At 37.3% G+C, this 63,862-nt stretch overlaps 1 protein-coding gene and 1 pseudogene across 1 annotated transcript; one reads left to right on the forward strand and one right to left on the reverse strand.

Annotated features, from left to right (window-relative positions):
- The first annotated feature begins 5,890 nt into the window (after positions 1-5,890).
- Positions 5,891-7,731, forward strand: LOC103953418 (transcription factor MYB26-like). Its single transcript, XM_009365152.2, has 3 exons — positions 5,891-6,034; positions 6,262-6,391; positions 6,608-7,731. Exons 1-3 carry the CDS (start codon positions 5,902-5,904, stop codon positions 7,464-7,466), a joined length of 1,122 nt encoding a protein of 373 aa, XP_009363427.2. The 5' UTR covers positions 5,891-5,901; the 3' UTR covers positions 7,467-7,731.
- A 19,896-nt stretch (positions 7,732-27,627) lies between these two features.
- Positions 27,628-60,745, reverse strand: LOC103953363 (annotated as a pseudogene).
- Positions 60,746-63,862: the final 3,117 nt, after the last annotated feature.

Here is a 63,862-nt window from a genome sequence, read left to right on the forward strand (position 1 = left end):
ATTTTCTCTGCAGTACTTAATTGTTACTTTGTTTCAATATTGCTACACAGCCTACACTTTATGGAGTAGATTTAAAATGTGATTTCATATCATATCATCGTGTTTGATTACAGAAGGACTCGATAACAATTTATTTTGTGGATTTTGACCTTTCGTTGCAATCAATTAAAAAGTTAATAATGTATTTGCTTTAGATTCTATAATTTACAAATTTTCAACTCCTTTATGCATGTCATAAAAAGAGTAAGCTTATTGGTTATTGAGAGTATGAATCCGACATCGAAAAAATGAGAGACCTTGCATGTGTTTATAAGTTAGTTAAGCTACTCTTCCATATTGTTAGTTGATTTTGTGGAACCTCAATCTTCTTCATAGTATCAGAGTAGGTTATTTTGCATGTGAAGCCCAATAGCTATATGATACGTCACCAAATTTATGCTATCCACATGCTATGAAGGGGGGTGTTGAGAGTATCAATCTCACATCGAGAAAAAAAAAAGACCTTATATGAGTTTATAAGAAAGTTGGGTTACCTCAACTTCCATGTTTAATCCAATATTTTGCAACATATATAGTTTGATGATATATATTTTCAGGTTCAAAATCATCCTACCAATCCCTTGACACTGATCCTTAGGCCAATTACTTGTGGTTCCAAATTTTCTTTAAAATTTCTGCTTTTAGTAGCGTTGCACTTTATCGTACAGAACCTAGAATGGATTGTTGTCCTTTAAGATTGCATGGTTAGAACACTAACGCATGTGATAATAAATATAACTATATTGAAACCCTAACTTGATGAAGCTCTAGCGGTCATGGCAGTCGTTGAACTGAGAAGAAGAAACACCAAGTTTTCTACAAACTCCTAGCCTTATGACAATGCTCTATGGGAACCCTTACTTGTCGTGTGTTCTAGGGTTTATAGAGAGCTGGATTTATATAAGTTAAGGGCTAGGGTTTTCATCCATAAAGGAAACCTAAACCTACTTTCTTAGCTTAGGGTAAGGTATCATAATCACATTCAATTAAAGGATTCTATCAATCCTACTTCCATTATAAGACACTTTATATAGGATTGATATCCTTAAGAGATCAAATCACAATTCACATTATTCCCTAATTATACATTCCTATTACATGTAGTAGACCATAGAAAGGTTGATTTATATTGGATAAATCCAACATGGACGAAAAATTGAAAATAATACATAGTTATTGGAGCTTTCAACTTAACCAAGTATTGTGTTTCAAACTATTCGCTGACATATATATATCTTTCATTTCAGTCTTTCAGAGGGTGCGGTTAGAGTTTGGAGTTTAGGGTTCATGTTGCGATTAACCACATTTAAAAAAATGAAGGTATGTAATCGATATGGGGTCGTTGATATGGTCGATGTTATAGGTTTGTAGTCAATATTATATCTATAAACGCAGCTAACCGCAACATAGAAAGAATGTACATAGACATACATACATACATACATACATACATATATACATATATATATATATATATATTTTAAATATATTTTTATTAAAGAGAGGGAGAACAGTTTGAACTATTATAAGACCATCTCCAACCGAGAGCCAAAGGGTTATAGTCTGGAATGTAAAGAATTGAAATAAAATGAGGTAAGATAGTATGGAATGGTGAAAAATATGTGAGAAATGGTGTAGGAAAAAAATTAGAAATTAAAAAAAAAAAAAAAAATTGGGCTTGCCAGCTGTTGGCTGGCTGGCTGAAGATGACCAACCGGTTGGCCCTTTGGCCCTTTTTTGTTATGTGGGACCCACGAGCCCTTTGGCCTCTCGGTTAGAGACGGTTTTCGGGCTATTTACGGCCCTCTGGTCCTCTGGATCTTTCGGTTGGAGATGGTCTAATAATTTAGGAGAAGAGAAGTTTCGAATATGGGAAGTATAGATAAAAATTCACCACTTTATCTACTGAGATATTAGACCACGTATAATGAATGTGTGTATATATATATGCACGCACACACTAAGGATCAGTAATTTTAGAATTGATTACTGTTGACATTTTACTCATATTCAAGAGAAATGGTGTTTAGAAGGTAGAAAAATAGAAAATAAGATTTTGTAGACGGTGCTTTGGTGCAGTGACAAAAAATAATGATGTTTAAGCACTCTGGTGCTGGTTCGATCTTCATTGATTTCCTCCCTCTTAACAACTAACAGTTTAACTCACTAACGCTATTGTTAGTAAAAAAAAAATGTATATAATCGTCCTCAAATTAAAGTTGTTACTCCTTTCTTAATTTTGTTGCATTTGTACATAATCATTCTCACATAAGTAAATCAAAGCAAGAATAATGAGAGGAAAAGTAAAGCACAAACATGGAAAATGTGTACAATCTAAAATTGATTAAATTTGTCGAACAATATTTTGATTGAAAATGACCCATACCAAGATCAATAACCTGTTGATAGAAGACAATGGATGACCTAGTCATTCTTTCATTTTTCTTCATTTGATTCTTCAATATGCAGGGAAAAAAACAAAAATCTCTTGCAGCGAGTGTCCTTTGATGACTCAACATTTTAAGCAAAAGAGTTTGTTGCAATTAATTGTTCCATGTGAAACAATAAATCAAGAATCTCGGTTGGTCTTATTTCTTCCATCATAAGCATTCCAAAGTTTTGCTTTTTCTATCAGAAGCAACCAATTAATATCACATGCTTGTTAGGAAGCATAATTTGCACCCTGTTTCACCACTAACATGATTTTTCTTGAAGATCATTAATCTATCTGGAAACTGCATTTCTGTGTGTCCATTTGATAGACATATATCCCAAATTTCAATATATATAGTGACTTCTTAACACAAAAGTAAATTAACATGCTTAAAATTTTCTAACACGCTTAAAATTCAAACATGTCGATCAGCTTCTTTCAATTTTTCTTTAACATGCAAGTGAAATTTTTGTTCGTAATTCTGGAGATCATGGAGTATGATTGATGAACCAAACACCATAAACAAAAAGAAAAGTTAAACTACAAGCTCTCACTGTGCGAGACGCGCGTACGTAACAAACTCAAGCTGAGTTGCTACAACTTATTCTGAATCAAAGAGAATCGAACTAGAAAAACCGTAAAGAATGGACTTGGATGGATCCAGTCTAACAGTCCCACCAAGCACCTGTAATTATTGGATCGTTTTACAGTTGTACTCATAAACAATATATAGTGCCTGCTAGGATCTGTATATTTGCCAACAGTATTCTAAATTATTTGGATTAGACAGATGAATCGATCAATTTTGTACAGCTCAATCGACAAGTTTGTAATTTGTACTTTAAACTTTGGCCTCATGTTTCATGTTATATAAAAACAAAGCCATTGAGTCAATTATATATTAACAAGGAATCCTCAAACAGAATGTGAAAGCCTGCTTTTTATTCTCAATTGCTTTTCATAATTTGTCAACAAAATGGAGCCCCAGATGCACACAAAAAGTGGTGCACAACAAGATTCTTCAACCCTTTCAATAAATTTCTCTATCTAATTGCTGTTCGTAAAAGATAATATAAAACTTATAACCACAGTTACGACACTAATACACTTGCAGTCTATCCGCTCCCTCTTTTCTCTATCATCCCTTTTTTCACTTTGTTTCCATGCTACCTTTATCTTTAATAAAAAGTTAAAAATTAAATAAACGCGTAACATTACCAAATGGAGTCGTAATTTTTGTGTGTTTCCAAACCCTTTAGTGGCCTCAGATGTACAGTAACCGTGGCGACTGGTAAGAAATAATCGGATTAGTTATTGGCTGCTGGACAGCTTTTCCTTTGGAATACAAAAAAAAAAAAAAAAGAAAAATTCAAGTTCTATTTGAGAATGGTAGACCGGTGATGATGTACCCAATCAACAAAGCTATGGAGGGGAAGGAAAGGACCGTTCGGTGTGTGACTATGGATGATTTGAGGATTGAATGTGGGTGCTGGTCAGTCGCCGTGGTAAAAATGCGAGACGCTTGGCCTTTTTTTAAGAAAGAAAGTTTAGGAGATAACATAGAGAGTTGATACTGTGAAGTTGGGCTAAGTGAGTGCAGAGAAAATTTAAACTCGGCAGTGAGTGGCTTATACCCCATTTTTTAGTAGTAGAAGTTTTATTAGATTTTCATAATCTAGTAGTATAAGTTTATAGGAGTTTCAAGCAAAGCGTTGGTTGGCTTCTTACATTTATTCATTGCAAATCATAGGATGACTACAGATGCAAAGCATCAAAAGTAAGAAGGAATAAATAAATATTTTCCTTTCAAGTGTTTGAGACTTTCTCCGTTCAAGCTAGCTTATATATACGAATCACATTAATAATAGTAACCTGACATGGATGCTCATGGTTGTGTTAAAAGAGAATAATTTGAACACATGAATTACGTAAGTTTCTTGTTTGTATGATCCTTGATCATATACAATTCTTCATGGAATTTTCTTATTAAACATACATGGAACTCGGATTTACCTAACATAAATGAAAAAATGGAAAGAGTCAGGTGACATAAAAATAGGACAACCAAGTAAAGAGAACCAGATCAACTCACACTTTTTCCGACTCCATATGTATTAGTAAGCAATGGCCTGATTTATGTTCCCTAGATGCTTGATGATTTTAAGAAGTGAGATGATTCTCCTATGAAGCACGAATAGGGATATGGCGATATAATACATGACTTGACGATACAAAAAAATTCTCAAAATTAGGATGCAATACGTTATGGATACGACAATTAAAAATATAACAGTACACAGCAATAAAAATACATATTTTAATAACACAGAAATTCACATTCATCATCTAAATTCAAGTTCATTTAATTTGTTGGAGAAAAAAAGATGGAATCTAATTCTCTTGAATTAAAGAAGAAGTGTGAGAATCGTATTCATATAGTTTCAATAGAGGCAAGCTCTTCACATTCATCAGATTTCCATTAAAGCTTTGCCTTTTATTGATTTTCTCGCATATTCATCAAGTCAAGGCAGTATCTGTTGACCATGATACGTATTGATGAGTATCCAACAAGTATCGTATTTGACTAAATATTAAATATGAGAAGCATAACCTAAAGTATTTGTGTTTCATAATGATTCTCATATTCATATTTAACAAAATGTGAAAACTCAAAAATCAAAAGTATTCAAATTCCTATTCTCTTTAAATAAACACACATCATCGTCTGAATAATTTATGTACTTGGGTTGACTCCTTTGCAAGCAAGAAAAAGAATTGGGAAAAAAAAAAACAACAACAACAAAAAAACATTTCAAAATCCATTATAAATTACTTTTCACTAAAATCCAGCTAAGACTTAAAATCTTCATGAATTAAACCAATTGTCACATTTTCATTCATCTGTGTACCTGCACATTGATCCTCTCTGAGCAAAAGATAAGTCTCCCAAGAGTAGGACCTGACAAATACGCAGGCAGGACCCACCACTCTGCATGTGAGACACGTGTACGTGCCAGCCCATATCTCCGAGTGAGCAAAGGATTAATCCACTACAAGCCATACAAGTCCCACAGAAAGATGCTGCATTTTTTAAGCCCTTTGCCAGAAACCCTAACAGGGGCCACCATATATATTGCCATGTACTGCTCCCAAACATTAAATCCACCACCCCCACTGTACATACACTTTCATGTCATGCATCCATTTTTCTCCTATCTGTTCATATTTTCTGAGTGATCAGACACTAGCCGTGGCTACCAGCTTGTACATTTTCAGTTCACTGTTTCTTTTTGTTTCCTCTTTCTCTGCTGCTTAATCATACAAGTCGAGCTCAAGAGCTAGCTTCCTTTGTCTCTATTGATCTCTCTTTTTCCGTTTTATCTTCTTCTGCCTTGGCTGCAATACTACTTTGAGAGAGAGAGAGAGAGATGGGACACCACTCATGTTGCAACAAACAGAAAGTGAAGAGGGGGCTATGGTCTCCAGAGGAAGATGAAAAACTCATCAACTACATCACAACAAATAGCCATGGCTGCTGGAGCTCAGTTCCTAAACTTGCAGGTACTCTCTCTCTCTCTCTCTCTCTCTCTCTCTCTCTCTCTCTCTCTCTCTCTCTCTAGCTCTACATCTGTATATACATATATATATTAGTTATCGCTCTGCATATATACGTATATTTATGTTTTGGATTGTGTGGGATATTGGTTGCTAATTAACCCATTACAATTTTTCACTTAATTTTTCTAATTTTTAGTTTCTTTTGTTTAAATTTGCTTCCATGAGGCCAGGCCTTCAGAGATGTGGAAAGAGTTGTAGACTGAGATGGATAAATTATCTGAGACCTGACTTAAAACGTGGGAGCTTCTCTCCCCAAGAAGCTGCACTCATTATTGAACTCCATAGCATTCTAGGCAACAGGTATAAATATTCGAAGTGTTTAATATTAGCTCACCACCATTGTGTATGTTTTGATAGCTGTTATTGGCAGTCCAAGAAAGTCATCACGCACTTCAAATTTATAAAAATATAAGCAAAAATTTAAGGAGTGCAAGATGACATGATTGAAGTACCAATACGAACACCTTATGTACTTTCTCTTGATTATAATGATCTTGATATGTAAATTATAAGCAGATGGGCTCAGATAGCCAAGCACCTGCCAGGAAGAACAGATAATGAAGTGAAGAACTTTTGGAACTCCAGCATAAAAAAGAAGCTCATCTCGCATGAAGTTATTCCTGCATTTGCCTCCTTTTCTAATGATCATATTCACAACCCTAGTGGTCATGGCTCTGAGGAAGGTTTCTTCACTCTCAATACAAACCCTAATTTGTGTTCTCAACCACAAGATCAGCTATACCTCCCCATTGTTCCATCACCAGTGCCATCACTAGGTCTCAATTATCATGGTGATTTTAATAACATTCTCAAGTTAGACCAGACCAATTACGCTTCCAATTTCGTCGATCATTTTTTGCCTCCCTTCCAATTACCATCAAATAATGCATCCTCATATGAGTCCTCATCATGGTCCTCAGGCTATCAACCCCAACACCAATTTGATCCAAATATTCAGCAAGTTCAAAATTTCAGCATCAATGAAGCTGCAGCTGCTCAATATAATAATATTGGTAATGAGCTCATGGTTCCAATTAGTATGGCATCGTCAGAACCAGTCGCTTATGAAAACACTTTCATTTTACCCACCGTGCCTAAATTTTGTGAGATCATTGATGGTAATGTTTGTAGAATGCCAATATTATACCCATCTGATCTACAAGAACTTGATTCACTTGCCAAATTATCATGCTTTACATCTGGTCATGGATCTCACCCTCAAGATCTTCAATTTCCATCCAATCAATTAGAGTGCATTGATGCCATCATGTCATTGTTGCCATCGTCTTCATCATCGTCATCACCTTCATCGGCATCTCCATCCTTGTTACCATTATCAAGCAGCCAATTCGACGCAAACTTTAACGCTCATTGAAGCTGCTTGGAAGCCTAGCTATTAGACAGAATCCAAATTTGCGAATTAGGTATTTTGTATGGTTGGATTCAATATTCATAGAATGAAAATTGCGTATATTTATATCTTGACATTTGCATAAGGTGATGCTATCCCCATTACTAGAAAACCTAAATGTTGCTAGTTCAGGCTCCTTAGGAAGTGATGTTTGTTGAGACTCCATATATTTCTATCTCTTTTCACATGTTGCTCACTTTATTATATTCTGGTCAAAGTTCTCTCTATTTGAATATCGTTTATATTGTACTCTAGCACCTGCTTCATTATTATTTTAAAAATACCATATGCAGTTGCTTTTCTCTTTCTGTACACTTACCGTTTATTTCTGATTGTTAATCACTTTTTGATTAATTCATTCCGAAGACTATAACGAAACTAGAAGTGTGCAGCACACCAGGTAGAGTACAAAGAGTACAGCCTAAAGTCAAACCTTAGAAAATAATTTAGGCCAAAAATTCTTCACCCATCCAGCAGTACTAGAAAGTTGATTTTTACACCTTTGTTTTTTTTTTTTTTTTTTTAAGCAAAAGATATTATCTACATTAAAAAAAGAAGAAACCTAGAAAAATAACCAAATTTGAACACTACATAGAATTATAGCTATCTTTTTAAATTTATGATATGTATTGTCACATCCCGGCCCAGGCCTCCACCACATTCTAGTTCAACTCAACTATAGCACGATATTGTCCACTTTGGGCCCCAACCTCGCCCTCTCGGTTTTGTTTCTAGGGAACTCACATGAGAACTTCCCAGTGGGTCACTCATCCTGGGATTACTCTCGCCCGAACTCGCTTAACATCGGAGTTATGATGAAACCCAAAGCCAGTGAGCTTCCAAAATGCCTCGTGCTAGATAGAGATGAGAATATACATATAAGTCTTACAGGATCCACTCCCCTGGACGATGTGGGATGTTACATGTATAACTAAAAGTTGATATGAAAGTACTAATATACACTTAATGATTAAGACTTTTTACAAAACAAATTCAAAGCCTCATCTCAACAACCTGACAATTCCAGCCCTCTCAAAAAACTCAGCCCATTTCTGATTATCAACATCAAAAGCTAAATTTCCAGCATATACCTTTGCTTCTTCTTGTGGCTCGACATTTGAATCATCCTCTCTCTCTCTCTCTCTCTCTCTCTCTTTCTCTCTCTCTCTCTCTCCCTCTCCTCAAAGACCCATTTTCCTCGTTGCCATCGCTTTGTTCCTCAAAGACCCGTTTTCCTCGTTGTCGTCGCTTTGTCAATGGTGAGCATGTTGTCCTCTCCACCCTAATCCAAGGTCTGGGCTACGAAGGCGACGAAGGAAAAGCAGGTTTTGCTCCTAAGGGACAGCTCTTTTGTATTCCACACTCTAAAGTTCACTCCTTTTTCTTCTTGAGAGATTATAATCACAGAACCCAAATTACTTGCCCCACATTCTTTTATTTTTTAAATATTTTTTAGATATTTTACACACCACTAACACTTGATAAAAAAATATTAAAAAATTAAAATGAGGTGAGGGAAGTAATTTGGGATGTATGAATATAATCTCTATTCTTCTTTCCCTTCTGTAAACCAGAAAATCACTCAAATCCCACGCTTCTTCCGAACTTAGCAACCAAGATTCAAATATGCATGGAGTTTCAGTCAAATGAGGAAACCTTCAGTCAATTGAACCACATTCGTTCACCCAAGAACCCACATTTATCCAACTCTTTCCTTCTATTTTTTGGACTAAATTTTGTGCTGAAAAACAAGAACAATCAAGTGTGAAGGAAAACATTGAAGATCGGGAAGCGTAAAGCAGCAAAATCATTTGGGTTTGAGTCTTTGGATTTGTTTTGTTAAAAGTTATAGTCATTACGGGTATATTAGTACTTTTATATCAACTTTTGGTTATAATTATTATAAATTTTAAAAGTTGGCTATAATTCTATATGGAGTTCAAATTTTGGTTATTTTCCAAATTTCCCTTAAAAAAGAGGGGATGAGCTTAACCTCACAACGGGCTAGTAATAATATGGTTTAAATTCGCCTTTGTGCGAGAATCAAACCTAAATCTCTCACTTACAAATGAAGAGGAATACCACCAGATGATGCGAGAATTATACGCACACAAATTAAACCCTCTTTTTGTCAATTGTAGTAAGTATGTAAGTGATGCGAGAATTATACGCACACAAATTAAACCCTCTTTTTGACAATTGTAGTATGGATGTAAGTAGGGATCGTTCTGGACCGGGGATTAGGAGGGATTGTTAACCACTTGGATTTGACTTCAAAAACGTAAAAACAAGATAAAACACTAAATTAGACTCAAAGAATGTGAAACTAAACGTTAAAACACTAAGACAAACCAAAAGACTCAAAATGCTTTAAAAACACAAACTAAATTGATTTCTAACTAAATTGAACAATAAAGTAAAGGGGGATTGGATTTGGACGACTTTAAACTAAAAATGGAAACTTGGAAACAAAACAAATTGTAAATATGGATTTGACGGAAATGAATGGATGGGAAGCTAGCTAAGGGGTTCATCTCCACATATGTTATACTTGCATACAAAACGATGTCTAATTGCTTTTCAATAAACCATGAATTCTCAACGCCCCGGGTTAATTAGGTCCGCTTAAATTAACCGTCAAGTTTTCCTTAATTTAATGAATTGGATGATTGCATACGACAATCCAAAGCATTCCTCACAAGTTCCCTACATGAATTGCTTAATAGAGATACAAGCAAGAATCATTAAGCATCATGAAAACTATAAGTTTTGACGAGGCATTCGTTACTATGATTGCATGAAACTTATGCCAAGAATATGTTTAACACGATTGTTTATAAGCAACCTCCACTACTTGTGAATATAAGTTCATAACTATTACGTGAAACTCACTTATATTCTAGCGTCAAATTCATGCATGAAAATTAAGCGTTCATTCTTAATAAACATACATAAATAGGTTATCAATCAAACAATTAAACAAATTGAATTCACAACTTATGAAACGTAATTAAAAGTAATCAAATCATATTACAAACATAAACATAGTTTCGAATTACACCCTAGCTAAAGGGGGTTTAGTTCCTCATAACTTTGAAATCAAAGAAACACCTAAACATTCCAACAACTCAAAACTTTGAATTGTATGAACGTTTAAGCACTCTTTTCTTCCATTTCTCATACGTACAAAACAAAGAGAATTAAAATGAAACTTTGAAATCAAAGAAACACCTAAACATTCCAACAACTCAAAACTTGAATTGTATGAACGTTTAGGCACTCTTCTCTTCCTCGTTGTTGTAGCACAAGGTTTAAGGATAGGTTGGTTGGGGGGATGGAAGTGTTGGGGAATTATGGAAATGGATGAGGATTGGTGGAAATGGAAGATGGTTTTTGGATTCTAAGGGAGAAAGGAATGTGTTTGTGGTGTGTTGTTGTGTTGTGAATGAGATGATTTTTGAATGAATGAATGCAAGGGTATTTATAGGAGGAGTGGAGATGTATATGGCTATTTGTTTAAGGTGTTTGTGGTTGCAATGATGAAGAATTGCATGTGGAAATAAAAGGGAAAATGTGGTGAAATGATGAAGTAGGAAGGTGGAAATGCATGTGAGATGTTGGAAAGGAAATGGGAATATGAGTAGGCCATGGCATGGGAGTTGTTTTGTTGGTGTAAATGTGCCATGGTTGCAATGATGAAGAATAAAGGGTGCATGTGGGGTGGAATTGAATGAATGCAAAGTGAATGAATAATGAAATGAGTTAAAGAGAGAGAATGTGGTGAAATGATGAAGTAGGAAGGTGGAAATGCATGTGACTTGTTTGTGGAATAAAGAATGAATGGTGGAAATGTGAGTGAATGATGTGCATGTGTGTGAATGCATGTGTTGATTTAAAGAATAGGTATGCATGTGAATTAGTTTGGAAAGAGGTCGGTGTGCATGTGAGATGAAATGCATATGTTTGAAATGTGTAGATGATTATGAGTATGATAAGTGATAAATGAATGATATGTGGTGAGTGATAAGTGAATGGAAATGATAAGTGATAAGTGAATGGAAGTGATAAGTGAAAGGTTTGATAAGTGATAAATGAATGATATGTGGTGATAAATGAATGATATGTGGTGAGTGATAAGTGAATGGAAGTGATAAGTGATAAATGGACTAGTTTAAAGGGCTAGGGTTTAAGTACATAGAATGGGCCTAAAATAGGTTGGTTTGCATGGCATAATATGTTTGATTGGGCTAGAGGTTTTCCATGGCTCAAAGGATTTGTTTGATTGGGCTAGGCCCTTTGTTTGATGTCCCCAAAGAGCATACAAGGCTTCAATTTCGTCCATCCTCTTTGCTCCATGATTAAGCTATCCAATCCATGCCCAAAAGTGCCCCAAATAGCCTCAAAATGCACTTTCTTGCTCCCTAAGCCCTTAGAACCTGAAAACACACAAAAGAAGCATAAAGGACTAAAATAACTATGAATTACCAACATAGATGCACGAAAACAAGCTAAGTAAGTCGCCTAAATATGCTCCTATCAGTAAGTAGGGATCGTTCTGGACTGGGGATTAGGAGGGATTGTTAATCACTTGGATTTGACTTCAAAAACGTAAAAACAAGTTTAAAACACTATACTAGACTCAAAGAATGCAAAACTCAAAATAAGATAGATTAAGACTAAGACTAAACAAAGTATAGGGGGGGGGTTGAGGTTTTGACTAAATTAGACTAAAATGCACAAATTGTAAAGAAAACAAATTGTAAATACGAATTTGATGGAATTGAATGGATGGGAAGCTAGCTAAGGGGTTCATCTCCACACATGTTATACTTGCATACAAAATGATTTCTAATTGCTTTTCAATAAACCATGAGTTCTCAACACCCCGGGTTAATTAGGTCTGCTTAAATTAACCGTCAAGTTTTCCTTAAGTTAATGAATTCGATGATTGCATACGACAACCCAAAGCATTCCCCACAAGTTCCCTACATGAATTGCATAATAGAGATACAAGCAAGAATCATTAAGTTCTTTGAAAACCATAAGTGTTGACGAGGCATTCGTTACTATGAATTGCATGAAACTTATGCCAAGAATTTACTTAACGCGATTGTTTATAAGCAACCTCCACTACTTGTGAATATAAGTTCATAACTATTAGGTGAAACGTACTTATATTTTAGCGTCATATTCATACATGAAAATTAAGCGTGCACTCTCAATAAACATACATAAATAAGTTGTCAATCACATAGATAAGTAAATTGAATTCACAACTTATGAAACGTAATTAGAAGTAATCAAATCATATTGCAAGCATAAACATGTATTTCGAATCCCCCCTAGCCAAGGGGGGGTTTAGTTCCTCATACGTACAAGACAAAGAGAATTGAAATTAAACATTGAAATCGAGGAAAAGCAACACCTAAAAATTCCAACAACTCAAACTTGAATTGTATGAACATTTAGGCACTCTTCTCCTCCTCTTCGTTGTGGCACAAGGTCTAAGGATTGGTTTGGAGGGATGGGGAGTGGTTGGAGTGGCTGCAATGGAGAAGATATGGTGCAGAAATGGAAGGGAAGGCACGGCTAGGATGAATGGAATGTGTTTTTCTGTTGGTTTGAGGTCTGTTTTGGTAATGGGAATGCAAGGGTTTTTATAGGAGGAATGGAGGTGTATATGGCTGTTTGTTTAGAATGCATGTGGCTGGTTAATGATGGAAAAACAACTAGGAAAGCATGTGAAAGCTGGAATTGCATAGGGGGTGCACAGCAAAGAAGTGTTGTTGGTGCTGGAATTGCATGTGTTTGCATGTGAAAGCTGGAAATGCAAAAAGGGGAATGCATGTGCACGGCAAGGTGTGGAGAAAGGGTTGAATGGCTGAATGTGGTGCAATGATGAAGGAATAATGTCATGGTGGCTGAAATGATGAAGTGTGAGAGCTGGAAAGCTGCAGCAAGGTGTGTGGATGTGCTGGAATGGTAGGATAGGCACGGCAATAGGAAAGTTTTATGGTATGGATGCTTCTTTGCGTGGCAAAGGATAGTGTGATGGTGTGTGTATGGGAATGACAGCTAGGGGGAGGAATATATGCATGATGATGGCTGAAATATATAATGAAAAGTGAATGATTAAAGCTCTAGTGTTAGAACAAAAGGTGCGGCTGAAATGTGTGTTTTGGATCCCTTTAGAATGGATGGAAGTTATGGATTCTAGGGAAAATATGGAAGGGTGGATGCAATGATGAAATGAATAAATAATGCATGTAGGGTTAGGAAATAAAATCATAACTTAAAGGGGGGATGATTAAAGGGTGTGGCTAGGTTGGAAAGATGTGGAATGATTGTGTTTTGCACAGCTAAACTAAGGGGAAGGTGGTGTCAAATGAATGGATGATGCACGGTTTGGGATATGTTTTATGGTGTGAAGTGTGTATGGATTATGCACGGGTTAGAGATTAGAATGGGCTAATGGTTTATGGGAGAATGATATTGAAATGGGAAAACATGTGGTTGCCAACTAGGGTGAATGATTGAAGAGTGAATGGAATAGGAATGTGTTTTTAAAGCTGAAATTAGGTAATTGTTCTTCATTTTCATTTCTTCATCTCTTTATTCATTCCTAGCCTCCTTTGTTCTTCAATTTCGTCCATCTACTTGGCTTCAAGCATGTGCAATCCATTTAATGCCCAAAACTACTCCAAAATGCACTTTCTTGCTCCTTTAGCCCTTTGGACCTACAAACACACGAAAATAGCTTAAAGTACTAAAATTACTAAGTACTAGCAACGTAAATGCAAGAAAACAAACAAACTAAGGGGCATAAATATGCTCCTATCACCAGACCGTAGTACTAAGTGGCTACATATTATTTTTAGCCGCTTACAAACTATTCTTTATTTACAATCATTAGATTGAATAAAGCAAACAAAAACAACGGACAAAATTAAACAGAGATGTGTATGAAAGAGAAAAAATGTTTATCATTTCCCTACAAACAAAAGATTCATGAGACAGGCACTTTCTCTCGAGTCTTGGTCGCAGAAGTGCTACTTTAAGCAGGTTCAAATGGGCCTATTTTTAATTTGAATCTGCTACAGATGAGCTCCTGGGCAAGGTCTTAAATTTGTGATACAAATCAGGGTCTTAAATATGTAGCAATATTAACGTTCATTCGGAAATTGTAACGAGTCATCTAATAGTAAATTAAATCAAATTACAAGAAAGATTCAAAGTTTAGTTCATAAGGGATAAATGAATCACAATTGATATACTATAATCAAATTACAAGAAAGATTCAAACTTCAGCGTATAATGGAGGAATCACTGCTAATATACTTTATTAGAATTGAGTCATAGTGAGAGAACTTATGGAATTATTGACTTTCTTTTGATGAATTATGAACGAAATTACCAAGTTAATTCCTTTATTTTTTTTCTCTTTATTTTCCTCTTTCCTTCTCTCGCTATCTAAGATCTTATCAACTACTCTAGCCAACTTCACTAAGTCCAGATTTGCTAGATTAACCTAATAAATTAGTAATCCTCTAAATTATTTGTTGGTCAAAATTAGTAATCCTCTAATTTGTTGATAGAAAAATATATTGGCGTTGAGTGACAAACTCAACTTTCATAATCCATCCAAGTCTGATAAATTGAGAATTTAAACAAACAATGAAACCACAAGAGAAAATCGTTGAAAACCTTCCACTAAATGAAAATTTTAAACAACGTAATCGCGAGAGAAACTTGCATGCTACAAGATGCATATGCCATTGTAACTCAATAACAAAACAGGCCACAGTTCATAAGCTTGACCTTGCTTTTCCAAGCCTTGTCGTTGTTGTTGTTGGTTTTCTTTTTTTTTTTTAATAGATTTTATTAGATTAGCCACTGAAAGGGTTCGAACTCACGCCGTCATGCAAAGGCTCAAAAGGGTCACTTGCTCCAGGCCATGTTGTTTGAATCCTAGTAAAACAGCAGCATGTCAAACCAGAATCACACACAAAGGAAAATCAACTACTAAACTGGCTCACATTATGAAATTCTAACGTAACAAGAAATTTCTGACAAGCAAACTTCCAAAGAAGCCAAATGTCCGACTCTTTTTCCTCCTCTGTGAGAGACCTCTGTTGCGTTTGATTTTCTCACTTGTGTGAAAGTATTGATGTGATTGATTACGTGTTCTTTATGAATCTGTCTTCATTATCATGAGTTATAGCTGTTAGCTTGGTTAATTGAGAGTTTTTTTTATTAAGGCGGCTACTATCAGTCGTACTTTCCTGTTCCCGCTATGTCGGTTTCATTATGATGGTATTTTCGATGCTGGTTTACCTTGGGTTTCTCCGTGAGGCGGTTACTTTAGTAACATAGATCTACAAAGGGTTTTTCATCTAGTGGAAGGGATTTGCTAAGGTGCCCCAGGGTTTGGTTATTGTGGGTTGCTCAGGCTATTAATTTCTTGTACCAAATTCCAGATCCTCAGCGTGATTGTGAGGCTAGTTGGCACGTGAGGTCATCCCACGTACGGTAGGGAGTAATTGCCAATTTCTGCCTCAGTAATAACTGCAGTCATGGAAGTCCTATCTACCAATTCAGACATCAATTGTTCCAGACTCTCCAATTTATTATTATCCATGTTTTATTCTAAACTTTCTACTTTACTGATTTTTGGGATTGTTATCTGTAAAACACAAGGCAGAAAGAGTGTTGGTAAAAAACCAAGAGAAATTTACCTTTCTACGAAGTGTCTAGCCAAAGCTTCAAGAATCTATCTAGCATATACTTCAATTCAAGTGTTACACACAAAACGGTACAGAGAGGAGGATTATATGGCACATCAAGGGGTTGAGGAATTAGTGGTCCACTTGGAAAACACAATGGATTTGTCGCGTATGGAACATGCGATCAAATTGGTAGGTGGGATCTTGGTGAACAGACAATTGAATCGATGGGGAGTGCAGAATATTCTTCATTTAGCCTGGAAAGAGTTTGGGGAGATAGAAGTTAAATGGGTACGTGATAATCTATATATTATTATTGTTCCTAATAAAGCTATGGCAGATAAGATTCTGGGTCAGGTTCCTTGGGCTGTAATGAAGCATAATTTTTTGGTTAAAAGGTGGGCTCATGAACTTGTATTAGAAGAAGTTAAATTGGAGTTGGTTCCTTTTTGGATTCAAGTCCGAAGGCTACCTCTTAGACTCACATTTGAAACCAATGTCCGACATCTTATACAGGCAATGAGAGACTTTGTGGAATTGGAAGATCCCTCGTATGCTAGAGGTTTTCTTCAAGCTAAGGTTGTAGTCAGTACACTTAATCCATTTGTCGCTGGTTGTTGGTTATCTAGGAGGCAGGATATAGATACATGGGTTGAGTTTCAATATGAAAGATTACAAGACTTTTGCTATAGATGTGGGCAAATTGGTCATGTGAATACAGAGTGTTCATTTGAGCCTTCTAAAGGTTGTACTGCTGGTTATGGCAAGTCGAAAATGGCTCCTGTTCGGGATGTTATAGCTCCCAATTAAGCTCTTACTATTGGATTGGGAGAGCGAAGATATGCAGGTGTTGTAAGAAGTACTATGAGGGACGATTCACGGCGAAGTCAACAGGATACTAAACAAGCATCTTATGCTACAGGGGAAACCAGTTCTGGCACAGGGATACTAAGAGATGAGCCACAACTAACAACTAGAGAACGCAAGAGATGGCATCGGATATCTAACTCAGGGGTGGCAGAAGTGATTCCCAGTTTTCGAACATATCTCGAATGCTTTTATTCCCTGACAGATCCAGTTTGGATTCAAGCTTGACTCTCCAGTAATTGTTCCCAATCCTTCTACAGTTAACATTGAGGAGGTCTCGAAAAGGCATGTAATGGAGGGCCCAACTGCCAATGGTCTACAGGCTGCTGTTGAGGGTGGTTATTTAAAGAGAACTGCTGAAGACGAAGGTTTGGAGTTTACTTTGTCCCCACAGAAAAAGTTAAAGGATAGTGAAAGTAGAGCAGTGAGGAAGAGAAGAATGGCTAAGAGAATGCGAGGTATAAGTCTTGGAAAATGGTGCTTAATGGCCGAATGTGCTATTTATGTGGAAGATGAGTTTGATGATCTTCCAGTGGAATATCAGGATATGTGGGAGTTGCTGGAGGAGGAATCTGTGGCTGAAAGGGTTGCTTTGTTGGCCTGACAGAAATGACAGTTTTCTCAAGGCGATGGTGATTGACCTTCAACAGCTGCAAGGTCACCATGAGTTATATATTTTGGAACTGCTGTGGCCTTGGGTCATACACGGTGGTTCAAGCCCTTCATGGGCTTATTCGTAAATTTTGACCCTCTATGATTTTTCTTTCACAGACTAAGATTCATGATAATCGAATTGACGGAGTTCAAAGAAAAATGGTGTTTTCGTGTGGGTTTAACGTTTCTCCAATTGGCAAGTCAGGTGGATTGAGCGTTTGGTGGGATGCGAATTTGGAAGTTGAAATTTGTCTGTCTTCTAAAACATTATTGATGCTTGGGTCCGATCAATGAGGGAGGTCTGTTGGATACGAATGATTGGGGTCTATGGAACAACTTATCAAACAGAGAAAGCTGGATTTTGGGAGTGGTTAACATCACACTTACGACCCTCTACAATTCCTTGGCTATGTGCTGGAGATTTTAATGAGTTTATTTGGGATTCGGAGAAGTCTGGTGGATCGGCTGTCTTGTATAATAGGCCTCAGTAACTGGTAGATTTTATGAACTCTGCAAAGCTAATCGATCTTGATTTTAATGGGCCTACCTTTACTTGGAGTGAAACATGAAATGGTGAGCTGGTCCTAGAAAGGTTAGATCAGGGACTTTCAAATCAGTTATGGCAATTTTCTTGGCCAAATACTCATGTCGCCCATGGCATTGTGTTAGGTTTGGATTATTGCCCGTTAATCATTCAAGGTGATCTTTGACCGAGTGCTGGGCGGCTATTATTTTGGTTCCAAGCTTTTTGGGCGAAGGAAGAGGCTGATGCGAGAATTATACGCACACAAATTAAACCCTCTTTTTATCAATTGTAGTAATTATGTAAGTAGGGATCGTTCTGGACCGGGGATTAGGAGGGATTGTTAATCACTTGGATTTGACTCAAAAACGTAAAAACAAGTTTAAAACACTATACTAGACTCAAAGAATGCAAAACTCAGAATAAGATAGAATAAGACTAAGACTAAACAAAATATTGGGGGGGGGGGGAATTGAGGTTTGGACGAATTTAAACTAAAATGGATAGATTGTAAAGAAAACAAATTGTAAATACGAATTTGACGGAAATGAATGGATAGGAAGCTAGCTAAGGGGTTCATCCCCACACATGTTATACTTGCATACAAAATGATTTCTAATTGCTTTTCAATAAACCATGAATTCTCAACACCCCAGGTTAATTAGGTCCGTTTAAATTAACCGTCAAGTTTTCCTTAAGTTAATGAATTGGATGATTGCATACGACAACCCAAAGCATTCCCCACAAGTTCCCTACATGAATTGCATAATAGAGATACAAGCAAGAATCATTAAGTTCTTTGAAAACCATAAGTGTTGACGAGGCATTCGTTACTATGATTGCATGAAACTTATGCCAAGAATTTACTTAACGCGATTGTTTATAAGCAACCTCCACTACTTGTGAATATAAGTTCATAACTATTAGGTGAAACTTACTTATATTCTAGCGTCATATTCATGCATGAAAATTAAGCGTGCACTCTCAATAAACATACATAAATAGGTTATCAATCAAATAGTTAAACAAATTGAATCCACAACTTATGAAACGCAATTGGAAGTAATCAAATCATATTGCAATCATAAACATGTATTTCGAATCCCCCCTAGCCAAGGGGGGTTTAGTTTCTCATACATACAAGACAAAGAGAATTGAAATTAAACATTGAAATCAAGGAAAAGCAACACCTAAAAATTCCAACAACTCAAACTTGAATTGTATGAACGTTTAGGCACTCTTCTCCTCCTCTTTGTTTTGGCACAAGGTCTAAGGATAGGTTTGGAGGGATGTTTGTATGGAGGAATGGTAGGATAGTGTTTTGGAGGGTTGGGGAATGGTGGAAATAGAAGAGAAGTTGCTGGAATTGGAAGGGAACCCACGACAAGGGAATTTCAGGATGGTTGTTTTTGTGTTGTGTTGTGTATGAATGGAGGTGTATAATGAATGAATTGTGTGATGGGATTGCATGGTTTTATAGGGAGAGAATGGGTGAGAATGTGGCTGCAATGCATGTGAAAAACAGCTAGGAAAGTGGGTGGAAAGCTGGAATTGCACAAGGGGAATGCTGGAAAGGCAAGGGAACCCACGGCAATGCTTGTTTTGGTGCTGGAAATGCATGTGTTGGCTGATTTGTTTGTTGGGAAAGCATGTGAGGGAAGGATTATGGTGAATGATGATGAATGCATGTGGAAGTGTGGCTGAATTGAAGGATACATGTGGCTGAAATGAAAGGGAAATGCAAAGGGAAAAGCTGGAAATGGGAAAGGAGCCACGGCAAGGTCGATTTCTTGATGGTTTTGGGGTTGTGATGCATGTGAATGCATGTGAATGGCAGCTAGGGTGTGTGATGATGAATGCATGTGGAATAAAGAGTGAATGGTGGCTGCAATAATGAAATGGAATGGCTGGAAATGCAAAGGGGAATGCATGTGGAATGACAACTAGGGTGTGTTGGTGTGTATGGGAATTTCTGGTTCTAAGGCTTTGTTTGATTGGGCTAGGCCCTTTGTTTTATGTCCTAAAGTGCATAAATGGCCTTCAATTTTGTCCATCCTCTTGGCTCCATGGTTAAGCTATCCAATCCATGCCCAAAAATGCTCCAAATAGCCTCAAAATGCACTTTCTTGCTCCCTTTGCCATTAGGACCTAAAAACAAACGAAAATAGCTTAAACTACGAAAACAACTATGAATTAACAACATAAATGCACGAAAACAAGCTAAGTAAGTCGCCTAAATATGCTCCTATCAGAGGCTTGTCAAAGACTGGTGACAAATTGTTGGACTCGGCCTTATGAGGATGATGCCTTAACAAGATGTCATAAACATCTTAACGAGTGTCGCTCTCAACTCATCACATGGAGTTGACACATATTTAAACAGAGGGCACAGGAAATCACGGAACTTATGTCTAAGCTTGATGAATTACAGAAGGATTGGGGTGCCCATATTGATGAGATAAATGAGAAGACAAAGTTGGTGGATTGGTTGATGGCCTAAGAGGAAAGTTTTTGGCAGCAAAGGTCACGGGTGAAATGGCTTCGAGAGGGTGACGCTAATACTAAGTTCTTCCATCAATTTACCTTGCAATGCCAACAGCGAAATCATGTGCCAAAGCTCAAAAGCAATGCAGGTACTTGGGAGGAACGACCGCATAGGGTTAAGAAGATAATTGATGAATATTTCCTCTCACTCTTTTCCTCTGTCGGACACAGGCATTAGGGAGCAATTTTGGATTGTGTTCATTCTTTAGTTATTGATGGTATGAACATGTCTCTGACGACATCTTTTTCTGATGATGAAATTCATGCGGCGGTGATGCAAATGGTAGCCTTAAGGCTCCGGGACCTGACGATTTTCAAGGTATATTCTATCAATTTTTTTGGGATTCTATTAAGATGGAGGTTCATGCCCTTGCTCGAATGTTGGAATTTGGTGATGTTCCCCCTAGCTGACTTAATGCCACTCATATATATTCTAAATCCTAAAATTCTCAATATGGAGTCCATTTCTCAGTTCAAACCGATTAGCTTATGTAATTATTCTTATAAGAATTTGGCAAAGATTTTGGAGAACAGATTAAGACCGTTGCTGCCAAATCTCATTTCTCCTATGCAAAACGCGTTTGTTGGGGGTCATCAAATTCAAGATAATATTGGGATTGCTCATGAGTTGTTCCACTGCCTCAAGCTTAGAAGAACTCGGAGTAAGTTTGAGCTTCGTATTAAGCTTGACATGCATAAGGCCTATGACTGGGTGGAGTGGGATTTCCTTGATGCAGTGATGGAGAAGCTAGGGTTTGATGCTTAGTGGCGAAGACTGATTATGGGATATGTTTGTTCGGTCAATTTTGCGGTACTTCTTAATGGTCAACCGGGTAACAAGTTTACTCCCTCACGGGGCTTACGCCAGGGGGATCCTCTATCTCTTTATCTATTTCTCTTATCCTTTTTAGGGCTACTAGACATAATTGTTGCAATTTGGTTCGGCTTATTGAGGATTATTGTAAGGCTTGGGGCCAAGGGGTCAATCTACATAAATCGTGTGTGTTCTTTGGAGCTAAAACACCAACGGCAATGTCAATGGAGCTTGGCCAAGTTCTTAATATGCCTGTGGCCTCTAATCCAGGTACATATTTGGGTGTTCCTGTCATGTGGGGAAGATCTAAGCAGCAAGGTCTTGCTTATGTACAAGGGAGGATTTTGCAAAAATTACAAGGATGGCGGCAACATACTCTCTCTCATGTGGATAAAGAGGTTTTAATTAAGGCGGTTGTTCAAGCTATTTATGCATACCCTATGAATTTATTTAAATTTTTGACTATGGTGGGTAAGGATTTGGATTCTTTGATATCTAAGTTTTAGTGGGGAGTCGAGGGTGATGATCGGAAAATTTATTGGCTGTCTACACTGACTTTGGGTCTTTCTAAGCGGGATGGCGGCTTGGGGTTTCGAAACTTTAGTGATTTCAATGATGCCTTACTTGCGAAATAGTGTTGTCGGTTAATTCATCATGCTAACTCTCTATGGGCTTCGGTTTTGAAAGCTCGTTACTTTCCGCATTGTTCTTTCCTTGATGCTCAACGCGGAAGTAGAGCCCCTTAGGCATGGAATATTCTTTTAGTGGGCAGAGATCTCTTAATGAAGGAAGCGCATTGGCAAATCATGAATGGGCATAGTGTTTGACTTTGGGTGGATCGATGGCTTCCCTTCATTCTGTTAGGTCATCCTATACCCTGTGGGCAGGTGCCTATCACTCAGACTACTTGGGTGGAGTCTTTCATCAATCCTACTTCCTGATTTTGGGACCTAAGTTTTCTTCAACCATTCTTGTTGGGTGAAGATACGACTGCTATCTTGGAAACACATATTAGGGATACTGGCAGGTAAGATAGATTAGTCTGGCATTCAACCAAGAATTGTTTGTATGTTGTTAAGTCAGGGTATTACTATGCTCGATCTAGGCACGGTTCCTCGGTGGATTTTAAGCCCTCTTCTTCTTATATTTTTTCTCTTTCATGACAGGTTTGACTGTTTATATGGAAGTTAAGAGTCCCGCCGAAACTTCGGCAATTTATGTGGCGAGTTGCCTATCGTGCCCTGGCTACGATGGAGAATTTATTTGTTTGCAAATCTGCTCCATCGTCTATGTGTCTGATTTGTCATCGTCAAGAAGAGATTGTTGAACATCTTTTTTTTATTATGCCCTTAGGTTGAGCCTATATGGTTTGGTGGTGTTATGAATTATAAAGTTGATAGACCTCGGATCGCTTCCTGGTTTGCTTGGTACCACTCCATTGTCACTCAAAGATTTGGGAGGAGCATTGCTTTTTGCTTTCTCATGTTGCCTTTACTTGTTGGCATATATGGAAAGCTAGGTGCCAATTTTTGTTCAATCACTCTCCCATTAGCCCTATAAAGGTTCTTCTTACCATCTCCCCCTCGGCTTCTGTGTTCTTGGACGCTACTAGGCATTCTGTCCCTTCCCTCCCCACCCTTCCCCCCCCCCTGGGATGCTTTTAATGGTGGACGATTTGGTGGTACTTTGGTCACCACCTACAGTTCCCTTTTTAAAGGTCAATGTGGATGCTAGTTGGTCTTCTTCAGTACAGAATGATTTTGTGGGTATTGTGATCTAGGGAGCATTGGGACAATTTATAGATGTCGCATGGTATACGGTCCAAGCGCCTAATGCCTCCACGGCTGAAGCTTTGGCTATGTTGAAAAGGTGCCAACTAGCTGCTAATTTAGGACATCGTAAGGTAATCTTTGAATCTGACTCAAAGGAGACCATTTTATCTTTGTCTAGTTCACTGGATGTTGGTAGATGAGAGGCTGTCCCTACCTTAACACTTGTTAAAAGGTTTGAGGAGTCTTTCCAAGACTGTCGCTGGTCTTGGGTTCCAAGGTCAGCCAATATGGCGGCGCATTGCTTGGCGTCAACAAGCAACACGAAGATGTGTAATTTCACTTGGGTCAACAGACCTCTATCTTCATTGGTTTATGTACTTAACAAAGATGGTTTACCTTGTCCCCATGGTTCCTTATGATTTTGGTAGTAGTTGAAGGGGCAACACTAGAACTCAGTTCTCGTGTCTTCTCCTATCCCATTCGCTGTTGGTTAGTGCTGTTTTGTTTGTTGGCCTCATGATAGGTTTTCTTGTAGCTCTCTGGCTTTTAGCCTTGGTAATATGATGTGATATATAATAGCACTCAAATTAAACCCTCTTTTTGACAATTGTAGTATAGATATAAGTAGGGTTCATTCTAGGCCGGGGATTAGGAGGGATTGCTAATCTAATGAAAACTGACTCAAAGATACAAAAATATGCTTCAAAACACTTAAACAAACTCAAAAGACTCTTAACTAAACTTATATGACTCAAAACAACACAAAACAATCAAAAAGACTCAAACTAGACTCTAGGACTCAATTTGGACGAAAATAGAATTGGTTTTGACTCAAAAGACTCAAAAACACACTTTAGGACAGATTTGACACAACTAAATAAAGGGGATTGAGTTTTTGACGAATTTAAGATAAAAACAAGTAACTAAAAGACCTAAACAAGGTTTGGACGAATTTGGGGATATGGATAGGGGATTAGCTAGCTAGAGGGTCCTTCTCCACACATGACACACTTGCATACAAATTGATTTCCAGTTGCTTTTCGATAAACCATGAACCTCAACACCCCAGATTAACCGTGACATCACTAATTAACCCTCAGATTTTCCTTAAGTTATTGGATTGGATGACATCATACGACAACCCAAAGCATTCTTCAAAAGTCCCCTACATGACATCATAATAGAGATACAATCAAAGATCATTACGTTCTATGAAAATCATAAGTATTGACAAAGCACTTGTAACTATGACATCATGATACTCATGCTAGGAATTTACTTAACATGATTGTGAAAACAACCTTAACTACTTGTGAATATAAGTTTGTAATGATTATATGAAACTCCCTTATATTCTAGCCCCAAATTCATGCATGCAAACTAAGTGTGCACCCTTAATCAACAAACAAGAATAAGTTATCCATCAAACGGTTAAGTAAATTGCATTCACAATTTATGAAATCACAACTAGAATTAATCAATTCATATTGCAAATATAATCATGGTTTCAAAGTCTCCCCTAGCCAAAACAAAATTAGTTCCTCATGTTTACAACAAAACAAAGAGAATATAAATTAAACATTGAAAACAAAGTTTGAATACACCTAGAAACACTCCAGGTGGCTCCTCCTTCCTTCCTTGCTGCCAACAATGGGGATTTGTGTGAATTTAGGCTCTTGAGGTGTGGTGGATGGTGTGGTGTGAATTTGGGGTAGAGGATGGTGGTTTTTGAGTGTTGTGGCATCAAGTATTTATAGGGTGAAGGGGAGGCACGAATTTGGGCTAAAAAAGAGAGGAATTAGGACTCCAAATCACCAAAGAACAAGGATACTTTCAATTAGATTCCAAGAAGGACAAGGAATGGTCCTTGTGGCAAATTCTAGAACTTCTAGAAGGGTTAAATGTGGCATAAACTTAATGCACGAAAATAGGGCTTCTAGAACTTGATATTTAGGTGATTTAATGTGAAAAGGAGTCCTCTTTGAAGTTGGAATTAATGTAGGAAAAGATTAGGATAGGATAAGATAAGATAAGGTTGGATAAGAGTCCTTATTTCTTGCTCTTTCCTTATCTTCTTTGCATTTGGACTTCTTTCTCCAGATTTTTAGCTTTTCCTAGCATCTCTTGACTTCAATTTCGTCCATCCACATTGCCCCATAGTTAAGCTATCCAATCCATGCCCAAAACTGCTCCAAATAGCCTCAAAATGCACTTTCTTGCTCCTTTTGCCATTAGGACCTAAAAACATACGAAAATAGCTTAAAAGACTAAAATAGATAGTAATTAAGTAACTAAATGCAAGGAAACAACATAACTAAGTAGCATAAATATGCTCCTATCATAATATATTTCTAGTTTCCAAAAAAAAAAAAAAAAAAAAAAAAAAGAAGGAAAAAAAAAATCTCTAACAAGCATAAATACTTAGAACGTGATTTAGTAGCCAACACCTTCAAGGTTGCTAGAAGAAAATGTCATCAAACTAATTTTGGTTCTGCTAGGTACCGTTTGGTACATGGTATGGGACGGAACGGAGTCGGACGAGGCGTTCCGTCCCACATTTGGTGCGACTAAAAAGGGTGGAACGCGTTGTTCCACAGGACGAGATTTGGGTAAATTTTCGTTCCGCCTTCCCCTGGAACGAAAATACCCCTTGCCCTTTTCAATATTTACACCATCTAAAACAAACCCTAACCCATTCTCTGCCGTTTTCGCGTAGCCTTCCTCCTCATCCTTCATCCTTCATCGTCATCCTCATGTCTCTTGCCCTCCTTCCCCTCTGTTTCCTTCTCTCTCCTCTCTATTCCTCTCTCTGCAAGTTAGGGTTTTCTGATTTTTTTTTTGTTCGATTCTACAATTCTGGGTTCGGCTTCACCAGATCACGATTCTCGCCTCTGTAAGATCTCGATTGATTTCCCTTTTGCTTTAATTCGTACTAATTTTTGTTCTTGCTATAGTTTCTTGAATTTGGGGTTTCTATCATGTTGGCTGCCCTATTTATGGTATTCAAAATTCTTCTAATTTTTCTGTGTGTAGTTATTTTATAGTCAATTTTGTTTTCTTGTAATATCTTCATGAAATGATTTGGAATATAATGTCTGTGCAAGGTTTATTTTGAATTTTATTTTAATGTTTATGGACTGTTTGGTTGCTGAGAAATGGTAGGAAATGAAGAAAAACTAGATTATAGATTTAAACTGTATATTCCAGTTTTTGTGTCTTTTACAATGGATGTTAAATAAATGAATAACCTTAAACTTCCTGGTTTGAGTTTTATTTTCTGATTGATTTTGTTTTCTATCTAAGCTCATCATAATCATCATCGATTCGTCTTGTTTGTCCTCAGCCTCTCACACACTTTCTTTCGTCGCCCCTTCCGATTCAACGGCTTTGTGAATTAGGGTTTTCTAAGCTGCCCCAAACCTTGATTTCGTCTCACATGGTGTCGATAGTCGTCTCCTCCAAATCGTAAAGTAAAAGTAAATTCATTGTAGAATTCGTATTTTCCAGGTAAAAGTCTACGTCCTTTTTTCATAAAAATTTGCCAAGAAATTCATAAAATTACATAAAGAAGCAAACCTGCTGCAGTTGCTGGAAGCATAAGCTAAGGATTTAAAAAGGCCTTTTTCTCCTTTTAATTTTGTCTGTATTTTCAGCCTTATATTTTGGTTGAATAAGATTTATAGAAAGTTGTAATATAGTTAGTCAGATCTGTGATTTGTCAGTTGGGAATATTTTGCAGGAAGAATGAACAGCCCTAAAGATTGGATTTCTTCTTAGTATCCATGCCTCTGGTTTCGCCTCGACCGTTGTCGGGCAGTGACAGTTTCTTTAGGGAGGAACCCTCCAATGAAGAATTTGTTGCATTCATATAGAATATAGTGAAAGTTGCATGTGACTTTTGAGAGCTTAGATGCTTCAACTATCTGACCGTTTTTGGAAATGACTATTAGGCTGACATGGTACTATAATTCCTGAAGAACACATTAGGTCTGTTGGGATGGTAGGGATAGAGTTAGTTGGTTAGTAGCTTATGAGTGAAGCAAAGAATACTTGTATAAATAACAAACACCTCACTCTCTCTGTAATTCATTCATTGTTAAAGGAATACATTCTTTAGTCATTCACTTTCTCTCTCTAAATTCCTTGACATTGTTTTTTGTTTTGCTTATTCTGCAATCTCCAAAAGCTAATTATGGTATTGTTATATGTATTCAAATATGAACAAGTTAAAAAAAAAAAGTCTCGTTTCAAAAAAAAATAATCTCGTTCCATCCCACGCATAAACATTATACCAAACAACAAACAGAACAGGGATGAGTTAGTCATTCAATCTTTTGGTTCCGTTCTGTCCAGTGTGTACCAAACGCAGAACGGAACAACCGTCCCGTTCCGTCCTGCGCGTACCAAACATAACACGTAACCTCCGTTCCGTCCCATCCTATCCCATCCCATTTCATTTTGTCCCGTCCCGTTTATGTACCAAATGGTACCCTAAAGAACCACAGCACTCCAAGGCTAAACAACTACAAAAAGAACCAAACATTACCATGATCCAAAGGTAAGCTTGTCGACTAGATCCCAAGGTAAGACTAGGCCAGCGAAAGAAATGTTAAGCTGTAACTCTTGCTCGACCTTTGGCTATTCTTCTAGCAATTACTCTCCGTCCACCCTTGGTTGCCTTGCTGTGTTCATGTGATAAATATGTTAGTCATAAATGCAAAATATACAGATTACTGGTTGATGTTGAAACTTGAAAATAAGAGACAACACGGCTCATAAAAGCTTGTTTAGAAAAATAAGCGTTCTCATAAGCTGATCTGACAGAAAAACTAGCATTACATTTTGAAATGTATACAAATTTAGTGACAGTTATGGAAAAGGTTAATTTTGATGATCCATTATCCAGGTAACTAAAATTGCATAAAGTAAAATGCTAAACGTAATGTTGCATATCAGAAAGAAGTTGATTGAGATCAAAATTTGCAATATATCTACTTGCCCATAACTACTTTAATCTTTTTCCTTGATAAACATATAAACCTAAAATTTGCATTATATATACTTGCCATACTATTAAAACCATAGAACTAAGTCTAAAAAGCATCCTAAAAAATCGTACATGCCATATCTTCAAAAGAAGACCTCTTGCGAGAAGAAACCAAGGTTTTCTGTAGAGAGAGAGAGAGAGAGAGAGAGAGAGAGAGAGAGAGAGAGAGACCGAGCAAAAAATCCATGGTTCCTCTTCCGCCGGATGGTACTGGGCTGGAACGTTCGCTTTGGAAATAATAGCATTGGCTCTGTTGATGAAGAATCATCTCCTGAGAAATAATAGCATACACGATTATGAAGGAAGATTTGTGAAAAACAAGTTCATTTGAGCAACATCAATAACATGCAATTAACAATTAAAAGGCGGAATCATGTTTATATGCACTCAAAAACAAAACTTAACCCATGAACTTCAAAGCCTAGTAGATAGGTGAACCAAGACTCAACTCAAAACAAAGTGAGTTGAGAAATCAATACCTTTGTAGATTCCTCTTTGCATAAGCAAAGGCTAATCACCCAAAGAGAGGGCCTTCATTCCTTGCATCTTAGATCCATGGATTTGGATGGATGAAAAGGTTTCTCCAAGTTCCCAAAATTGAGAACCTCTAAGTCTCCACACCAAGGCATATTGTAGAAGAAATGAGTGACCTTGAGGAAGTAAGATTGCTAGATGTTTTCCTCAAGGGTGGCCGGCCATTTCTAGAGAGAAAGGAGAGTTTGTGTTTCTCCAATTTCCCCAAAAAAAAACCCTAAATGAATTTTGGCTATAAAGTCACACTTATACCTTAATTCATTTGAGTGGCAAACTTGTAAATAAGTCCAAAACCCACTCTTTCTCTAAATGACCGGCCTTAGCGTATTCATTGGGCTATTTGGGCCTTTGTGAATCATTATTCATTAAGTTGTCACACAACTTAAGTCAATGGACTTGACGTTCGAAGCCCATTGGGCCTTAAGGTCCAAAACTATCCCGAGGTCTTTTAACGAACTTATTCGTTTAATTAATAATCATATTAATTAATCCTTGCCATAAATAATTAAACCATTTAATTATTCTTACTCATCTCCGTTGAATCTTCAATCTCTACCTTACACGGTGTACGATCCATTAGGTTCCTTTTAGCGAGGCAGTGGGCGATTCAAACTCTTTCAAATCGATTGTGAATTGAAACTTACTTTCAATTCTCCCGTTAGTGATAATACACTTTTAGGGCTTCCACAAACCATGGTTGACGCCTAGCAGCATGTCATGGTTACCCAAGCTAATCAGAAGAGGTGGAGAACCTATTCAGTTTTAGGATTACAAATGCAATACGGTCTTTCTCTAATACAATACTCTTGACCACATTATTTGGTTTGATAGTTTATTCATGTCTACTATCCAATGCGAGTCTTGTGCTTATATGATTACCTTGAATGTGATTTGGAACACATTCCTAAATCTCATTCATACTTTGCCCAAAGATTCTTAATCATATCATAGAGTATTCTCCCTCAAACAGTTTGAAGGTTAGAGATCCCTTGTTGCGCATTCACTTGCCTCCATGGCTAAGTGGCTTAACCCCAACGATGCCGTGGACACCCTCCTGATGGAGTGACTTTGACATAATCAAAGATTAAGGACCTAACCACAAGACAACTGTGATGCCTCAGGTCAAAAGACTAATTTGCATTATCCCAACCATGAGTTCTCATGTGACATGAATATGAGAACTCTTCGTTGATCGTGTTCAGTGAACTCATTCTCTATTGAGCACCTACGTACTTGTCTTGATGTCACACACACCAATGACTAGAGACTAGTCACTCTCCCTGAGAGAAGACATAGCACGTACTGATCTTAACAGACTGTCAATGCCCAATTGACAATCCTATGACCAGGAACGTTTAGGATGTGTCAACGAAAGAATGGTCTCATGAATCTAACTTCTTTAGATCGCATTCTTCCAATCACATATTCCTTGGACTTATCGTTTAAGCATATAACATTTATATGAGACGGCTCAAACAATAATCTTTGCCCTTTACATTTAAACTACATTAGTTTGAAATGTCCGTAAAGTATCATCATATGATTGGTTTTAGGGCACATTTCCAACAATCTCCCACTTGCACTAGAGCCAATCAGCTTAGTCATCATTGATGATACCTCTTCTGTAATTCATTTCATAAATGGCTGAGTAGTAGGCCTAAACAATGGATATCTATATGTTATCCACAGAAGCAACCTTGAGAATAATGACGTCACCATTATACATGATTCTCAATCATGTGGTTCAGTCTCTCATTTGAGTTCGGACCTTGATGAGACCTTGATTCCCTGGCTTGAGCTATCGCCCCATTAGTGTCATACACTTTCTGGTTGGAACCGAATGGAGAGTTCATGAATAAACTTTCCCATCCAAACAACAATGTTGTAAGCTTCTATATGGCAATATATTTTGCATACATGATGGAACACATTAAAGTCATTTACTTTTAACGTTTCCACCCAAATATCTCTTTAGTCATAATAAAGAGATATCTCATTATCACTTCATTCATAATGAAGAGATATTCTATGATGGATTAGATTCATAATCTAATACATTTACGCTTCCATTACGTTACTCTAATTCTTCCTCATTCTTGAGGAATCCATCCTTAGTATTTCTTAAATACCTAAGGATTCACTTGACAGTTGCCATGGTTCTGATCCTGGGCTTGCACTGATATCATCTTGTACCGTTCTAGGTACAACTTATATCAATGTTTTCATACAATATGTAATACATAAATCACCTTTCTGCGTATGCATAAAGGATTCTATTTACGCATTATTTCTTTGGGAGTCAAAGGGTACATTCCCTTTGAGAAGAACAACTTCCTAGTCTCACTAGAATTGTCATTCTAATTGAAGTTTATCATCATATGAGAAACTTCCTAGCATCTCATTGTCTATTTTAGGGATTGATATAATCCAATTATATCTTGAAATCTATCATTATAGATTTCCATCCCATGTATATAGACTATGTCTCCCATATACATTCTATCATTATAGAATGTTTAAAGTCATAACTTTAACGATGAAGAATTCCTTTCATTTTCAAAATTAATATATATCATGTATATATATTCAAATTTAGGAATATGATCAACTCCCACTAATCTTTTGTAAACCTAGTAAACAAAAGATTCATTTACATCTTTATGAGAAATCAAACAATTGATCTTTTCTCATAAGACGCTTATAACTCCCACTAGCTTGCTAAGATCCATGATGGATGGATCTCTACAACTAACATGTCTTAGAAGTATATATCATATATATATGGGTAATTGATAATGTCCAACGAATTAAATCTTATTTATGTTCATTCTTCTCCTAATGGAGAAATTCATTATCTTACGATGCTACTTTCCTTGATATTTTTCAAGGAAATTAATCTAAAGTGTTACTTTTTCCTTGGATCAAATCTAAGGAGGTAAATACTTTAGACGTCTTACTCATCTACTTACATTTCTTGAATTCTTTGAAACCTTTTGCAAAGTATTCGGACTTGTGTTTATTCAAAATAAACTATAGTCCAACCGAGAGTGATCTTCGGTGAATGTCATACAACATGAGTAGTATTATGTTGTGGACAAGTGCCACTAACATCTAAGTGAATTAACCTCAACAACTTTGTGATTCTTTCTTCTTTCCAAAAGAATAAAGATTCAAACATTTCACCTCTATACAATTTTAACAAGAAGGTATTGGATCCGGATCTAACGATCCAAAGCATCCATCTATGACCAACTCGTAACTTATGTTTTAGAGGTATCACAACTCAGTTGGGATTAGTCACTACCTTGCAACCTTTTGGGTTTTAAGTATCGTTATATTCTTAAACAGTTAACACTACCACATCATCTCTACTACAGAGACAATTAATTAGATTACCATAATCTAATCATTCATTAATAAAGAACAATGTTTTGTCAAACAAAACATTCATCCATCTCTACAACTGTGACGGAATTATGTTCCTTTAAAATTGGGACGTAAAGACAATCTTTGGTTTTTCCAATTTCTTTGGTAGTTCATATGAGGAAGTAAGTACAATCCGCTTTCGCAGAGATCTATATTCGATTCACGTTTGGAATGTGAAGTACTTTCTCTTCTCTCATTTATCTTCTACTTCTTATTAGCACACTTTTACAACAATTGTAAAACATAGTTACTAATACAGAATCATGCATTCAAGTAGAAGAACCAACTGTTATGAACTTTTCAAGAACATTTTACAACACCTTCAAAAGGTGTGTTCTTGACACTTGCAAGACATTTCTTGCAAATACCCCTTCCAATGTCCATCCTTTCATAAAGAAAGTTTGTTCCCTTGGAGTTATTTTGCCTTCTTCATTTGACTTCCCTTTTGATTACAATAGTCATGGTCCCTAAACTCCCACTATCTCTCTTGAAACTTATTTCAAATGTGTTATACACATCAAACGATTTGGAGAGCGTGCGGTTATTGTTCACTATATAGTTTACAATAAACTTAATGAACCATTAGGATAGGGACACAAAGGTGAAGTCCTTGCCTAGTTTCCGTCTCGTTAAGTGGTTTAGCACTTCAACACTCAATGATTCAAAATCATCATAAGTCCATATAAATGGACTATTTTTGTCAACCAACCATTATGTTCTAAACATAATAACAAACTTTCAAGAGTTGTTCAAGGCAACTATCATTTCTTCATACAACAATTTGTAAGTGAAGAATCATGGCACATAAAGTGTCCATGCCCTTGTGCTTACTTCTCAAGTTCCTTGTTCGTGTAACAAAGAGACAAGCACTAGAGTTTGCATTGTCCTCTTCATGGTAGACTTATCTAACATGTTCTTCCATTGATACATTATCAATAGGAAGATTGTGAGGATGAGACTACTTAGGTACTTTTACAATCCATTCAAGACAATCTATGGGATTGTGGTACCAAGTTTGGAAATTAAAGTGTTCGGTTTTTCTTTGTCAAGTTTTGGATAGCGTTTGCAAATATATTGGTAAACAAATACATAACGAATATAAATTGATTGATTTTAAGCTATTTGATCCGGGTCTTTAAATCAAAATAGCACCACCCACTATTTTTTGCAAATTCCATATCCCTCATCGGAATTCGAGAGTTTTGGAGGAAACTCTTAGTAGGGTATGGGAGGCTCACTATTACCAAGCCCACCTCACGATGATACGATATCAGCTAGCATTAATAATAATGAGAGAGTACGCTTACTCATTTGCATCTCTTGCAAGTACCCATCTTATTTGGCCTCTAGAGAATGTTGCCTCACAATGATATGATATCGGCGCCATTGCACTTAGTTAAGTTATTCCCACCATGCTTAGTTCATGAAGGGGTTCAAGAATAGCCTCACAATGATATGATATTGGCCATCCTCGTTGCCTACACTCACCTCATCATATGCGTATAGACTCCTCCTGAGTGTAAGCATGCACTTTGTACTCCCCCATGAAAGGGTGAAGCCGGTGTACAAGTCACAAACGATTGGAGCTTACCACGGTGGAAGGCCACGAAGAGATATTCAAAGCATCTCTCGCTTATCAACTTAATAATGGTTTGGTTGAGGGTTTTAGGTCTCATCACATAAATATTCATTTTAATCTAATTAAAACAATTTTGGTCCTATAACAACTATTGGTCCATTTGATTGATTTAGTTGTATATAATACTCCCACTAAGCTTTTAAAACGGTTTTTAAAGCAAGAGTATATGATACTACTAACATAAGGTTTGCATTCATTGATGGACTATATAGTTGCCTTAGGGCCTTAGGATGACTATGAACCTTTGATTCGATTCAACACGAGCCTAGTGTTGAATCTCGGTCTAGGGATGGAGATTGATTTTAGTTACGCATTTAATCACATTAAGGCGTGTTGTCTTAGGGCGTCGGACCCAACTACTCCAATTTCATGCATATCGAATAAAATAAGAAAGGAGTACTTCAAAGTAAATAAGAGCTTATGATCTTTTACAACAATTGATCAAATCAAATTACTTTAAAGTAAAGAAGAGCTTATGCTCTTTTACAACAATTGATCATATCAAATTACAACCAAAATTTAATCTACACATTCCCATGGTTCAAACAAATTTGAAACGGCCTTTCACATAGCTCAATTATAGTAGGCTTAGGTTCATAATCACCGTTTCTTTAATTAATTAACACTTTAACTAATTAAACATGAATGCAACATTTTCATTTGGTTTTTGTATCCATAGAATTGATTTAGATGGAGCTAAATGAAATGAAAATCCAATTCTCATTTAAAGAGACAAAACAATTTTGTTCTCTACCTAATTTGGGCCAAAATGCTATGACCTCAACTTGTTTGGGCCATAGTGCAATTAACCTCAACTTTTGGGCTATTTTGCAAAAACTTAAACTTTTGGGGTCACTTTGTAAAAACACAAAAGTCCACTACTTCATGTAATTACAACTAGAACCCAAAAATTTCCACAAAAGCTAAAACTTCATTAAAGGAGCAAAACAATTTGTCCTTTTAGTGATTTTGGACCTTTACGTAAAAACGTAAACTTTTGGGTCAAAGTACAAATACACAAAAGTATCAAAACTTTATGTAATTACATAAAAGCCTCACAAGGACCCTAATTGAGTAGGGTGGCCAGCCATTGAAGCAAAGTATATAAAAAAATTTCAAAGTTTTGTAAGTGGGATGTGTGAAATGGAATAAATCATTACATACCTACCCACTAAAATTTCTTTAATTTTTCAAAACAAATATCTAAGATATTTAAACATAAGAAATATTTCAAAACAAAAACTTTATGAAATAAATCAAAACTTTGAATCAAAACACCAAACTTTTTGTTCTTGGCAAGAACATATCAAGAACAATGAAGAACATCCATGAAAACCCATAAGAGCTCCATGAACATTCTTCACCCAAAAACATACCAAAACCACTCAAACTTAAGGGAAATAACATACAACCATACTAGGGTACATAGGGGTTCCAAAAGTCACTTTAAAACACTTTTAACAAGTCAAACAAGAACCCAAAAATCCACCCTTTGGATTTGGCCGAATTTCCCCAAAAACATGGCACCAAATTTTAGCTCCAAAATTCATGCTCATATGAACTACATCTACAACACACAACTTAAGTTGTCACACAACTTAAGTCAATGGACTTGACGTTCGAAGCCCATTGGGCCTTAAGGTCCAAAACTATCCCGAGGTCTTTTAACGAACTTATTCGTTTGATTAATAATCATATTAATTAATCCTTACCATAAATAATTAAACCATTTAATTATTCTTACTCATCTCCGTTGAATCTTCAATCTCTACCTTACACGGTGTACGATCCATTAGGTTCCTTTTAGCGAGGCAGTTGATGCGAACTAAGTAAGCACACAAATTAAAACCCTCTTGTGACAATTGTAGTAAAGATGCAAGTAGGGATCGTTCTAGACCGGGGATTAGGAGGGATTACTAAATCACTTGGACACTGACTCAAAAACGTAAAACAAACGTTAAAAACACTAAACTAGACTCAAAGAATGCAAAACTAAACAATAAAACACTAAAACAAACCAAAAGACTCAAAGAATACAAAACACTTATAAACACAAATTAAGATACTTTCTAACTAAATTAGACACTAAGGTAAAGGGGGATTGAGGTTTTGACGAAAATAAATTAAATGCACAGATTGTAAATTTAAGGCAGAATGTAAATATGAATGTGATGAAAATATGGATAAATGCTAGCTAGAAGGTTCTTCTCCACACATGTCACACTTGCATACACTTTGATTTTCAGTTGGTCTTTCGATAAATTATGAAACTCAATGCCCCAAATTAACCGTGAATTGCACTAATTAACCCTCAGTTTTTCCATAAGTTATTAAGTTGGATGATTGCATACGACAACCCAAAACATTCCCTACAAGTTCCCTACATGAATTGCATAATAGAGATACAAGTAAGAATCATTAAGTTCTATGAAAAACATAAGCATTGACGAAGCATTCGTTACTATGAATTGCATGAAACTTATGCTAAGAATTCATTCAACGCGATCGTTTTCAAGCGACCTTCACTACTTGTGATTATAAGATTGTAACTATTAGGTGAAACTCCCTCAGAATCTAGCATCATATTCATGCATGAAAACTAAGCGTGCACTCTCAATCAACATACACAAATAAGTTATCAATCAAATAGATGAACGAATTGAATCCACAACTTATGAAATTCCAACCGAAAGTAATCAATTCAATTGCAAGCATAAACATGGTTTCGAATCACCCCCTAGCTAACTAGGGGGATTTAGCCTCTCATGTTCACAACAAGAAAAATAAAATTGAATTTAAACATAAAGAACAAAGGATGGATTACACCTAGCACGCCCAACGAATCCACTTGAATTTCTGCGCGTCTAAGTCCTCTTTCCTTTTCTCCTTGCTGCGGCAGTGAGGTTAAATGGATGATTTGGATGTTATTTTGGGTTGGGGATGGATTTAGGGAGGATTGGTGGTGCGGCAAGGTGGTGGAATTATGGGGGAAAGTGTGTAAGGTGGCTGGAAGTCACGGCAATAATGGGAGGTTGCTGGAATGGAGGGGGGACTGCACGGTTTTGGGAGGAAAATGGGAGAGACTCCGTGATGGTATGGAGAAAAAGGTTTAATGCTAAATGGGAGCTACGGCTTGGTTCAAAAGAAAAGGGTTAATGGCTGAATAATAAATGGCATGAATGGGATAATTAGGTTGTGAATGGATGCACAGATTGATGGGAAGGAATGGGAAAAAGTGGCTTAGGGAATAAGAATTAAAAATGGGATGGTGGCTGATTAGTGTTAGGGTTCAAAATGGAATGCACGGCTTGGGAAAAATGGTGAATGAACAAGGGGATAATGGGCTGAATAAAAAAATATGAATGAGCGGGATCAAAAAGGGGTGACGGCTTGAATGTTTTAATAATGAAAAGTCAATGGAATCTAAACTGCTAGGTTGAAATTAGGGTGAATAATTAGAATGAATCACGGCCCCAGGAGGAATAAGTGTGAAGGGAATATTAGGGTGAATAATTAAATGGGGGGCCACGGCTAGAAAGGCAAAATAGGTTTTGTGGCTGCATGATGTGAGAAAAAGGATGGGGTTTTGCGGCTAGGGTTAGGAAAATGTATGATTTCAGAAAACTAATCCTAGCTTATTTAAAATTAAATCAAAGGCTTACGAAAATAGGAAGTTAAAACATAAATATAAAGGTGCGGCTAGGGTAATTAGGGTGATTAGGGTTTAGGGTTTTATGCATGAAATGAGACAAAACTACCCCCCCTTGCACGGCAAGGGAAGGGAAATAGGGCTAGGGCCTTGGTTTTGTGTCCTAAAGTGCCTATAAGGCCGTCAAAGTGGCTAGAAAATACGGACGTTTAAGTTTAGGAAAGGTTACCAAAACGGGAAACTTAGGGTTAACTTTCCTACTTCAAGTAGGAAACCTTGTTTGAGTAGGATTCCTCGTTTTGGTAAGAATTCATCGTTGGAGTAGGAATTCGTCGTTTCTTCAAGTCTTCAACTCATTCATTCCTCATTCGCTCCAAAAGACTCCAATTTGCATCTTCTTGCACCCTTTGGCCTGATAATCTGAAAATACACAAAAGTGGCCTTAAACACTACAATAGCTAAATAAACGCAACATAAATGCACGAGAACAAGCTAATTAAGTCGCATGAATATGCTCCTATCAAATTCCCCCACACTTAACTTTTGCTAGTCCTCGAGCAAAACAAAACAACTGAAGTAAACAAAACGAAACAAAACAAAGAAAACAACATAAACCTTCCAACGTTCGCCTCAGGGATTTCCAATGAAACATGACATGTCCAAGATCATTACTCACATAGCTTTTAGTCTTCCTTTCCCTCAAGCACATACTCAATCATAGTCACCATTCACTAGTTCGCATTTAATCAATTAAAACACATTTTGAATGTAGTAACATGCCTTAGAGAATTCCCTCAATTCCTCACTCGTTATGCACTCAATTTTCACTCAGATTTTCTAACTACACACCCTACACTAGTTATATGTGAGAAGATTGATGTAAACTGATGTGAGAATTACTTGACACTCAAATTAAACCCTCGTTTGACAATTGTAGTAGAATGGATAAGTGAGGGATCGTTCTAGACCGGGGATTAGGAGGGCTTGTTAATCACTTGGATTTTGACTCAAAAACGTAAAAACAATATAAAACACTAAACTAGACTCAAAGAATGTGAAACTAAACATTAAAACATTAAGACAAACCAAAAGACTCAAAATTCTTTAAAAACACAAACTAAATTGATTTCTAACTAATTTGACAATAAAGTAAAGGGGGGATTGTGTTTGGACGAGATTAAATTAAATGGACAAATTGTAATTAAAGGCAAAACGTAAATATGAATGAGATGAAAATATGGATGATGGAATAGCCAAGGGGTTCATCTCCACACATGTTATACTTGCATACAAAATTGATTCTCAGTTGGTCTTTCGATAAATTATGAAACTCAACACCCCGGGTTAATTAGGTCCGCTTAAATTAACCGTCAAGTTTTCCTAATGTTATTGAATTGGATGACATCATTCGACAACCCAAAGCATTCCTCACAAGTTCCCTACATGAATTGCATAATAGAGATACAAGCAAGAATCATTAAGCATCATGAAAACTATAAGTGTTGACGAGGCATTCGTTACTATGATTGCATGAAACTTATGCCAAAAATTTGTTTAACGCGATTGTTTATAAGCAACCTCCACTACTTGTGAATATAAGTTCATAACGATTAGGTGAAATTCACTTATATTCTAGCGTCAAATTCATGCATGAAAATTAAGCGCGCATTCTTAATAAACATACATAAATAAGTTATCAATCAAACAGTTAAACAAATTGAATCCACAACTTATGAAATTCCAACGAAAGTTAATCAATTCATATTGCAAATATAAACATAGTTTCGAATCACCCCCTAGCTAAAGGGGGTTTAGTTCTTCATAACCTTGAAATCAAAGAAACACCTAAACATTCCAACAACTCAAACTTGAATTGTATGAACGTTTAGGCACTCTTCTCTTCCATTCCTCATACGTACAAAACAAAGAGAATTGAATTTAAACTTTGAAATCAAAGAAACACCTAAACATTCCAACAACTCAAACTTGAATTGTATGAACGTTTAGGCCCTCTTATCTTCCTCTTTATTGTAGCATAAGGTCTAGGGATAGTTGGTTGGGGGGATGGAAGTGTGGAATGGAGTGGGGAGTGATGGAAATGGAAGATGGTTTTTGGATTCTAAGGGGAAGTGTTTATTTGTGGTGTGAGAATGGAGAGATGGAATTGAATGAAATGGAAGTGTGGGATGAATTGAATGATGCAAATGAATGAAGTGTGTGTGGTTTATATAGGGAGAGAATGGATGGGAGAGCATGTGAATGATAGCTAGGAGAATGATTAAAGGGGTGTGAATGGTTGGAAATGCATGTGGGTGAATTGGTGGTGCAATGATGAAAGAATAAGTGCATGTGTGTGTGAATGGTGGTAGCTAGGGTGAATTATGATAAATGCATGTGGAATAAAGATGGAGAAGGTGGTGAAATGATGAAGTAGGAAGGTGGAAATGCATGTGAGATGTTCTTTGGAGAAAGGTGGATGAATGTGCATGTGAATTAAGTTGTGAAAGCATGTGGAATGTTTTAAATGGTTGAAATGTGTAGATGATTATGAGTATGATAAGTGATAAGTGTATGGTTATGATAAGTGATAAATGAATGATATGTGGTGATAAATGAATGATATGATAAATGAATGATATGTTAAGTAATAAATGAATGATATGTGGTGAGTGATAAGTGAATGGTTTGATAATTGATAAATGAATGATATGCTAAGTGATAAATGAATGATATGTTAAGTGATAAATGAATGATATGTTAAGTGATGATAAGTAATGATAGGTGGTTATGATAGTTTGGTCTTTAATTTCGTCCATTCCTTTTGCTCCAAATATAAGCTATCCAATCCAAGTCCGATTTTGCTCCAAAATGCTCCAAAAGGCATCCTTTTCCATACCTTGCCCTTAGAACCTGAAAACACACAAAAGAAGCATAAAGGACTAAAATAACTAGAGAAACATAACGTAAATGCACGAGAACAAGCCTTTTAAGTCGCATGAATATGCTCCTATCAAATACCCCCACACTTATCTTTTGCTAGTCCTCGAGCAAAACAGAAAGAAAAACAAAACAAAACGAAACGAAACGAAACAAGTAAAACACAACCTAAACCTTCCAACAACTGTCTTAGGGATTTCCAATGCACATGACATGTTAAAAATCATCATTCCCACAGATTTTAGTCATCTTCACACTTAAGTACATTCTTAATCATAGTCACCACATACTAGTTCACAATTAAGCATTTAAAACTATGTTTTGAATGTAGTAACATGCCTTAGAGAATTTGCTCAATTCCTTACAAGATATGCACTCAATTTTCACTCAGATTTTCTAACTACACACCCTACACTAAGTATATGTGAGAAGATTGATGTAAATATGAAAACGAACACTCACATATATGTATCACAAGGAACGCAATTTCTGGAGTTAATAAGCATGTTTAGATATGATCTCATGAATGGAATGCTACTACTTAGACGCGAGAACCAGTGACACCATATGCTCATACCAAGTTCAAACTCCACAATTGAAATGCACAACACATCAAGATAGAAGTCAAGGGTTGTAACGGGGCTTGGGTATTGGCTAACAATGAAAGGTGAAGGATAAACAAACATTCTTAAAGCAATAGTGAGCAAAGTATTGAATCAGGCACTTAGAATTCCCTTAAGAACGCAGAAGTCAACTTTGAACACCCAAGGGAAAGTCACACAAAACTTAGGGCCATATTCACTTTTTGGACCCTTTCTTCAATCACTCATTCTTTCATTTTTTTCAAGCTCTTTTTTTTTTTTTTTTTTCTTTCTTTCTTTCTTTCTTTTCTTTTCTGTTTTTCTTTTCTTTACTGTCTCAAAACATACTTAAGAACAAGCATTCCTTCCCCCACACTCATTTTCTTGCATAATGTAAAAAGGAATTCATTTAAGTCATGCTCACTATCTTTTAAGAACAAGGGTGTGGATTGTCCTAAACTAGGCTAGGTGAGGAAAATGTGGGTAAACAAAGAATACAGGCTAAACAAAACTCAACGGGGTTAAAACTTACAACAAATACGAAATATGGGAAGTAAGGCTATTTGGCTATGGTGGTGGTCACTACGCAACTTCTTCTTGAATATGTGTTATGCAAATCAATAACATGCTTTGAATGAAATGGGCATGAGTTCTAGCATTTGGAACTATATGATGAAACGCCTTCTAAGTAGTAACCAAGCAAAGAATAATGAGATCATGCAACAACTTTAGAAAACAAGAAATCACAGATTATACTCTCCAAAGAACGTTATAGGCTCAAGTCTCTCAGGGTTGTAGCGTTTGTTTGAGTTCCTTCCTTCAAGCATGTTACATAACTAATTTTTTTTTATTTTTTATGATTGCATGTGAAGTCATACATTATAACCATAACCAAGCATATACCAAGAGTAAATCAAACTTTTCTCCATGTTTATAACTCTTTTCAACAGTCATGCAATTAGAAACCAAATCCTTATCATTGTGTTGGAAGGTGACCTATGACACAAAAACGACTCAAAACACTCTTTTTAGGCTTTTCAAAACATGTTTTTCAAATTTTTATGTGATTTTCGAATTTTTAAGTCAAAACACACTAAACACACTTAAAAACAGCAAGAAACAACATTTGAAGTTATGGTGGATAAAACCCTACGAATTTGCATCAAAACACTTTAGTAACTCCCCCACACTTAAATCAAACATTGTCCTCAATGTTAAAAACCACACTAAACACAAACAAACATATAAACAGCAATTAAACATAAACATGGCAGAATGTATCTAACAAAGAGAAGAGTTTAGAGATGCAAATCTGGTTATGGAGTGTTCGTTCCATCTTCTCCTTGGTGATTGCAGTGAGGCTTGGATCTTTGTGATTCCACAGGCTTACTCTTGAACTGCGCTGCTCCCATCGTTGATTTTCCTTTGTGCTACTCTTGAACTGGGCAGCAGGCTTCCTTTGGTCTCCCCCGAAGGTCTGAGCTTCCTCCTCTTATCTGTTTCTTTGTTCAATCTCTCCAATTCGTATTGAAGAGGGTTAGAGGATAGCTCAGCAAAGCTAGGTAAGCAACCAGGGAATAGAGTCCAGATAGACTCCAAGTGCCGGCTGATTGCTTCTTTCACTTTGCCATGCAAGTAATATCAAGGACAAAGGAAAAGACAGGGAAAGAGCATGATATGAGATACCTTTGCTTTTGCCCTTGATGATATGAGATACCTTTGCTTTCGAAGAGGCAGCGAATGAATCCACATGCTTCGATCCACCGTTTCCTCTTCCTCATTCGTACTGCAGGCATTTGGTATCTTCTTTGGGGGATACATCCATGTTTGAAAGTGTGTTTTCAAGAGAAAGAGAAATCTGAGCATGTTTGAGAGGGTTGGTTGCAGCTTACATTTTCGGCCGAGAAGGAAAGTTATGCGCTTGTGGGTGTATGCCTTGCCATGAATGTTGATGTATATGGCAAGTGGCAGTGCTGTTCTTTTACCGTTGTCGACAAACGTTTTGATCCCGCAAATCCGGCTTTTTGAAATAGTGACGACTCTTCGATCTTTGAATGCACCTCTTCGATTTCTGAGCAGTCGCCCCTTTGATTTCTGAACAACACGTAGTAGTACGGATGCGGCTCTGTCTGAGATCTTTTGACAAGTGGCACTCGTTTTCTGCAAAGCTGGGAGCTTTCGACAAAGATGCACATGCTTTCTGGAAAGCCGGGAGCTTTCGGCTTTGTCTCCCACACTTTTCGGCTAAAGTGTGCAGCTGATTTCTCGCCTTCCACGCGTCTTCTGAAAAGCTGGGATTGCGTCTGACGAGCTGGCGATCTTTACGCCGGAAATTCCGGTTTTGAAGAGTGGTGTCTCTTCATTTCTGAATCGGTGAACGCCTCTCCTTTAATAGAGGTGATCGATCACCTCTAGCATGCACACTTGAAAATTTTCCAGAAATCGTCTCCGGCCCGTCGAGATTTCACTCCATCCAACCCTTCTCTTTTAACTTCGTGAACAATGGCTAGCTCATCCAACCCATCGAACCTTTGCTTAGATTTGAGTCTAAGCAGTGATCCGGTCGCGCTTCGTCAGGGTAAGGTATGGTGCCCGTCTTTCTTATCTTCCCATGGCCCTCTTACAGATGAGGACTCTGTGATGACGGATCCCACAACGGCTACGATAGTGGCTCGGAACCTCCTCATTCCCAAAGACAGTCAGCTGCTTTCAGGACGGTCCGATGAGTTGGCCGTTCAAGAATCCCTGGCTCTGAGTGTTCAGTGCGCTGGCTCTGTGTCCAACATGGGCCAACGCCTTCTTGCTCGCTCCCGTCAGGTTGAATCCTTGATGGCGGAGGTGGAGAGTCTTAAACAGGAGATCAAACAACTTAAGTACGAGAATCGAAGTTTGCACGTGCTTGCCAACAATTATTCGACAGGCATGAAGAGGAAGCTTGATGAGCTTGATGACCGTCAACGGTTTGCAGCTTTCTTCCAGAGGCACCTCTTTCCTGGGTCATCCAGCGTTCCACCAAGGTTTGGGGCCTTGAATGATCTATCCTCGGTGCCTCCCGCTCCTATGCCTCCTGCTCCGATGCCTCCTGCTCCTATGCCTCCTGCTCCGATGCCTCCTGCTCCGAGACCTCTTGCTCCGAGAGTGTTGCCACGTAGTGGGGCCTCACGTACACAACCTTTGTAAAGGCTCCATCTTTCTGCCATGTTTAGATACAATTGTAATTTATCGAAAAAATCAATGAACAAGCAAAAGTTTTATTTACTGTATTGGGTTGCCTCCCAAGTAGCGCTTGCTTTAACGTCGTACAGCCGGACGATGCTCCCTTGAAGGTTTATGGAACCCCACGGCATGGAAGGGTGCAAATACAATCTGTCTGACGAACCACTTCATGCTTTGGGTCCTTGAATGGAGGATAATGATCCTTTCTTATTGTCGTGTTTTGCTTTTCTACATCAACACGAATTCTCCCACGACGTTGAATTCGATTAGGTACCTGCACCACACGAGGTAACAACCTATTAGTTGAAATGGGAATCGAATTTGGAATAGGTGGCTTACCTTTGTACGGCAAAGAAGTGGTAGCACAATGGACGGATGCACAAGGGTTGTTCATGGCCAATTGTGGTGCTTTCAAGGTTGGAGCCGTGCATTCCTTGTTCTCTACTCCAAGTTCCTTCTCGGTGGTAGTTCGAGAAACATCCTTCTTGATCTTTGTTGAATACTCTGTCCCTATGTGTTCAATTACATTAATGGCACAACAAGAACGAACATCATTAGTATTCTCAATCGATTCAGGAATCTTAAAGTTAATCATATCACCACCAAAGGCCATAGTGACTGCTCCCTTGGCCACATCAATCTTGGTTTGAGCTATTTTCATGAAAGGTCGTCCAAGTAAGAGTGGTGATGATGGAGAGTGTGCCGAATCTTCCATGTCTAGGACGTAGAAATCAGCCGGAAAAATTAAATGGTTCACCTGCACAAGCACATTTTCCAAAACTCCTTTTGGATACGCGTTAGAACGATCGGCCAATTGTATAATTACACCATCTTGTTTTAATTCACCCAAATTCATAGATGCATAAATAGAATAAGGCATGACATTTATGGATGCACCTAAATCAAGCATGGCATGTTCAAAACGATTATGTCCAATTACACAAGGAATCGTGAAACTACCGGGGTCTTTGCACTTGGTAGGCAGTTTACGTTGCAAAATAGCGGACACATTCTCACTTACCTTCACTACCTCTTTGTTTGCCCTTCTTCTCTTTGTATTGCATAGGTCCTTGAGAAATTTAGCATACTTTGGAACCTGTTTGATTGCATCGAGAAGCGGTATGTTCACTTGCACCTTCCGGAACGTTTCAAGAATGTCCTTCTCGCTTTCTTCCTTTTTGTCTTGCATGAACCTGCGAGGAAAAGGTACATTGGGCAGATTAGGACGTGAAGTACATGAATTTGAACTTAAATTACCTGATTTGGCCGAGTTAGGGTGATTGGGGGCCTGCGGCATTGGGTTTTTTACTCTTTCCGTGGGTGAGCTAGACACTTCCTCAGGTTGTGTCGTCTCTTCATCTACTTTCTGGGCAGATTTGGGATTGTTTGGCTCGGTCCCAACTTCTTTTCCACCCCTTAGGGTGATGGCCTTGGCGGATTCGAATCCTCCCTTTGGATTGACTGTGGTTGAGCTAGGAAGCTTTCCTTGCTCTCTAATCTGTCCAAGGAACTCAGAAATCTGCCCTATTTGTTTCTTCATATCCATCATCTCCTTCTCGTTATTTTCTATCCGGTTGTTTTGATTTTGCAACCCCTGCGAAATAGAGGTTAGTAATTGCATAGCTTGATTACTTTCCAAGGACGTACCTGAATGAGATGATGCCGAAGGTTGTTGGGATTGTTGGGGTGCATACGGCTTGGAATAAAAACCAGGGGGGTTTGGCCTAAATCCTCCTTGTTGGGCAGCTTGTTGTGGTTCCCTCCATTTGAAGTTTGGATGGTCCCTCCATCCGGCATTGTAAGTGTTCGAGTATGGGTTGTTTTGATTTTGTCCTTGGAAACCAATTGCATTGGCAGATTCCCACCCACCATTCTCGATTAGTTGAGGGCACTTGTCAGATGGATGCCCTTGAATTGAGCACACGCCACAAACTTGGTGTTCTTGTGCTTTTGGACCAATCACAACCTGAGAAACAAGAGAAGTAAGATTAGCAAGTTGTGATTGAATTTCAGAAATAGCACTAACCTCATTTACACTTTGTTGCCGTGGGGCTTCCCTTTGGCCCACTCCTTCATATTGTTGAGCGTTGAGTGCTCGGTTGGTTATGAGAATCTTTGCATCCCTTGGTGTTTTGTCCACCAATGCTCCTCCCGCTGATGCATCAAGCATTTGACGTTCGATAGGAAGGAGGCCCTCATAGAAATATTGAAGGAGAAGTTCCTCCTTCATTTGATGTTGAGGACATGAAGCTACAAGGCCCTTGAAGCGCTCATAATAAGCCGGGAATGTCTCACCATGATTCTGTAGAATACCACTAATTTTCTTCCGTAGGAGAATCACTCTCGAAGTAGGGAAGAAATTCTCCAAGAAGGCACGCTTCATACTCTCCCACGAAGTCACAGTTCCCGGGGCTAGTTCGTAGAGCCAATCTTTGGCCTTGTCCATAAGTGAAAATGGAAAGGCCTTCATCTTCAATATACTCCCATCCACAGTGACGGGGGTCATGCTCGAACAAACTACCTCGAACTCCTTCAAGTGTTTGTTGGGGTCTTCCATAGACAAGCCATGGAACTTCGGAATATGGTGTAACAAACTGGATTTGAGTTCAAACACCTCAGTCTTCCCTTCTGCAGCCGTGGGGTATTGGATACAAAGAGGCAATGCATTATCCAAACCCGAGGCCGAAAGCTCCTTGATGGTTCTATTATCTGCTGCCATGGCTTGTTCTTCTTCAAAAATCTGATCCGTGGGCTTTTCTTCTACACCTACTTCGTCTTCTTCAAGCCCAGGTTGTGGTGGAGGTTGTGGTGGTTCTTGTTGACTCCTCGTTCTCCTCAAAGTGCGTTCAAAATCACCGTCAAAGGCGGAGATGTTCTCTATAATAGGCCGAGAGCTACGAGTTATACACAGTACCTGAAAAACAAGAAAACAAACAAACTAAGAATCTGAAATAAGAATGCACGAAAAACAAAAAATCAAAATAAAAATAAAGACAAGGGACTAGCAAAGTTGCTAATCCCCGGCAACGGCGCCAAAATTTGATGTGAGAATTACTTGACACTCAAATTAAACCCTCGTTTGACAATTGTAGTAGAATGGATAAGTGAGGGATCGTTCTAGACCGGGGATTAGGAGGGCTTGTTAATCACTTGGATTTTGACTCAAAAACGTAAAAACAATATAAAACACTAAACTAGACTCAAAGAATGTGAAACTAAACGTTAAAACATTAAGACAAACCAAAAGACTCAAAATTCTTTAAAAACACAAACTAAATTGATTTCTAACTAATTTGACAATAAAGTAAAGGGGGGATTGTGTTTGGACGAGATTAAATTAAATGGACAAATTGTAATTAAAGGCAAAACGTAAATATGAATGAGATGAAAATATGGATGATGGAATAGCCAAGGGGTTCATCTCCACACATGTTATACTTGCATACAAAATTGATTCTCAGTTGGTCTTTCGATAAATTATGAAACTCAACACCCCGGGTTAATTAGGTCCGCTTAAATTAACCGTCAAGTTTTCCTAATGTTATTGAATTGGATGACATCATTCGACAACCCAAAGCATTCCTCACAAGTTCCCTACATGAATTGCATAATAGAGATACAAGCAAGAATCATTAAGCATCATGAAAACTATAAGTGTTGACAAGGCATTCGTTACTATGATTGCATGAAACTTATGCCAAAAATTTGTTTAACGCGATTGTTTATAAGCAACCTCCACTACTTGTGAATATAAGTTCATAACGATTAGGTGAAATTCACTTATATTCTAGCGTCAAATTCATGCATGAAAATTAAGCGCGCATTCTTAATAAACATACATAAATAAGTTATCAATCAAACAGTTAAACAAATTGAATCCACAACTTATGAAATTCCAACGAAAGTTAATCAATTCATATTGCAAATATAAACATAGTTTCGAATCACCCCCTAGCTAAAGGGGGTTTAGTTCTTCATAACCTTGAAATCAAAGAAACACCTAAACATTCCAACAACTCAAACTTGAATTGTATGAACGTTTAGGCACTATTCTCTTCCATTCCTCATACGTACAAAACAAAGAGAATTGAATTTAAACTTTGAAATCAAAGAAACACCTAAACATTCCAACAACTCAAACTTGAATTGTATGAACGTTTAGGCCCTCTTATCTTCCTCTTTATTGTAGCATAAGGTCTAGGGATAGTTGGTTGGGGGGATGGAAGTGTGGAATGGAGTGGGGAGTGATGGAAATGGAAGATGGTCCTTGGATTCTAAGGGGAAGTGTTTATTTGTGGTGTGAGAATGGAGAGATGGAATTGAATGAAATGGAAGTGTGGGATGAATTGAATGATGCAAATGAATGAAGTGTGTGTGGTTTATATAGGGAGAGAATGGATGGGAGAGCATGTGAATGATAGCTAGGAGAATGATTAAAGGGGTGTGAATGGTTGGAAATGCATGTGGGTGAATTGGTGGTGCAATGATGAAAGAATAAGTGCATGTGTGTGTGAATGGTGGTAGCTAGGGTGAATTATGATAAATGCATGTGGAATAAAGATGGAGAAGGTGGTGAAATGATGAAGTAGGAAGGTGGAAATGCATGTGAGATGTTCTTTGGAGAAAGGTGGATGAATGTGCATGTGAATTAAGTTGTGAAAGCATGTGGAATGTTTTAAATGGTTGAAATGTGTAGATGATTATGAGTATGATAAGTGATAAGTGATAAATGAATGATATGTGGTGATAAATGAATGATATGATAAATGAATGATATGTTAAGTAATAAATGAATGATATGTGGTGAGTGATAAGTGAATGGTTTGATAATTGATAAATGAATGATATGCTAAGCGATAAATGAATGATATGCTAAGTGATAAATGAATGATATGTTAAGTGATGATAAGTAATGATAGGTGGTTATGATAGTTTGGTCTTTAATTTCGTCCATTCCTTTTGCTCCAAATATAAGCTATCCAATCCAAGTCCGATTTTGCTCCAAAATGCTCCAAAAGGCATCCTTTTCCATACCTTGCCCTTAGAACCTGAAAACACACAAAAGAAGCATAAAGGACTAAAATAACTAGAGAAACATAACGTAAATGCACGAGAACAAGCCTTTTAAGTCGCATGAATATGCTCCTATCAAATACCCCCACACTTATCTTTTGCTAGTCCTCGAGCAAAACAGAAAGAAAAACAAAACAAAACGAAACAAAACGAAACAAGTAAAACACAACCTAAACCTTCCAACAACTGTCTTAGGGATTTCCAATGCACATGACATGTTAAAAATCATCATTCCCACAGATTTTAGTCATCTTCACACTTAAGTACATTCTTAATCATAGTCACCACATACTAGTTCACAATTAAGCATTTAAAACCATGTTTTGGATGTAGTAACATGCCTTAGAGAATTTGCTCAATTCCTTACAAGATATGCACTCAATTTTCACTCAGATTTTCTAACTACACACCCTACACTAAGTATATGTGAGAAGATTGATGTAAATATGAAAACGAACACTCACATATATGTATCACAAGGAACGCAATTTCTGGAGTTAATAAGCATGTTTAGATATGATCTCATGAATGGAATGCTACTACTTAGACGCGAGAACCAGTGACACCATATGCTCATACCAAGTTCAAACTCCACAATTGAAATGCACAACACATCAAGATAGAAGTCAAGGGTTGTAACGGGGCTTGGGTATTGGCTAACAATGAAAGGTGAAGGATAAACAAACATTCTTAAAGCAATAGTGAGCAAAGTATTGAATCAGGCACTTAGAATTCCCTTAAGAACGCAGAAGTCAACTTTGAACACCCAAGGGAAAGTCACACAAAACTTAGGGCCATATTCACTTTTTGGACCCTTTCTTCAATCACTCATTCTTTCATTTTTTTCAAGCTCTTTTTTTTTTTTTTTTTTCTTTCTTTCTTTCTTTTCTTTTCTGTTTTTCTTTTCTTTAGTGTCTCAAAACATACTTAAGAACAAGCATTCCTTCCCCCACATATGTTATAACAAAGAACGCAATTTCTGGAGTAATTAAACATGTTTAGATATGATCTCATGAATGGAATGCTACTACTTAGATGCGAGAACCAGTGACACCATATGCTCATACTTGAATTCAAACTCCACAATTGAAATGCACAACACTCAAGATAGAAGTCAAGGGTTGTAACGGGGCCTGGGGTATTGGCTAACAACGAAAGGTAGGGATAAACAAAAGTTCTTTAAGCAATAGCAAGCAAAGTATTGAAATTAAGTCCTAGAATTCCCTTAGAATGCAGAAATCAACTTTTAGACAAATGGGGAAGATTCAAACAACTCTTAGGGCCTAATTCATTGTTTTGGGCCCTTACTTCAACAAACAATACTTTTCAACTCTTTTTCACTTCTTTTTCTTTTTTTTTTTTTTTTTTTTTTTTTTTTTTTTTTTTTCTAACCATGCGTATGGCACATAAACTCACATCCATAATCCTTCCCCCACACTTATTTTCTGCAACACATTAATCAAAAGGAATTCATTGCTTACTATGCTTCAGGAACAAGGGTAAGGATGGTCCTAATCTAGGCTAGGTGAGGATAATGTGGGTTAACAAATGAAGTAGGCTACACAAGGCTCAACGGGGTTAAATCCTACAAAACAAATGAAAAGGGAAATATGGCAATTTGGCTATGGTGTTCACTACACAACTTCATCTTGAATATGTGTTATGCAAATCAATAACATGCTTTGAATGAAATGGGCATGAGTTCTAGCATTTGGAACTAAGTGATGAAACGCCTTCTAAGTAGTAACCAAGCAAAGAATAATGAGATCATGCAACGACTTTAGAAAACAATATTGCACAGATTTTAACTCTCCAAATAACGTTTAGGCTCAAGTCTCACCAGGATGTAGCGTTTGTTTAAGTTCCTTCCTTCAAGCATGTTACAAAAACTGATTTTTATCATTTGTGATTACATGTGAATTCGTAAACTATAACTACAAACAAGCATAAACCAAGAGTATATCAAACGTCCATCCATGTTTGTAACTTTCTTTAACCATCATGCAATTAAAAACCAAATCCTCATCATTGTGTTGGAAGGTGAACTACGACACAAACAAACACACAAAAACAACTCTTTTTGGGTTTTTCAAAACAATTTTTCAAATTTTTATGGTATTTTCGGATTTTTAAGTCAACACACTCTAAAACACTCTAAAATAGCTTAAAAACACTTAAAAACAGCAAAGAACAAGTTTAGACATGTTAGGTGGTAATACCCTACGAATTTCATGCACAAATATCTCAAAACAGAATGTTACCCCCCCACACTTAAACTAAACATTGTCCTCAATGTTTTAGACACAATTAAAAACATTACACAAAGCATAAAAGTAAGCAACAAAGGAAAGGGTTTAGGGACGCAAACCTGAGTGTGGAGCGATTCCCACGTTCTTCCTTTGTTGATTGCATGGGTTGCCTCCCAAGTAGCGTTTGCTTTAACGTCTTCTAGCCGGACGAAACTTCCATTCAAACTTCCCTAGGTCCCACGGCATGGAATTGATCCTTGAATGGAAGATGATACTTGAAGTGAACCGACATTGGTTTGAATTCTAGTGTAGGTGCCTGATTCATCAAAATTAGCCAATTAGTATAAAATGTAATGGAATTTGGAAAAGATGACTTACTTGTTTTGTCCGGCAAGAACTCAATGACAAACACCACTCCTTTGAAAGTTTCAGGGATATTGGACTTGGCCAGATTGCATGTGATGGTTATGACTTGTCCAATGTCATCAAATTCAACTTCTTTGGGTTTTGTGGTTTCAAATATGTCCTCTTTGATGCCTTCTACATCTTCTCCAACCACTACCTTTTCTTGAATCATTCTTCTTGGTGTACAAAGTCCTTTGAAGAATTCAACACCATCTAAAACTTGTTGTGTTGCACCAAGAATTGGAATAGCATTTTGCACCTTTGGGAAGGCTTCCACGATGTCCTTTTTACTCTCTTCTTGGTTGGGAATCAAAAACCTGCTAGGAAAAGGGACATTGGGTGGAATAACATCAGAATAACATGGAATTGAGACGTCCTTACTTGTGGTGGGTGGTTTAGAGGGCTTAGGGGGCTGCGGCAAGGGTTGTTCTACCCTTGCTGTGTGCATGTCTTCTTCCTCCTCCTCAATTAGCAGCTCCTCATCCACTTCTAGGCTATATTTGGACATTTTTAGGTCAGCTTCAACCTCCATTGCACTTCCCAAAGTGATAGCATTATGGATTTCAAAATCTTCCTTCGAGTTTTCAATAGTTGAGTTGGAGAGTTCACTTTGCTCTTGAATTTGTTTCATGAACTCCATAATCTGCCTAATTTGCTCATCCAATTTACCCAACTTCTTGTCTTGATTTTGTTCGTCCTGCGTCAAAGAGGTTAGTAATTGAAAATTTTTATCATTATCCATGGACATACTTGAACTTGATTGGAATTGTTGTGGGGGAGGTTGTGGTGGCTGATAGGAGCATATTCATGCGACTTAATTAGCTTGTTCTCGTGCATTTACGTTGTGTTTACTTAGTTGTTTTAGTGTTTAAGGCCACTTTTGTGTATTTTCAGATTATAAGGCCAAAGTGTGCAAGAAGATGCAAATTGGAGCCTTTTGGAGCGAAAGAGGAATGAATGAGTTGAAGACTTGAAGAAACGACGAATTCCTACTCCAACAATGAATTCTTACCAAAACGAGGAATCCTACTCAAACAAGGCTTCCTATTTTAGGAAAGTTGACCCTAAGTTTCCCGTTTTGGTAACCTTTCCTAATCTTAAACGTCCGCATTTTCTAGCCACTCTGAAGTCCTTGTAGGCGCTTTAGGACGCAAAACGAAGGCCCTAGGGCCCTTAACACCCAATGCCGTGGGCTTTAGCCCAAGTCCTTTCCCTTGCCGTGCAAGGGGGGGCATTTTAGGCCCAAATCCATGCATTAAGCCCTTCACCCTAATTGGCCCAAATCCATGCATTAAGCCCTTCACTCTAATTCTTCCTCCTAATTAGTGCATCCCACCATTCCATTCCATAATTTCCATTAGTGCATCCCACCATTCCATTCCATAATTTCCGTTAGTGCATCCCACCATTCCATTCACACTTAAATGCCCATTATCCCATTTTTTTAGCTTTTAAATTCCACACCATCCCATTATCCTTTACATCCACTAAATCATGCATCCACATTCACCTAAATAAACCCTAAATTACATCCACTAAACCATCCATCCACCATAATTCCCACCATCCACACCTTTTCCCATCCACCAAATACCTTAAACAAACATCCATTAACACCCATTCTCTTCCTATAAATACCCATTCATTCCATTCACCAAATCATCTCATTTTCCATTGTAATACACAAACACTTCCCCTTCTCCATCTTCTCCATTTCCACTCCATTCCACACTTCCATCCCCCCAACCAACCTATCCTTAAACCTTGTCTACAACAACGAGGAAGAGAAGAGTGCCTAAACGTTCATACAATTCAAGTTTGAGTTGTTGGAATGTTTAGGTGTTTCTTTGATTTCAAAAGTTTCATTTTAATTCTCTTTGTTTTGTACGTATAAGGAATGGAAGAGAAGAGTGCTTAAACGTTCATACAATTCAAGTTTTGAGTTGTTGGAATGTTTAGGTGTTTCTTTGATTTCAAAGTTATGAGGAACTAAACCCCCTTTAGCTAGGGGGTGATTCGAAACTATGTTTATATTTGCAATATGAATTGATTACTTTTGGTTGGGATTTCATGAATGTTGGATTCAATTTGTTTAACCGTTTGATTGATAACTTATTTATGAATGTTTATTAAGAATGCGCGCTTAATTTTCATGCATAAATATGACGCTAGAATATAAGTGAATTTCACCTAATCGTTATGAACTTATATTCACAAGTAGTGGAGGTTGCTTATAAACAATCGCGTTAAATGAATTCTTGGCACGAGTATCATGCTTTTCATAGTTACAAATGCCTTGTCGATGCTTATAATTTCCAAAGAACGTAATGATTCTAACTTGTATCTTTATCATGCTGTTCATATAGAGAACTTGTTAGGAATAATTTGTTTGCGATGCATATTCATCCAATTCAATGATTCTAGGGAAATTTGAAGGTTAATTTAAGCGGACCTAATTAACTTGGAGTGTCGAGTTCCATAATTTATCGAAAGACCAACTGAGAATCAATTTTGTATGCAAGTATAACATGTGTGGAGATGAACCCCTTGGCTATTCCATCATCCATTCATTTCTGTAAAATCCATATTTACAATTTGTTTTATTTCCAAGTTTCCATTTTTAGTTTAATATCGTCCAAACACAATCCCCCCTTTACTTTATTGTCAAATTAGTTAGAAATCAATTTAGTTTGTGTTTTTAAAGAATTTTGAGTCTTTTGGTTTGTCTTAATATTTTAACGTTTAGTTTCACATTCTTTGAGTCTAGTTTAGTGTTTTATATTGTTTTTACGTTTTTGAGTCAAAAATCCAAGTGATTAACAATCCCTCCTAATCCCCGGTCCAGAACGATCCCTACTTATACTTATACTACAATTGTCAAAAAGAGGGTTTAATTTGTGCGCATAAAACTCGCATCAGTGGCTGCATAGGTGTTGTATAGAACTCCTCATATGGTTGCCAATATGCTTCTTGTTGAGCCTCCTTGGCTTGATTTTGTGACCCCTGCACCAAAGAATTTAATTCATTAAGAATTTGATTATAATCTATTGACGAACTTGAATTTAATTGAGCATATTGCATATGAAGTTGTGGTGGCTGCATAGGTCTTGAATAGAACTCCTCATATGGCTGCCAATATGCTTCACGTTGAACTTGTTGAGCTTCCCACCACATAGAGTTTGAATGATCCCTCCAATCTCTTTGTGGACATTGATTGGCTTGAAATCCTTGCCTATATGAAGCACCAAATGTAGGGACACTTTGCATTGTGGTCCTTTCGGCATACGACGACAATTGAGAAGTAAGATTTGCCAATTGAGCTTGAATGCTAGCAAAATCCATATCTTACTTCTCTAGTACCTAAAATCAAAGAAAGAGAACTAAATCAAATATCAAAAGTAACAACAAACAAAGAAAACAACACTAAGTTAGAAACTAAAACGAAAACAACTAAACCAAAAAGAAAAAAACCAAGGGATTAGCAAAGTTGCTAATCCCCGGCAACGGCGCCAAAAATTTGATGCGAACTAAGAAAGCACACAAATTAAAACCCTCTTGTGACAATTGTAGTAAAGATGCAAGTAGTGATCGTTCTAGACCGGGGATTAAGAGGGATTACTAAATGGGATCGTTCTAGACCGGGGATTAGGAGGGATTACTAAATCACTTGGACACTGACTCAAAAACGTAAAACAAACGTTAAAAACACTAAACTAGACTCAAAGAATGCAAAACTAAACAATAAAACACTAAAACAAACCAAAAGACTCAAAGAATACAAAACACTTATAAACACAAATTAAGATACTTTCTAACTAAATTAGACACTAAGGTAAAAGGGGATTGAGGTTTTGACGAAAATAAATTAAATGCACAGATTGTAAATTTAAGGCAGAATGTAAATATGAATGTGATGAAAATATGGATAAATGCTAGCTAGAAGGTTCTTATCCACACATGTCACACTTGCATACACTTTGATTTTCAGTTGGTCTTTCGATAAATTATGAAACTCAACGCCCCAAATTAACCGTGAATTGCACTAATTAACCCTCAGTTTTTCCATAAGTTATTAAGTTGGATGATTGCATACGACAACCCAAAACATTCCCTACAAGTTCCCTACATGAATTGCATAATAGAGATACAAGTAAGAATCATTAAGTTCTATGAAAAACATAAGCATTGACGAAGCATTCGTTACTATGAATTGCATGAAACTTATGCTAAGAATTCATTCAACGCGATCGTTTTCAAGCGACCTTCACTACTTGTGATTATAAGATTGTAACTATTAGGTGAAACTCCCTCATAATCTAGCATCATATTCATGCATGAAAACTAAGCGTGCACTCTCAATCAACATACACAAATAAGTTATCAATCAAATAGATGAACGAATTGAATCCACAACTTATGAAATTCCAACCGAAAGTAATCAATTCATATTGCAAGCATAAACATGGTTTTGAATCACCCCCTAGCTAACTAGGGGGATTTAGCCTCTCATGTTCACAACAAGAAAAATAAAATTGAATTTAAACATAAAGAACAAAGGATGGATTACACCTAGAACGCCCAACGAATCCACTTGAATTTCTGCGCGTCTAAGTCCTCTTTCCTCTTCTCCTTGCTGCGGCAGTGAGGTTAAATGGATGATTTGGATGTTATTTTGGGTTGGGGATGGATTTAGGGAGGATTGGTGGTGCGGCAAGGTGGTGGAATTATGGGGGAAAGTGTGTAAGGTGGCTGGAAGTCACGGCAATAATGGGAGGCTGCTGGAATGGAGGGGGGACTGCACGGTTTTGGGAGGAAAATGGGAGAGACTCCGTGATGGTATGGAGAAAAAGGTTTAATGCTGAATGGGAGCTACGGCTTGGTTCAAAAGAAAAGGGTTAATGGCTGAATAATAAAAGGCATGAATGGGATAATTAGGTTGTGAATGGATGCACGGATTGATGGGAAGGAATGGGAAAAAGTGGCTTAGGGAATAAGAATTAAAAATGGGATGGTGGCTGATTAGTGTTAGGGTTCAAAATGGAATGCACGGCTTGGGAAAAATGGTGAATGAACAAGGGGATAATGGGCTGAATAAAAAAATATGAATGAGCGGGATCAAAAAGGGGTGACAGCTTGAATGTTTTAATAATGAAAAGTCAATGGAATCTAAGCTGCTAGGTTGAAATTAGGGTGAATAATTAGAATGAATCACGGCCCCAGGAGGAATAAGTGTGAAGGGAATATTAGGGTGAATAATTAAATGGGGGGCCACGGCTAGAAAGGCAAAATAGGTTTTGTGGCTGCATGATGTGAGAAAAAGGATGGGGTTTTGCGGCTAGGGTTAGGAAAATGTATGATTTCAGAAAACTAATCCTAGCTTATTTAAAATTAAATCAAAGGCTTACGAAAATAGGAAGTTAAAACATAAATATAAAGGTGCGGCTAGGGTAATTAGGGTGATTAGGGTTTAGGGTTTTATGCATGAAATGAGACAAAACTACCCCCCCCCTTGCACGGCAAGGGAAGGGAAATAGGGCTAGGGCCTTGGTTTTGTGTCCTAAAGTGCCTATAAGGCCGTCAAAGTGGCTAGAAAATACGGACGTTTAAGTTTAGGAAAGGTTACCAAAACGGGAAACTTAGGGTTAACTTTCCTACTTCAAGTAGGAAACCTTGTTTGAGTAGGATTCCTCGTTTTGGTAAGAATTCATCGTTGGAGTAGGAATTCGTCGTTTCTTCAAGTCTTCAACTCATTCATTCCTCATTCGCTCCAAAAGACTCCAATTTGCATCTTCTTGCACCCTTTGGCCTGATAATCTGAAAATACACAAAAGTGGCCTTAAACACTACAATAGCTAAATAAACGCAACATAAATGCACGAGAACAAGCTAATTAAGTCGCATGAATATGCTCCTATCAGCAGTGGGCGATTCAAACTCTTTCAAATCGATTGTGAATTGAAACTTACTTTCAATTCTCCCGTTAGTGATAAGACACTTTTAGGGCTTCCACAAACCATGGTTGACGCCTAGCAGCATGTCATGGTTACCCAAGCTAATCAGAAGAGGTGGAGAACCTATTCAGTTTTAGGATTACAAATGCAATACGGTCTTTCTCTAATACAATACTCTTGACCACATTGTTTGGTTTGATAGTTTATTCATGTCTACTATCCAATGTGAGTCTTGTACTTATATGATTACTTTGAATGTGATTTGGAACACATTCCTAAATCTCATTCATACTTTGACCAAAGATTCTTAATCATATCATAGAGTATTCTCCCTCAAACAGTTTGAAGGTTAGAGATCCCTTGTTGCGCATTCACTTGCCTCCATGGCTAAGTGGCTTAACCCCAACGATGCCGTGGACACCCTCTTGATGGAGTGACTTTGACATAATCAAAGATTAAGGACCTAACCACAAGACAACTGTGATGCCTCAGGTCAAAAGACTAATTTGCATTATCCCAACCATGAGTTCTCATGTGACATGAATATGAGAACTCTTCGTTGATCGTGTTCAGTGAACTCATTCTCTATTGAGCACCTACGTACTTGTCTTGATGTCACACACACCAATGACTCGAGACTAGTCACTCTCCCTGAGAGAAGACATAGCACGTACTGATCTTAACGGACTGTCAATGCCCAATTGACAATCCTATGATCAGGAACGTTTAGGATGTGTCAACGAAAGAATGGTCTCATGAATCTAACTTCTTTAGATCGCATTCTTCCAATCACATATTCCTTGGACTTATCGTTTAAGCATATAACATTTATATGAGACGGCTGAAACAATAATCTTTGCCCTTTACATTTAAACTACATTAGTTTGAAATGTCCGTAAAGTATCATCATATGATTGGTTTTAGGGCACATTTCCAACAGATTAAGCATGACTGAAAGTAGCATAAATGGAGTCACTGTCAAATTACAAGTTAACTTTTATCCAGCCGGCATACTTAGTAGGCATTGCCTTTTGGACAAAAAAACTCTGCTTTTCTGTTCCTTTTGGTACTTATTAAAACATCAGAAGTTGGGTTTTCCCATTCTAAAATGATAATTACAGGGGAAGAAGGCTAAAGGACATAAAAACGAGACTCTTTTGAAATACACAACGGGACACAGAACCACACAATTTGTGTTAAAAAGAGAAAGAGAGAGAGAGAGATTTTTATACAAGTAACTTCTGAGCTATACAATTTCACACAGATATTTCTTAACCTAAAAAAGAATACTATTCTCTCTGTAATGTTCTCCAAAAAACAATACAGACATCAAAAAGAAACTTGCTTCTGCCTGGCATTAACATTACCAAAATATGTGACTGATAGTTGTTCATGTTGAAAAATTATTGTACATGAAAACTCAAATTTTACTTTAGAACCCAATCTAACTGACTTTAAGTATCTATTCGTTGTCTATGTGATGGTCATGATCCAAGACCAATGATTTATCATAATTAAATAGATAAACCGCAACTTAAAGATTAGGCACGTTGACTTCCCATCATTATGCAAAAGTTAGAAAGAAAAAAAAAATGACAAAGAAGTATACTTGCATGCCTAAAAACGTAAATGCTAGTTAAAGAACAAAATGTTTGATGTAAGATGTGCATTAAGCCCTCAAGAACAAAATCCGTAAAGTGATTACAAACCCAGCTTATGAGACTAACTAAGTTTCAGATCCCCAACACCCCAAAATCTATCAAGTCAAAGCATCCAGCCACGCTTAGAGGCATGAAAGCTGCCAATGAAGGACATGCTTAGAAGCTAAACAATGTTTATATAATACAACTCAGGGAATATGGCATTATACTACTGAAATGCTTATTTCTGTTCGAAACGAAAAACCGAAATCTATGAACAAAGCCAATCAAAATTCTCATTCCTAATACACTAAATTTCTCAAATTGATGTCATCTGCCCGCTCACTGAGAATATTAAATAATTACACACCAATAAATCTGTCTACTTCGTGCAGTCCTAAAACGCGCAACTTAGCACGAAACTGCTACTTCTAATATTTTCCAACATTTTCTCAGCAACCAAACAGTTAATAAATTCAAAATACCGAATAAAATTATAAACTTTCCATACGATCAAATTAGCAGAAACCGATGATGGGAGAGCGAGAGAGAGTACCGTCAGGTAAGTAGAACGGGAGATAAGGGAGGCCACGGGTACAAAAACCCTTCAGAGGAGACCCGTCTAAGCGATTCGGCGTCGTTTTGGGGCAAACGGAGGTAGGTGTCGAAGTGGGACAGAGACGGGAACATCTTGGGAGTGATTTCGAGGCCGTGAGAGACAATATGGCCATTCGGATTCGGGTTCGGGGGAAGCAATGGCTTGGATAGGAACCGTTTTATGAGGGAAGCTCCGGTTCGAATTAGGGTTTTGGACGCCATTTCTTGGAAGAAGATGGAACTGCTCAGTTTCTGCTAAAAATCAATGTAGCTACTGAAGAGACGGGTGGAGTGTAGGCATGGACGACACCAATTTTATTGTCGTTAAAAATAGGAAACTTCAACGAAAAACTCCAGTACTGTTCATTTTAATCAAAAATTACATTTTTACACTTAAAAAGTCAATCCTGGTACTATTCACTTTATCCTTTATTTTGTCCTTATCGTTTAAACTCAAAATTTGCAAGCCATTTTTATTAGTTTTCATTTAAAAATATGGTTACAGCATACAGCAGAGATTGAGGCCCGTTTGGTATTTACATTTAAAAAAAAAAATTTGGTTCACTCTAAAATTAAACATTAAAAAGTGTTATATTTGTTGTAGCTCTAATAGGTTAGGAATGTTATAGTGTAAATACTATATTGTTTTAGAAAATTCTATGGTGAGAAACATGCATCAGAATTCACCCAATTCTCCATACTACTATAAATAAAAGTAAAATCGGATGAGAAACACGCATCAGAATTCACCCAATTCTCTCAACACTTTGCCTTTAATATTGCACTACATTTATATGACTGATGAAACTCGCTTTCATTAAGGTTCTTACATTCTCCCACATGAGTGAAATCAGACTATTTGACTCAATCGCAATTGTATAAGACAAAGTGTGATTACTGATTGTATTTCCAGAAAGACTATTCTAACTAACTCAAGAATTAATTAGTTGAACCCTGGACCAACTTTAACGTTGTATCAACATCAGTACTCTAAGACCATTAGTTGATTAATTCTAGTTTAGCTAATTCGTTTTTGAGAGAACAAAATATTCGGCACATCATTGCATGCAGCTTAAAAACTACTCACATTTCTTTGGTCACAAATTAATCTTGATTACTTAAGTTATGGAAATTTATGCAGGACTATCATCAACTCAGTACATGTACTTACTTTATTACACTACTGACTAAAAACATAACTTATACCAGAAACCAGGGATAGATTTTGGTGTAGGGACGATTGTGATTAGACGACGATGGCAAATCAGCATAAATATTGTGGCCAGGCTACCACCAGACATTACAATCGTTAAGAATGTCGCGGTGCATTTTGACAAAAGATTCGCTCTCTTCTTGGTTACGAACTCTCATTAGAGGAAGATTGTATAGAGAAACCCTAATTGATTTTGATTTCTTACTTGAAGACGTCATTGGATGAAGGTTCAAGAAGGTCAGAGAATTTTGAAATAGGTACGGATAAAAGTTCGTGCCTTTTTTTGACAATGAGGGTTTATGGTAAAAGAATGAAGAAAGGTCAGAAGATACATAAACATCATTTAAAGAGGTCATCTGGTCGTTGAATGCGGACCAACTCCCTTTGGACCAATCGATCTGACAGTTGGGAGTGGCAAAGAATTTCGGAAGATATTTCTCGTGTCCCATGCGCAGACTTCGAACATGATGTTTCATCATTGCAAGTTTTATGGCATGTTGCACGAAGATACACACTTGAATTCGAAACGATGTCACGTCAAAGTGAAAAGTCACCATGCATCCGTGAAGTTCGGTTATAGACTCACTAACTACAGGACGGAGCTGTATTAGAAGGGGTAGGCTAGCACCATCATTCTGCTTCGGGGCACTAGGCGAAGCCCAAGCGACTCCGTTGGATGACTATCTTTTTCAGCAAGACGCGCCATTTGATCTGGATATGGACTCAATCAAATCCTATAAGTATTGGAGTCCTTACAAACTAAGGATAGGCGTGCATAGCAAGTTATCACACTCCAAAGAAAATGCAATATCTACTTAATAGATATCCTCTTGGATTCTCCCGGTTTAGAACAAGGGTTCTATCCTAAAAAGGTGTCTCTCCCACATTATAAATACACTTATCTAGGTTCATCTACGGTAATGCAATCTATACACTTGAAATCTTTAGCCCACTGCTTGAGTCCCAAATCATTTGCTAACTTGACCGTCGGAGAGCCTTTGGCTGGCACACCCCCCAACCCCCCCCAGGCCAAGATTTGCTTACGGTTGTTTACTATTTTGCAGGTTGTTTTAGACTACATGAATTCGTACTCAACCACCATTTACGGAGGTGCGTAGATTTGGTTCCAACAACGTCCTTATACCATCTGAAGTCGCTTAAGGTTGGTCATCTTAAGTTACTTAGTTGGTCATGAATTCTGGAAGTAACGCTACTAGTTTTCCTATGAAGTGTTCTATTACTGTAAAAAAACAATGTGTTGGTTGCGTATGGGACTCCCATATTAATTCTTTCATCAAAGATAAGTTTTCTATCTTCATCCTATTTAATTGCACGTTTAATGGCTAATTTAGATTACTCAATGAGGTGTTTTTCCCACCAAGAATGTAACATTCCTGAAACCGGTTACTAAAGGTCAACTCCTTGTGATTGGCTAAGGTTATGGTTGGTAGCATAACTGTTAGCAACCATTGACATTGTTGTAATTTATTTAGAATTTTTTGCTCAGATAAACCATCTATATTCTATTCATAAAGTTTATATACAAACACTGAAAATTGACTTTGGGAATTTCTTTCTTCAAATTGGATATTGATAGGAGCATATTTAGGTGACTTAGTTAGCTTGTTTTCTTATATTTATGTTGTTAGTTCATAGTTATTTTAGTATTTTAAGCTATTTTCGTGTGTTTATAGGTTCATATGGCTAAGGTAGCAAGAATGTGCATTTTGGAGCCTTTTGGAGCAAAATTAGACTTGGAATGGATAGCATATGTTTGGAGCAAAAGGAATGGACGAAATTGAAGACCTAAAGATGTTAGGATTCCTAATCAAAGAAGGATTCCTAATCAAAGAAGGATTCCTAGTCAAAGAAGGTTTCCTACTTGAAGTAGGAAAGTTAAGCCAAGGTTTCCTATTTTGGTTTAACCTTTCCTAATCCTAAAAGGGCCTAAATTCTAGCAACATTGAGGACTCTTATGCATTTTAGGACACAAACTAAACCTTCCTTGCATCTTTATTGTCCTTGTCGTGCATTGCATAAACCTGCCTTGCCTTGCCGTGCAAGGGGAGTGATTATTACCTATTTTGTGTCACAAGATCACATTCCTCTTTCACCCTATTCAATGCCACACCTTACATTCCTATTCTATCCTAAATCCTTGCCTAATTTCAGCCTTAAAACACATTCCCTTTCCTACTCTTTATTGGCCATAAGTTTTCTTCCCTTTTCCCTTTGATTTCTGACTTTAAGTCTTCTTTTCCTTATGGATTTGGGGTTTATTTCTTTCCTAAACCATTCAATAAAAG

This window comes from the organism of the source record quoted next, unplaced genomic scaffold (genome assembly GCF_019419815.1).
Source record: "Pyrus x bretschneideri cultivar Hongxiangsu unplaced genomic scaffold, Pyrus_bretschneideri_v1 Contig92, whole genome shotgun sequence".
Taxonomy (NCBI): Eukaryota; Viridiplantae; Streptophyta; class Magnoliopsida; order Rosales; family Rosaceae; genus Pyrus; species Pyrus x bretschneideri.

Excerpts from the sequence above, each read along its gene's own strand:
- LOC103953418 (XM_009365152.2), top strand. The coding sequence starts at position 5,902 with ATGGGACACCACTCATGTTGCAACAAACAGAAAGTGAAGAGGGGGCTA. Across the intron at positions 6,035-6,261 it reads CTCAGTTCCTAAACTTGCAG|GCCTTCAGAGATGTGGAAAG; the intron begins GTACTCTCTCTC and ends CCATGAGGCCAG. Across the intron at positions 6,392-6,607 it reads CATAGCATTCTAGGCAACAG|ATGGGCTCAGATAGCCAAGC; the intron begins GTATAAATATTC and ends AATTATAAGCAG.